Genomic DNA, 72089 nt, shown 5'->3' on the forward strand with positions numbered 1-72089 from the left:
CATGAGCTTCGATTGCTAGTGCAGCATCACGTCGATTCTCATCTAGCTGAGCCAAGTACAAAAAACGTTTTTCCTCTTCGGAAGTGTCTAGAAGTAATTCTATGGCCATTTGCAATGACAGGATTTCGCATTCAATGGGTAACACAGCTTCCAAACCGTAAACTAGTTGGAAAGGAGTGAAACCAGTTGATGTTTTTACTAAGGTTCGATACGCCCAAAGCGCTAAAAATAACATGTTATGCCAATTCGACCTATGAATCCCAATGATTCGTCAGATCATGATGACTAGAACTTTGTTGATGGCTTCAAACAGACCATTAGCCTGTGGATAATATGGAGTTGAACTATTGTGACGCAGGCCAAGTTGGTCTGTTAGTTCAGTCATCATAATATTTCGAAAATGATGCCCATGATCAGTGATAATCGCTTGTGGAACACCGAACTTAGAAATTATATGATTGAAAATGAAAATCGCAGCAGTTTGGCAGTCTGCCAAAAATGTAGGCATCGCCTCGCCCCACTTATTAAAATAATTTACCGTAAGGATGATATACGCATGCACCCCAGCCGAGTGGGGGTTACATGTAATAAAATTGATACCCCATTTCGCAAAAGGACTGACAGAAATTATAGGGTGGAGAGGAGCAGGTGGAGCGCGCATCTTTCAATCAAAAATTTGGCAGTTGTGGCATTTTTAGACCGTGTTAATACAATCTTTAAACAAAGACGGCCAGAAATAGCTAGCGCGCATATCTTTTGGGCTGTGGCAAACCCAGACATATGACCACCACACGCTCCAGAGTGACAGTCATTTAGAACCCTTTCAGCTTCCTCATGAATTAAACAACGTCGGAAAACAGAGTCCGCCCCATGACGATAAAGTGTATCTCCAATAATTTTGAATTGTTGGGACTGGAATCGTATTTTCACTACCGAATTCATCTTCCTGAACTAACACCATTTCAATGGTGGAATGAGATGCAGTGAGATATAAGAAGTAGTCCTGGTTGTAGTTGGGAGGATGCAATAACGGTGCATGGGTCAACGCGTGTTTTAGAGCATCAAAATATTTGTCAGCTACCTCATCCCAAAAGAATGAATTATTTTGTTTCAACAACTTGGTAAAACCCTTTGTGATCTCGGCGTAGTTAGGAATGAATCAGCGTAAAAAGTTTTCTTTCCCTTGCAAACTTTCGAGTTGGCGAAGAGTTGAAGGAGGCGGCAATTTGACAATAGCTTCAACCTTCGAGGGATTGACACGAATGCCAGCTTTTGAAACAACAAATCCTAGTAACCGACCCGTTTCTATACAGAAAACAAACTTGTGTGGATTCAACCTAATTCAATAATGCTTACACCTCATAAAGATTGCTCGTAAATGGATGAGATGATCGGCTAGATGTAATGAATGAGTAGGTAAATCATCGAGATAGGGTTTCACAATGTGCTTGATGTCATGAAACACGTAAGACATGGCTCTTTGAAAATTTGCACCGGCGTTCTTAAGCCCAAAAGGTAATTTGCAATAAGAAAATGTCCCCCATGGACAAATGATAGCCATTTTTGGTTGATTAGCAGGTAGAATATTTATTTGATTGTATCCGGAAAAACCATCCATGAAGGAGAATATTTCACTGCTGGCACAATCATCAATGATTTGATCGATATAGGGACTTGGGTAATTGTCTTTTGGACAGGCTCGATTAATATCCCTATAATCGATACATATTATTATTGTTCCTTGCTTTTTGTTAATAGGAACAATATTCGATACCCAATTTGTTAATGGAATTGTATAAATGAAACCTGCTTTAAGTAATTTCTCAACTTTTGCTTTAATAGTAGTAGCTTTTCGCAAGTGGATCTGACACAAACGTTGCCGGACGGGTTTAGCATCCGGGTAAGTTTTGATTTCATGAACAACAATTGTTGGGTCAATCCCTGGCATTTCCTCATATGACCAGGCAAACACGTCATGGAATTCTTGAAATAGGGCCTTATATGTTTGAATTTCATCTTTCATACAAGAGGCACCTATATGAATGTTTTCAACAATTCTAGGTTTAACTGAAATGTCAGTAGGAATAGTTCGAGAAATATTTCCCAAATTTAACTCAGAATCAAGATTTTTCAATGGATTCTGAGGTTCCTTAACATAATCAGTTGTAAAAATAGATGAAAAATCATTTTCAAAGCGATCAATCTCAGGTAAAAACAAAGATCTATGATGAAGATCTTCCCATGGTAAATCATCAACAGACAAGATTGCTCATCAGTGTGAACAAGTTCGGAAAAATTTGTTGAATTTGAGTTTGATGTTGAAGTGATTCTTAATGGACTACATTCATTAAGTAAATTTGGGTTGAAGAAGGGTCAGAAAATGACTGTACGGCCTGATACGCAATTTCATATGGACTCAAAGGCATAGCATCACCAAATGAATCTATCTCAGATTCGGAAGGTACGATCCAAGGATCATCATAAACAATAGTGTCTGATGAAATCATATGAATGGTTGCAGTAGAGGGCGATACGTTGGGAGGAGGAAAGGAAAAAGTTCCTAGTAAACCAGAATATTTAACTAGTCCTACTCCAACATCCTTATAAGGAATAGTTGTTTTTCCGACATGTTGGATACTTTCAGAAGAGGCTGGGTCGGACGAAAAGTAAGTTAGCTAGTATATAGTTACGATCTTTCCATTATGAGGAAAATTTATAAGCCAAAAGACCGATGAAACAACAACAGTCATAGCGTAAGACCAACTACGACCCAAGAGAAGGTTGTAATCTAGAGGGGCATCAACCACCTCAACATCTAGATTAACAATCTTGCCTTGAACCCCTATAGGTAAATCCTGTATAATGCCAAAAGGATGGAACCCACAGCCATCAAAGGCCTTTAGAATCGTCGGGGATTGGTTAAGTGTAGGAGAACCAAGCGATCTCCAACACTGGATCGACATAATACACGTTGAGGCTCCCTCATCAATCACAGTCCTATAGCAAGGTCTGTTTTCTACTAACACTGGAATCTGGAAAGCCATTTGATGAGGTAAGCGAGGTGTACTATTTTCTAGATCGAAAATTATAAGGTTTGAGTCCTGAATATCAACAGCTCCTATAGTCGACAATAGCAATTTACACTGTGCTGGACATGATTGCAGCACCTTCAAAGTTGACATTGCTGAAGGTGAAATAGCTAAATCTTCAACAATGTTATAGTTCCGAGCAGCTCTCGCATGAGGATTGAAAGCTGACTTTCGAAGTATACCCTTAGCGGGCGGTTTGATTACTAAGTCTGGGTTAGGTTTCTCGATCTGTAGTGGATTGGAACAAGGAGTTGAAGTTGATGGGTTCGAATTAGAAGATTCTGCTTCCTTACCACCAACAGGACTTTTAATTCCATAATCTTGCAATCATGTCGCAATCCTAACATGGGACATCATCATTATGGATTCTTCTGAGGCATTTGAGGAGGAACCTATCCTCTTACTGTCTTGAATAGGAAAAGGATCCTTCAAAACAGTAGGCGTTTGAGAACCTTTGACGGTTTTCGCAACCTCAGCTCGATGATGGCAGTCTCTTGTAAAATGCTCTTCATTACAAATGAGACAAGGATAACGAGGTTTACATTTCTCATTAGTAGATTCCATTTTTTCTAGTTTCTCTTTCGAATTTTTATCTGTTTTATTTTTCTTCTTCCCTTTCTTCTTACCGCCGGATTTTGATTTGGCCGTAGATGACTCTACAACATGAATATCGGCAGAAATTTCCGCGGAAGAATCTCCTGTCGGGGAATCTGGTAAAGTTATGACAGGAGAAGAATTCTTGGAATATTTCTTCTTACTTTTGGTATTAACTGTACCAATCATACCATCAGCGGCATGAGACCCTAAAGGAGCTGCAGTTATTTGATTTTGTTTAGGAAGATCGGGGATTTTCTCGTGTAACGTACCCGACTGCGTATAAACGATGTCAAGGTACTGAGCTTGATTAATTACTTGATCTTCAGTAACGACTCCTGCTTAGCTACATCCTCAGTGATTTAGGTAGTAATGATTTAACAAACCATTCTGCTAAGATTTGATCCGGAATAAAAACTTTCACTAAATGTCGTCGACGTCTCCATTCATGAACGTGATTTGAAATGTAAGTGGAAGTTTACTGTTTTAATGAAGTTAATAATTCCATGCCATTTTCATATCTGACAGGCAACTGAAAATGAGTTAAAAACGAAGTAGCTAGCTGACTAAAGTTATAAAAAGTGGCTCGCGGTAACTCAATGTACCACTTGGCCGCAAGACCAATTAGAGTGCGTTGAAAAAGCCGTAAACGAATTGAATCATATGAAATGGAATTAGATGCACACCAGAGGTGGTAAGTCATCACATGGTTCGACGGATCCTCTCCTGATTTACCTTCAAACTTAGGAATATCACTAGGCAACTTATTCGGCATTGGCGGCCAAAACGGAATATAATTAGTCGGATCGTTCGTAAGGCGTGACAAATCAGGCAAGTCCAAAGTTGCAATGAATGGTAACTGACGATTAGGGTCTCTAAAACCCTAGGTCATGAGACCAGCCCTAGGAGGAGGATATCTAGGATAACTAGGAATTGGAATTGCATTTGGGATATTATATGCTCCCGAAAAACCAGGATTAACCGGACCATACTAGGGTTGTTGAGGTTGCTAATAAGTATATCCAGGGTATGGTTGATACTGATAGACTGAGTTCTGCACAACAGGACCGAATTGGTACTGTCCCTAGTACGGTTGATAAGTAAATTGAGGTTGACTTGTGACAACCGTACTTGGACCAGGTTGTCCTATAGGCATTTGAACCGAAGTTTGAATTGTGGGTCCAGACTGAGGTAAAGATGCTTGAGGAATTGATGTAGGAACAGTAGAAACTAGAGCTGTCGATACTCCAAAAGTAGGTGGGGTAGATGGAACAGATGTTGCAGCAGTTGTAGCAGTCGTTTGAGGTAGAGTTCAAGGCGAACTAGGCCCAGGCTGAGAAACTATAGAAGGTGTAGAAGTTTGAATAGTAGGCTGGACAGGTTGCTGGGTTGAACCAGAAACCAAGGGTTGTCCAGATTGAGATGACAACTGCACATTCAGTTGTAAGATCTGTTGAGATTGAGAGGGATCACACACTAAGTTCATTCCGGGGTATGGAGCCATAAAAGGTTGAGCATATTGAGGATCATAACCGGGTTGAGGGTAGGGTTGATAATTCAAAGGTACATTGCCAACTCCTTGGACAAATGATTGACCAGAAGGTGGTTGGAAACCTTGGGTTGGGTATTGACCTTGAGGTTGATAACCTTGAGGCACGTACTGATACTGGGGTTGACCTTGAGGTACATATTGATACTGGGGTTGACCTTGAGGTACATACTAAGTTCGGGGTTGACCTTGAGGAATGTACTGTCCCGTAGGTATGTACTGTCCTTGAGGTTGCCCCCCAGGCGGTAATTGGGTACCTTGAGGTTGCCCCCCAGGTGATAATTGAGGACCTTGAGGTTGCGCCCCAGGCGGTAATTGGCCACCTTGAGGTTGCGGATTTGGAATGGTACCTGACATCATAAGAATATCTTCTACACTCAACGGATTAGTTCCGTTATTACCAATTAATAACCCTTGTTCAACAGGTTGAGGAGATGCTCTCGAAAAAGTACCAGTAAGTGACTGATACCTAGAGGGAACAGAAGGACCGCCATATAAAAATGTTTCTCGAGATTGAGAAAACATGGATGACTATCTCAACATATTCAAAGGAGGATAATAACCCGTAGGTGTTGGATGAAAAGGAATGCGAGGTGGTGAAAAACTTAGTCCCAGGTTTTCCAAAAAATTGGTCAATGAAAGATACCAAGCGTCCCTCCTAGATGGATTGTAAAAGATTGATTCACGCTCCCTAAGTTCTATAGCTGGTTGATTTTCAGGGATAGGTATACCTTCTTCCGGAGTAACAAGTTCTTCAATAGTAATAAGTCCAGAAGGAATATTTTCGGTAATGACTCTTTCTACCTTAGGTGAACCAGGACCACTGGAAGTTGGAGAGGCAAATCCTGATGTTGGAGTAGTAGCAAGTTCAATTTTAGGTTCATATATTTTAGGTTCCTCGGCTAATTCACTAGTAGAAGAAAAACTACCAGTAACTTCGGAAAATGAAACAAGTTCAATAATATACTCTGGTGCTTGAACTTGATAATCAGGATGTACAACTAAAGAAGACTCTCCTTCTTCAGGTGACCCAACTCTACTATCACTAGGAGTTACAAGGGCTCGTAGCCCTTCAAGCTGGCTTGGTGAAAACTCAGGAGGTTGGCCTCGAAGTCTACAAGACTTCCTCGGTAATTCAGCCACGATTAAATATTTTAATTACTTCACACGCAAAGCAAGGAAAATCTCAATGAAAACCACCTAAAGTCTCTAAAGAACCAAACAATTTTGAATCACACGCCTAAAGAATCTAGGAGGTCAAACCACACACAAACAATAACTTTCCATACCGAAAACACTAGTTGGTGATGAAATCCAACGTCGCAGAATTCAATACAGAAATGGTAGTTGGAACAGTTACCCCGGCAACCTGCTTAATGAATAGACTAGCAAAAGTTTCTCCACTAAACCGTCTCGAGTGAAGAGAACCCCCAGAAAATCCGAGTCTAGTCGACGTCTGCTCTAGGTACAGTGGGATCTTCCCTCCACCGTCACCTTAAGAAAGAATCCTATAGATTATGGTCACTATGGTTACCAACGGAAACAAATATACCTAGGAGAACAGTTTGTGATCCGATACACATGCAAGGGCTGAGTAGCAAGCTCAATCCCCTTGAAGGCTCCTTGACATAATCCAAGGTTTACCAACAAGTGACCCCAGGCTCCTCGACAATGGTTAATCTGAGGTTTACCATTTTTAATACGTGTATATCTTGTATCATTCCCAATGAGGAAGGATTGATTACCCCACTGGTTCAGACATGATCTCGTGCTTGACTCCTTTAAGAGGAGCTTCCCAGAGCATAAATGTAACAATTGGAATTTATCTCCTACCGCAAGATACAGCTACTTGTTTGTTTTACTATCTTGGAGAGTTAATTACTCCCTACTCCAAGATACTAGCCTAAGCTATGTTGGTGATAAAGAGCCCTAGAAATAAAAAGGTTGCTAGATAGATTTTACTTTAAGCGTTATTTTTATTGGTTTTTTCTTAAGTCAAAAGGTGTGGAGATGAAACTTATGGTGTGAAGACTCGACTCCAAATCACTAAAAATGCACTTAAGATGATAAACAATCCTTTTTCTTCAATGAATTTCTAGCTAAAGAAAGAGTTGAGAATGCAAATGCTTGAAAAAACAAATCTTTCCTTAACAAACAAATAAAAAGAAGAACTTTTTGTCTTTTCCAATAAACTCAAAAACGAGACAACTAGTTATGCTCACAAAAATTTCTTTTTATTTTCAAACACTCAAATACTACAAAACAAACTTTTTCAAAAGAGATTTTTTTTTTTTTTTTAATTTTATAAAACACTCAAAACTATTGAAAAATCTAATCTTGAGATCTATAAATTCTAAAAAACTAATTGAAGTAAAAGCTTACAAGATTTCTTTTCAAGGATATTTTACTTAGTTATGAGCAAACTAAGGACTAATTTGTCCAGAATCACAAATTAATCAAAAAACAAACTGATTTTGTTTTCTTTTTTTAAAAATGAAATCCAAAACTTTCAAAACAAGTTCTTTCGAAGCTTCGCAAAGAGAAAAACAAGATGTATTCCTCAACAAAGGCAGATTTTACAAATCGGTCAGACTCATAAGAAGACCAACAAAAGCCAGGGTGATCTGAGGTTTCTAAGGTTTCTAAGCTCTGAGTTACTACAAATACCAAACAAAAATCAAGCCAGGCACACAAAGCTTCTAGAAATTCACCTAAAACCTAAATGCCAATGGAATTAACCTACAAATTTTTTTCGACAAGACACGTGCAGATCTGGGCAGAGGCTAAAACATATAAACAAATCGTAAGCTAATTGAATGAGAAAATTTTAAGTTTTTCAAAATTTTGACAGGGTCCGCAGGCTCCCAGTACAACCAGGTGCGGTACCGCTCTGTGTGTAAAGAAAAAGTGCGGGGATGTCTGCATTGTGTTACAAACAAAGGGTGCGGTCCTCTTCCAAAAGTGTGAAAAAAAAATAATTCAAGATCTACAGAACCTACCCAATCCCACACAGCAAGAAAAAACCAGAAACAAAGAAACAGTTTCTCAAGTCAAAGTAAAAGCAAAGGCAAAAACCAAAAATTCAAGTCCCCAGTGGAGTCACCATTTTGTCAGGCGGATGAATCGTTCTTGCAGACAAGACCAATCTCCCTAGTATCTAATGATATCTAGCGACAAGCAAACCAAATTTTTTTTATCTTTCTCTAAATATGCAATTTATAAATAAAGGCTAATAGATGTTTTAGGCCTACCTTGGGTCCAGTGCTAGTTTGTGGAAGCCACACTCTGTTGATCCAAATGAGCTCCTTTGTAAAGAATCTGCAAACACAAACAGGCACACGTATCAAATAACACCTGAAAAGCCAATATAATAAACCATATTTATCATGATGATCAAGGAATTCGTGAAATAAACCATAGAAGACAATTTATTGAGAAAAATGAATCTAATTGTATTAACTTTAATCAAAGAAGAACTTTACAACCTTGGTGCCTTGATGCTGTACAAGTTCCTCCCAGGGTCCAGCAAGAATATCCTCTACTTTGACAAGTTTCGCTCTCTTCCCAAAGAAGCCAAAAGGTATTTAATCTCTCCTCTCAAGCTTAACTAGGAAGTCTCAATTCCAACAACATTTACCCTAAAAAATGTTCAGCTTTCAACCTCCCCAGCAACCAGCCCAATGCCTCAATTTATAGTGCAGAGGAGGGAAGTTACAAGGTCCACCTTCAAGGGGATAGAGCCCTCCTTCAAAGGGATAAGCTCCTCTTATCAAGGGGTTAGCTCCTTTAGTTATGGGATGCATGAACCACCTAGGAGCGAACCAACCACATCAAGATTCCTTCTAGAAGTGTCCAGAATTAACCAAAAGTGAGTTTTTAAGAATAAACTTGCGCCTTTTTGACTTTTACAGGGGTCCGTACCCACTCCTTTAGAGACAGAGCGGGCAGGTTCGTAGGTAACATGACCAAGGGGTGCGAGACTGCAGGTAATGGTAAGAGAAAGTGCGGAACCAGAGGTTTATAGATTTTTAAGGACTTTCTCTCATTTTTAAAGCTTGACATGAAGAGCTGAGGTTTGAGACTTGCAAAGGAGGACAGTATGAGTGGTGATAGACTCACACTGACTGCAGAAGGTCATGGTGACAATATTTTGTGTAACACCAGTAGTACCAGGATTTGTTTAGCTAAATTACCTCTGAACCTGGGTCAGGCCCCTACAAGCCAACAAATGGTTCCGTTGTTGAGACCGGGATCTGCATAAGGGATGTCTAATGTTGTGTCACTGGAATCCAACTAAGAAAGAAATTGAAGGGTGGTTGGACAAGAAGATTCACGAGTTCGCTGCACAGGAAAACATGAATCTACGAGTATCTAAGGAACAATGATTGGAGTGCTACTTATATACGGAAATCCATGAAATTTTCTTTACATCCTTTCCTTCTGAGCTGTATGAGTGGATCGTGAAGCTAGCAAACAGTCAGGGAAGGTGTAGGCTCAACAAACCAATCGCGTGGACTCTGGAATTAGTGTGTAGACTAAAAGTGTCAGGAGATAAGATCACGCGAGCTGTGGACCATTGGCTCGATTAGATTACTGGAGGAATTATCACTGAGTTCATGGTAGATATGACCATCAGCTACAGTAAGGTGGAATGATGCTTAAAGGACTGCGAGGAAGTATATTAAATCTTTGAATACTTGATTAAGATGCTATTGTGTGAAAAGTGGGTTATGTGAATAAATTAATGTTTTGGACTACGCGAAGTGGGAAGATCTACAGAAATGGAAGTAGTGAAGAGTTAGAAAATAGTCCCTTAATTTCACCCTCGTGGAAAGTGAGGAAGAGATCGTGAAAGTTTCTCTGAGAAGCTCGGTCAGTCTGATAAGGCAGTGAATTTCGGGCTTACCAGCTCTACCTACATTGCCACCCATCTCACCCTCGTCACCTCCATCTCCACCTACCCCACCTCCACCACCACCATAGTTCAGTATAACGAGTGCGATCAAACTGCCAATATTCAGAGGAGTAGGGAATGAAGATCTAGACCAATTCTAGTTCATGGTAAGGGTGGTATAGGAAGCACAAGGAGTCGTGGATGAAAATATAAAGAAGGCTACATAGGTAAGCATGTTGAAGGACCACGCATTAACATGGTACATTAAGAATTTTAATGACCATCCAAACATAGGAATCATAGGAATCCAAGTTGCACTGAACAGGGAATTTAGCAGGCCAAAGTCAGAGACATAATCAATTATTGGGTTTAAGGAGATTGTGATTCTCCCGGGCAAGACCCCCTGGGATCTGGACCAGAGGCTGAAGAGAATGATTCGCAAAGCCAACATGACTTTGATAGATGGACAACACTGTGCCTGGTTTGTAGCGTCATTAACACCACATTTAAGGACGAGGATGTCACAACAAAAGCTTTCCACCCAGGCCAAAGCCTTGGAGACGGAAATGAGATTGCATGAGACCCCTTTACAAGATCCTGGTTTGGGAGTCCAACAAATCCATGCGCAACTGCAAAATTTGTGTCTGGAAATGCAGAGTTTGAAACAGGGCAGGGCACCTTGGTCAAAGGCGTGCGAGGAGGTATGGTGCATAAAATGTAAAGGCCAGGGGCATGAAAAGGACCATTGTCCAGTTTTCGCGAATTACTTGGTGGGAGGAGGGCTGATGCCATGAAGACCTGAGGCACAAGCAGGACCAAGCGCGGTGCCTGCACTATGGTGTGTGATCCGTCAGATAGGAGGAAAGCACACCATTTATCATCTATTGCAAAAGTATATGTAGACGTCCCAACAATTGTTTTGTAATTTCTGCAGGTCAGTAGGCCATGATGAATGCACCTGCAGAAGCTACGAACTAATTATGGATCAGAATCTTGCCTACAGGGTACAGACAAAAATGCAAGCCCTCAACCCAAATGAATGAATGGCTCACACTGGATTTCAAGGGCGCGAATGAGGTCGAGGAGGAATGGGACTAGGAAGGGGTCGCAGACAAATAATTTGTTACAATTGCAGAGGGCCAAGAAACTATGCCCATGATTGTAGAAATCTGATGAGGACAACATGTTTGTACTATACTCAGTTTGATCATGAGGTAGAAGACTTCCCTACATTGATAGCGAGGCTATGCATAAAAGGGGTACTCTAGCCTCCTCCGACTCAGAATTTGCAAATGATGAGGTCTGAGCCGCGCGAAGAAGGCCCGAATGGAAACATAGTGCTCAGAAGCGGTATCACCACCAGTGATGATAAAGGTAAGCAATTAGAAGAAAGTGGGTGGGTTCTCAAGGCTCCTATAAAGGAACTTGAATTTGATTTAGAACACGTGAAGGAGACATTCATGGAAGCTAAGAAGAGCACCATGAAGGCCTCCACTTCAAGTAGTAAGGATCAAGTAGAACTAGGATGGATCCTTCAATGCTCACTACCTTTCTGGAGACATGCATGAAACTACTGTGCGACAGTAGGGCGGTAAAGGACTACAGGAACTTATCACTAGGTGCAAGGGGTTAGGAGAACCACGCGTGGTTTGGAAACTTGGAAAGCATGCATTGCACACAAGGAGGGAAATGAGGTTGATTGCACAAATCAGCAAGTATGAAATGGATCAGGTAATCCTACATCTTGGATCAGATGCAAATGTACTACCGAAACAAACATGGGAACACATGGGTAGAACCACACTACAATGGTCTCCTAGTTAATTGCGAATGGCGAACAAGTAGAAGATCCTCCCCATGGGGAGCTTGAAAGGGGTAATGGTGGATATTAAAGGTGTGAGCGCGTTGGCGGATTTCGAAGTAATAGAGATTGTCGATGACAGCAATCCCTATCCTGCACTACTAGGAATAGATTGGGCCACCAATATGAACGGAGTCATAAATCTGAAGAAGCGCAAGATGATTTTTGAGAAAAAGTCACTACATGTAGTAGTACCGCTAGATCCCGCTGAAGGAGCGCAATACATTGAACCGGTGCACGACGATGATAGTGATGATGATGTCGATTGCATCTACAAGATAACCGCGTGAGAATGGGACTAGGTGAACCCAACTGCAGATGGTAGGATTTCGTGGGAGTGCGAAAGCTCCTACACTTTGGATTTGGACGAAGAGGTAGAGCGATGGCAGATTCAGCCACACGAAGTAACAATGCTTAATTGAAACATGATGGTTAGATCACTGCGCTACGTGACAACAGAGGTAATGGATCTGCCTATGTATGATGGGTTGACAGCAGTGGATGAATTCCTGGAAAAATTTGAAAGTGCAATACCAGAACAGTAGTGGTTCGATGCTCTGAAATGGGCACTGTGCGTGACGCCTGCAAGGTGGTGGAGTACACATCAGGGAATTTTTTAGGATTGGTGTAAATGAAAGAGGGTGATGTGCCTAAAATTTGGAAAACCCCAGCTAAGGATGAGAGCCGGTTACGAGGGAGAAAACAACTTGCGCGCCCACCTTGCTTGATGGGTACAGACATATGACATGCAGCCCGCATAAGCGCACACCACTCCCAAAATAGAGAATCGGAACAAAACACAACAGCAGGAAAGGAGAAGCGTGCCAAGGATTATCCATGGAGAAGCATTTGACAGGGTGTGCGAAGTGCTGAACAGGGTTCACCAAGCGAGACACACTGACTGGGACCTGCACATACTAGCAATTCGATGGGCCTATGGGACCATATGTAAAACCTTGACCACAAAAACAATTCTAAGGAGGTGGACTGAAGTAAGGACAATAATCTCTAAGGAGCATGTGAAGATGAATCCACACGAAATAGCACCCACAGGTGTGACAGTGCGTGAAGCTGACGATGAGCAAATCACATAGCTAAGTGAAGCAGAACACATAAGACTTCAGGATGCCATTCGGCAAGGGAACCTTAGAATTCACGAACTTGAAAAGGACTGGGCATGACTAAGGAAGAAAAGCATTTTGATGGATGCAGAGGTTAAGAGGTTGGAGAATGAGATCAAGGGAGCATGTCTCGTCAATAAACCAAGGATGGCAAGGCAAGGTGCGGGTGATCATACTAATGAATTAGAAGACTATTGCCAAGAATTAATTAGTCTGTTGCCATGGCTAGCACTGTATATCACCAAACGTAGTAACCAGGGGGGCGCACTACAAATAGTAGAGCGCGTAACGTTGATCACCACGATGACAGATGGTGAGCACCAGTATTACAACAATAATGCTGCAACTCCTGGGCTGCCTACTTTACTGTTATCAACCCGGTAGTTCGTAACAAACTTGGAAGTGTCGGTGCTCTATGCGCAAGTACTAGTTCTCATTCCAGGTTGTCACATGGTCTGCCAGTGCAAGATCACTAGGAGCTCAAGCAAATTTCTATGGATTCTAGAAGAAGCTCTATATGTGATGAAAGGAAAGTAAGATAGATGCTATTCTAACTGCAGAAAGGAGAAAGATTGAAATGTAAAGAAAACCTAGTGAACCCTAATTAACCAACTAATTCTACTTTTGTAGAAAGCGCTATGAAAACCATGAAAGGAATACCATTACCAATTCAAGGAATTAAACAGCATCTAACTATGCTATTTCTAGAAGTACATAATAAAAAAACATATTTTTGGATTTATATGTATTTTTATGTGAATTTGACATCCATGTAATTTATTGTGTGTGTGTGTGGCAGCGAATAGGTGGTGTTGAAGGGCACTTTTGGGACTTGAGAGGATGTAGGATGGTGTGGATGGGTCCTAGGAGGTCTCAGGTGGCCTTTTGGAGGATTTTTCCACACTCGGCCTTCAAAAGAAAGCCTACAGGAAAATTTACAGGAGGACACAGGAAATCTACAGGAGGAAAACAGGGAATCTACAGGAGGCATACAAGAGGAGGCCGAGAGCAGTTTTCACTATTTTGAGGGTGTGAGAGTAAGTGATAAAGGTGGATGAATATTGGAATGAGGTGTTAGGGGCACCTAAGGTCTACCATGAATCAAAAAGAGAGAAAAAGATGATTGGGTTTTATCAAGGAGAGAGGAAGAAGTTCTATGGAAAAATGCAGGAAACTAGGGCAGAATTGAGGTGAGATTTGGGAGACCTATAGGGCATGGATCAGATGGAGGATGTGATTGTTGATAAGTTGGACTACTTCTGGAAGAGATCTGATGCATAGAAATAGACAGTCAACGAAGGAAATCAAGCAACAAGTGAAATGAATGCATTTAGGAAAAACAGAGTTTTGCATAAAAATGGTCTAACCTATGATCTATGAAAGGAAATGATGAGAAATGTTGTAGGAAAGGAAAGAATGAAAGAAGACTATTTCAAATCAAGAAGTGAGCATGATGAAGAAGATCTAAAGCAAAGCAAAGCTAGACTGTTAACCTACTAAAAAGATGCAAACACTAGAAGTCCTATGGAGGAGGAAAATCTGTGTTTTTGGGGTAGAAAAAGGGTCTTTGCCTCAAATCATGGTCCCAAAGGGAGGAATAGAGGCCAAGGCACTATTGCTAGTCTTTTAAATATTTTTTTATCACTATTCAACCTGCTGCAGAAAGCACAAATGGAAGCAAAATACTGAATCATCAAAAGCAACCTATTCTTAACCATAAAAGAAATACATCTAACAGCAACCTAATCTACAAACTAAAATCAAACATACAAATACAAGTAAAGAGGATCTTGGCTAATTGGATTGATCCCTAACCCAAGTGCTTCAGCCCTCTAAGGTAACTCAGTGCTATCTCAAAAAGGATCCCATATTTATTATCAAAACAATAGCAAGATTACATGAAACTGTCACAAAATAATAAGCTTGAAGTTGGAGCAGATTTTACATAAGCAAAAATCCAACAAAAATTTGACCCTAGTGAGGCTCTAGGCCTCTCTACTTATACAAATGAAACTACCAATAGTTTTATTAAAATCAAGGAGGCTTGGCTCCCAAAACTCGAGATAATCATCAGTGATCCTACACTTGCTCGGCTGCATGATTCAGCTGCTTTTAGTCCGAGCTGAATCAAGGGGAATTCGAAGTGAGGAGTAATAAATGAGGGGGATTCCCTCCTATAAGTCCTCTCCTTTGTCCTCTTAGAGTTATTGCTGACATTTGTCCATTGGATCCTTGACTTTGACCTTGAAACTCATCAATAATCTGCATTAAGTACATGTTAGACCACATCACACAATAACTAACTCAACTCACTCTATAGGCATAAATATAATCATAAAATCATGCAATAAGCTAAGGGAATGGTTGAGTTGACTAGGTTAGGAGGTAAAATGAGTTCATATAATTACCCATTTGTGAGGCTCATCATCACTCCCTACTGAAAGTGTTGCTCATCCTCTGAGAAACTTAGTCAATCTCCTCATTTTTTATGGCCCTGTTGGCCTCCCTAGCATCCCAGGCTTTTGATGTGGTCTACTCTTCTTTGGCATAGAATCCTGCCTTCCTATCTATCTATTTCCACTACTCATCCTTTTATTCTTCTCTTCTGCCTTCCAACATGCCTAACATCAGTGGGGGACTTAGTTTGAGGCCATTCCAGTTGACCTTCAGCCTGTGCATGGAGTGCTTGTACATTGGCACTCTTTTCAGTGCCTCCTTCAGCCTCATGGGGGAATGATATTCCCTAATTTGCAGACTGTGTGGTAAGGTGTTCCATCTCCTCATGCATGCATGCACACAATCATCCCCAAGTAGTCCTTGCATATCCTCAAAGTGTGCAATGGCTTGTGCCTGATTGGTGAGATATCTAGGGGCAATCTGAGGGTCATTAGCAAGTAGGTTGTGTGTGCTGATGAGTTTCATAGGATTTGATGGCTCAACTCTTATCATTAGTGGCTCATTCTACTCCTGTACCATCAATCCTTTTATTTCTGCTACCCTCAATTCTTTGTGGTTCATCCATGAGGCCATGTCCATTAATTGCAGGTCCCCTAGGTTGGCATTGGGGTTCCACACATTCGTATCTATGAGGGCCATGTTATGTAGGTAGAATTCTGCCATATTTGCCTTATCCTCTAATGTGCTTTGGTAACACATATCCATAAACTGCCTGTAATCTTAAAAAGGCATTTTGCCTCTTTGTGCTAGAGTCTTTATCTGGAATTGTAACCATTGGTCCTTGAGATAGAGGCCATAGGATTTTGCTGGTGTTCTACATTGCAATGCCTCCATGGATAAGCTGGCCATGCATGCTAGTTGAGTCTCTTTCTCTTGCAGTGGCCTCCTTAACAATTCATTTTTAATTTCAAGGTGGCTTCTTGTAATTGCTTCTCTGTCTTTGAGAGCACTCAACTCTCTACCCATTTCTCTGAGTTTGTTTTCCATATGGCCAACATCCTCAACTCCTTTGGATTTGGCTATTTTCATCCACCTATGTGTTCTTATTATTTCTTTCTCTAACTCAAAGAATAGTGGAATTGCAAATTTTTGTGGGGTTATCCTTCCTCCCTCAATTAGATTGTAATAGAAGGCAAGACTAGGTTGGGGATCAGGTTCTTGTAGCTATGTTGCTTCCTCCTTTACCTGTGGCTGTCCTTCCATCCTTTTCTCAAGCTTTTGGGTCTCTTGTAGTTTTGACAATGTCTCCTGTAGAACTGTCTGAGCCTCCTGTAGGATTGTTTTTGGGTCCTGTAGTACTACCTTTTCCTTCCATGTGGAAGATCTAGGAGTCCCCATTTCATATGTGATAGGTGTCTTGGAAGGGGATTCTTTCCCCTTGGAAGAGGGTGAATCTTCAATTGTAATTGGCATTTTTGAAGAGGGCTGAGGTTTGCCTGTTTTGATTCTTGTGCTCTTCCTAGCCCTGAAATACATGGAGGCCTGTCTTTTCCTATTTTGCTTTGGCTTGATTGGTGTACTGAGGGTAGTGAGGGTAGCTGCTGCCTCCCTTTCCAGAGTCTCAGGGGACTCTTCTCCTTGCTCTGTCTTTTTTGCCTCTTTTTCTCCTCCTTTTGTCTCTTCCTGCTCTGTTTCTTCGGCTCTCTCCTCCTCTATTTCAGTTTCTTCCTCCTTCCTTTCTTGTTCTACTAAGTCACCAGTGGCTTCACCTTCTCCCCCTTGCTTCTCTTCCTCCTCACTGCCAATAGGACTGAGATCATAGGTTAAGGCCTTTACGTCATCCTCATCTGTTATGTTTCGTAAAATTTCCCATGCTATAGGGAGTGTAAATGTATGGAGGGCTTCCTCCACTAGGATTTTGATTAACCCATGGTGAGTTAGCTGCTCTGAATTTCATGCTTGAACCTTAGTGCTGGAGTCAATGAGGGACTGCAAGAGGAAGTAGGGGATACTGAGCTTCTGAGGTGCTGGAGTGTCCATGCCATACCATAATTCATGGAGAATTATAAAGTGATAACCATAGACAATGCTATACCTCCCTTCATAGGAAATGTATTTGATTATTTGATAGCTAACCTCATCCCAAGGATATGGTATGCTAGCCCTTCTAATGCTATTTTTATCCTCTACATGTAGAATTTTCTCTACAAATCAGCGAGCTCACTGATATCATGTCGAAATTTCACATTCACATCAAACTGATATATGCAATGTACTAAAGCATAATACTAGATCTACATCTACCATAAATTTTGCAGAAGCTAATCAACCATGAGCAACATAAAGCATGAACACATATAACTGATAAGAAGGAATCAATCACACATAACACAAAATATATCACTGGGGAAAGCACCAACATAAAACCGCAACACTGTATTATCAATCAAGTGGATATCCTCAACAACATACAAAAAGAATCAACTCAAGAGCTATCCTGCTCTCTCTGTAATCAGAAGATGAAAATCATGGACTACCTAGGCCTCAATATATAGGTTGTAAATTGGCCTAATCATACCTACTGTCACCGTAGGTCTAACTACGTAGTCATAGAAGAAAATAGATTCCTTCCTTATGCAAGGAATACTTACTAGAAATATCCTAGCATCTGATAGTACACTATTCCTCATCTGATCTCAACTAGGTCTTTGTCTGAACTGCCATGCATCAGTTATTCACAAGAGAATACTCAGTTATCTGAAAATAATAGTTGTCACATGCATGCAAGCATCAACAAACTATATCTCATTAATTTAACAACTTGTTAAATTAATCTAATTGGACTTGACTAAGTTAAACTAAGTCAACTAATCCTCTCAATATAGAACTCAACCTTATGTCCTTTAATCAAGGGATAAATTCCTAAATAAAGAGAGAAAATAATTGCATGATCTCATAAAGACTTCAAGTTTAACTTTCCATAACTAATTAACTCATGGAGATTAATTAGTTAATATGTTAAACTGCTAGTAAGACCAAATTCGTTTTTACTTCCTATAGTTAGACTAGGGACTGCTAAAAATAGGAAGGGACCCAGAAATGCTATTTTTAGAAGTTTCTATTTTTAATAATTTCACTTCTCACCTAAAGTGGCCAAACTTCTCATTGGCCAAACTAGTATTTTTAGAAGTGATATTTTTAGCACTTCCTAAATTTAGCATTTCTTGTTGCACACTTTTCAACACTACAGGGGTTTCATTGTTTTGGAAAAAGTTTTTCTTGGCAGCTTGGCCAATTGGTTTCTCATCCTTACTCCAAGGCAGCCCAAGAGAAAGGGTAGTGACCCTACTGATAAATTCAGGGGTAATCTCCATGGAAAGAACTCTAAAGGTGACACTGGCATGAGTTCTTGTGTGGGGTACCAGAGAGAGAGCAAACTCTTGGGTGATTTCCTCATCAAACCCTTGGAATTTCTCAAAGAAATTCATCCAGTTTGCCCTTATGAAGATGTCCACCACTTGTGGATGTGAATGGAGCCTAGTGGATTTAGTGGGCTCCTTTCTCATAAGACCTCCTTTCATTTTGTTTATACTCTTTTGGGAAACTAAATGTGGAGATGGAGACAACAAATTTTGAGAAAAACAGAGAAACAAAGGAGACTGCGTTTTTTTTTTTAAAGTAGAATTTTTTTTTGTATTTTCTCCTCTCATAAAGACTTTATTTTCTCCTCAAATTGAAACCACTTCTTGCATATATTGATATTCACTAGGGGGTATGCATGAACCCTACCTCTTCAGACCGAAAATCGTGCTAAAACTCGTGTTTTCTCCCTTGAAAACAACTCACTGCCCCTTCTGTAGAAGCTTGTTGTCCCTCTTGTAGAATTCCTATAGGTGCTCCTGTAGAAAATGTCGAGAGTAGGAATATGGGAGAGATCGATCGAGGACGATGGTTATGAGGCTGTGGGGGCACAAGGAGACTGATGTAGCTGAGTTACAAGTAAAGAATGAAGGAAAAGGTGGTGAGAATGCTAGGGGAGGAGTACTTAATACCCTTTATGGATATTTCTGGTGATGAGGGGTGAGCTGGCAAGGTATATGTTTGCCATATTCGGACCATTGTTCCCCACCTACTTGGTCATCATGGCTTCTGCTCGTAATCATCTCCCAGCATTGCATCGGAGTTCACACTTCCTCCACTACTTGTCCTTAGCATCTTATGCTGGAGTTGACTGTGTGCACGTGTGGGTGACATCTCGAATGAGTGGAGTCAACTAGATGAAGGTGGCCGAGTTAACTGGCCACCTTTCCCTCGTTCAACCTCAACCATATCGTTGCTTTTGCATGACTTCTAATTACACAAATGAAAACAGAGGAGCGATTTAGTCACTTACCTGTGATCCGAATGTATTTGCTATGAGGTGTTGTGGCTCTCTCTCTGTTGCATGCCTTTATTTCTTTTGATGCATGATGTCTTCTTTATGATGTGTGGTTGTGTCTTGTGTAGGTTATTCTCTGGCTTGGTCTAAGCTTCAAGTGCCTTCTCAACCTTCATGTGTGCATTCTCTTACTGCTGGTGCTAGGTTTTGATGGGATCAGCTGCTACAGGAATTCCTACAGGAGCTCATGTAGTTGCTTCTCCCCTTGAAACTTCAGCTTCTTCATATGCCTGGAGCTTGAGGATGATGCCATAGGTATAGATACAAATGGAGAGGTAGTAGGTAGGCTTTAGGTGAGGTGGATGGTCCTGCTTCCTCTCTTATTTTTTGATTTTTTTCTTTTACTAAAAAACTATTTTTTTCTGTGTTTTTCTTGGATAGGAAGAAAAATGATGCTTGGGGTGTGATGCAAGCTTGGAAATGATGGAAAGGAGGTTTGAAGACTGTAAGAGGGTTTATAGTTTCTTCATGAAGCTTCCCTGTCCCTCAAACCACCTTTTGTATCCATTTATGGTTCTCTATAATTCCTACAGGAGCCTCCTATAGAAAACACAGAGCCTCCTATAGAAAACACAGTATTTGAAAAAGCATCACAGTGGGGTGAAAGAAATGCCAAAAATGATGGAGAAAAGTGTGGAGAATATGAGATGGGTGCTGGTATGAATGTCGGGGTCCCCTTGGCACCTTATTCGTCTCCTTGTAGTCCTCCTGCAAACCTGCAATGCAACAAAAAAAAAAATTCTTTCTCCTTTTTCTCTCTTTTTTTTAAACAACTAGGGTGCCTCAGAGAGGTTTTAATCCTAATTGCCTGCCCTAGGCACCTCCAAGGGAGGTTTTCACCCAGGGATCTTATTTTTCTCTTATTTTTTTTTGTCATCACTGGGCCGCCTTAGAAGAGGTTTTCAACCCAATGATGGGATTCAAGCACCTCATTGAGGTTTTCACTTGAGTCCTTATTATTGTTTTGATTTCTTTTCTTCAGTGAGTGGATGAAGTGGAAGCTAAAACATACTCCACTACCATCACTGTTTTATTCAAATCTTCAATAATTTTTTGCTTGGAGAGGGTTTTCTTGTAAACTTTCAATCGATGTCCATTGACAAGCATGGGGATGGCTTCATCATCAATGGTTCTGATTAGAACTAAACCATTGTCATTGCATTTCTCCACAATGTAGGGTCCCAGCCATCTTGTCCTCAGCTTGCCTTTAAAATCTTTGTATCTTGAATCATAGAGTAGTGCCCAATCTTCCTCTTGGAATTGCTTCTCCTTGATATTTTTGTCATGCCATATCTTTCTCTGAAGCTGAACTACCTCTGTATGGAGAAGGGCTTGCAATCTGTATTCATCCAATCCATTGAGATGAAGTAATCTCTCCTTCTGTGCATGGTTGAGGTCTAGGTCTAGCTGAGTTGCCATCCTTAGTGTATTGAACTCAAATTCTATTGACAGCAAAGCCTTCTTCCCATAGAACAGTTCATAGGGTGTGAACCCTGTGGTGGTCTTCCATGTTCTGTTGTAGGCCCAAGTGGCCTCAACTAATCTATCTACCCAGTCTTTTCTGCTGCTGCTCACTACCTTGGTTAGGATCCCTTCTAATGCTCTGTTAGTGACCTCCACCAGCCTATTGGCTTGTGGATGGTAAGGGGTGGAAGTCCTATGCTTGATTTTATGATGTGTGAGTAGGTCTTCAATCAAATTGGAAGTGAACTGATTCCCTTGATCTGTTACCAGCTCTCTTGGATACCCGAACTTGTAGAATATGTTTTCTCTCAAAAATTCAGCTACTTTTTCCTCTGTCACTGCTTTGATTGCTTTTGTCTCTGCCCACTTTGTTAGGTAATCAGTGCACACAATGATGTATTGTTTTTGCTTTGAAGGAGGGTTGATAGGACCCACAAATTCCATGCCCCACTTCTGAAATGCCTCAAGGTTCACTTGAGGTTGCATGGGCATCTCATCCTTTGGAGTAGGTTTCCTAATCCTTTGACACTAGTCACACTAGCTAGTATATCTCCTCACATCCTGATGAAGAGTGGGCCAGTAGTAGCCTGCTTGCAATATGTTGAAGGTAGTTCTTTTTGCTGCAAAATGACATCCATAAGGCCCGTCATTATAGGTCAGGAGGATGTCAAATACTTCCTCCTCCCTGACACATCTTCTCAATATCTGATCTGGGCCAATTTTGAAGAGATTGTCCCCAATCCAGGTGAAAGGGGCACATTTCCTTACTATCTTGCTCTTCTCTTTTGAGGACAGGTGTGGTGGGAACTGTATTGAAACCAAGTAGTTTGCTATATAAACAAACCATGGAGAGAGTACTGAGATAGCAAAAAGATGTTCATCTAGCATTTGGTCATCCACCATTCCTTATTCACCTCCAAGCAAATTTAGTCTAGATAAAAAGTCAGCAACAACATTTTCTTTACCAAGCTTATCAATAATTGTTAAATCAAACTACTGCAGTAAAAGCAACCATCTAATAATGTGAGCATTTACATCTGGTTTGTTCATTAAATATCTAATTTTAGCATGATCAGTGTGCACAAAGGTTTGATAGCCTGTGATATAATGTCTGAATTTGTTTAAGGAATGCACGACAGTTAGGAGTTCCTTCTCGGTCACTGTATAGCTTAACTCTGCCTTTGACAAGTTCCTGCTTATAAAGTATATGGCATATGGCAACTTCTCATAAATTTGTCCTAAGGCTGCTCCTATCGCTTTGTTTGAGGCATCTGTATGAATGTGAAATGGCAGGGCCCAGTTTGGGCCTCTGAGAATTGGGGCAGTCACTAGCTTGCTCTTCAAGGTATCTAAGGCTTCTTGACATTTTTCCGACCATATGAACTCAACATCTTTGCCTAAGAGTCCAAACAAAGGAGAGGCTATCTTGCTAAAATATTTAATGAATCTCCTGTAATACCCAGCTAAACCTAGGAAACTTCTGACATCTCTCACCTTTTGAGGAGGTGGGACCCTTTGGATGATGGAAATTTTGTTGGGGTCCACCTATAGTCCTTGCTGAGATATTGCATGACCTAACACTGTCCCTTCAGTCATAAAAACTTCACATTTTTCTAGATTAGTGGATAGGTTCATCTTAATACACTTGTCTAGAACTTTTCCTAGGTTAGATAAAGCTTCGTGAAAGTCAGAACCATAACGAGTAAATTCATCCATGTGTATCTCTACTGCATCATGAACTAATTCAGAAAATATACTTAATACCAATCTTTGGAAAGTGGCTAGAGCGTTGCACAAACCAAAAGGAAGGACCCGATATGCAAAGGTACCCAAAGGACAAGTGAAAGTGGTCTTATCTTGGTCTTCCAGGTTGTTTTGAATCTGATTGAACCCGCTAAACCCATCTAGGAAAGAGAAAAAAAAATTCCCTGCCAGACCGTCTAACACTTGATCGATGAAAGGTAAAGGAAAATGGTCCTTTTTAGTGGCTTTTTTCAATTCCTGATAGTCGACACGGATTCTCCACTTACCATTTTTATTTGGCACTAGCACCAAAGGAGAGACCCATTCACTGTCAGAGATGGGAAAGATGAATCTTGCATCAAGCAATTTCTGTAGTTCATCCTTAAAAATATCTTTAAGTGCTGGATTCATCCTCCTTTGAGGCTTCTTGACTGGTTTGCAATCTTCCTTGATGTATATATGATGAGTACATACTAAAGGGTGTAGTCCCTTCATCTCTTTATAACTCCAGGCGAAGGCATCTAGATGTTTTCTCAGTAGGTTGCACAGTTCCTTCTCCTGGGAAGTGGATAGGGATGGATTGATTTTCAAGGTTCTTTCTGGGCCAAACTCTATATTCTTAACATGGAGAGAAGTAGGATTGGCCACACAGAGATCAATTGAGGGGTTGTTTTGGGTTTCTCTTACTATGTCTTCTAATGGTGATACACTGGGAGGTGGATTCTGAATCAAATTTTCGATCATATCATCCTCATCTTTCTTTTTCCCCCCCATGGTTGTTTCTAATGCACAAAGTGGTGCAGAATAAACTTCATCCTCTTCTTCCTCCTCCAACTAGAGAGGTAGATCATGTTCTAGCAAGGGTTGGGCAAGAGGATATAGGATTAACTGCTTGGACATGTTCCCATTCTTTATGGTCATGTTGCTAGCTCGACAACTGATGTAAGCATTGGCTGTAGCCAACGAGGGCCTTCCTAGAATGAGAGGATACCCAGTGAGCTTTTCCTTTGGCTGGAGAACAAAGAAATCAGCAGGTTACCCCCAAGAATCAATGGAGACCATCACATCTTCCATAATCCCCTCAGAGGTCACGGTGGAGCAGTCTGCTAGTTGTAGCACAGTCGTGGTCTTCCTCAAGGAGCCCTGGAGGTTAAGTTTGAGCATTGTGTCCTTTGTCATCACATTAATGGAAGCTCCCAAATCAATCAAGGTATGTGGGATCATGGTGCCATTGATGTGGACATCAACAACTAGGCTCCCAGGGTCCATATATTTTGGATAGATTACCTGCCCTAACATCAGGTCAGATAGTTGTCCTATGACATTGATGGTTGGGGCATCTCTCTTACGCCTTCCTAGATGCCTAAAGCACTTCTCTTTGATCAACATATTGTAGATAGGCACATCTTTTATGGCTTGGAGAAGTGGTATCTTTACACATAAATGTTTCAATTCTCCGAGGAGTTCAGTCTCTTCTGGGGTAGGCTGGATTGTTATGGATAGTCTCTTAGGAAAGGGTGGATTTGCTTTAGGTTCGCTTTCCTCTTTATCTTCCTCAGCTTCCCTGGGTGGAGGCTAGCTAGTTGGGAGAACTTTCCTAGATCACAAGTTGATTTCTTGAATCCCCACAACATAAGTTGGGCATGATGGTTCCCCACTATACACTTGCTGATCCTATCTATTGTTCACGTTCAGATTTGGCTAGGCACGCATTTGGGGTTGCCTTGGTGGAGCAGAAGGTAACGATTATGGTTGGGCAGGTGGTGGAGGCATAAGAGCAAGAAGAGAGTTGTATTGGGGCCTCCACCCCTAATGAGATGAATTCCACTGAGGCTATGGCTGAGCATAGGATTGAAATGAATAGGTGGTTTGTTGGACATGATATTGAGATGTGAAGGACGAAGGAGGTGGTGTGGACCAAGAAGGATGAGCAGGGGGACCCCAAGAAGATATGGAGGGCACTTGGTTTGGGTTGTAGTATACGTGAGATGTCCCTTGTATCCCCTACTAGTATGGTCTAGGTCCATGTGGCCTTCTTTGGTTTATGTAATAGAGTTGTTCAATGACTCCCTCAGTCCCTTGATATACAGCTTTAAGTCCAGGCAAGGAAGGGCACTTATCTATAGAATTGTTTTCTTCACAGACTGAACAAACCTCTATAGAGTTCAATGGGCATTTATTCCTAGGATGCCTCCTGGTGCATCTAGGGAAAAAATTGGCCAAAGCCCTCTCTGCTTCCTCTTGTTTTCTTTTGATATGTAAAGTGTCCATTTGCATGGCAAGAGTTTGTAGCATCTCACTCTTGAAGTCTTCCAGCATGTTTCCAATTTCTCCCTTAATGGATGAGTTGGAGGAAGAGGTACCAGCTATGGGTTGACTCCCCCTACCTTTCTTTGTGGCTGCTCTAGAATGGTTTCTAAAAATAGTCTTTATGTCCTCATAGGATAGTTGGTAGATGTCTCCCCTAGCCAGTAGATGGAGGGTGTCTAAAAGATCTTCCAGAATTCCCCTGAGCAGGACCAACTTCAGAGACTCAAGGTCAAGTGTACACCTGACCCTTTTGTAACCGAGCTAGAACCTCTCTTCATAGTCTTCCAGGGACTCATCATTTCCTATGGTCATTCGAAAAATTTCTTATTTAGTATCTTTTGACCTACAATAGTCTCGATACTTTTTGTTAAAGGCTTACTGCATCTGAGCCCAAGTTGTGATGCTATTGCCAGGTAATGCCATGAACCAGTGCAGTGCTTCATCCTTGAGAGTAGAAGGGAACAGTTTCAACTTTTGCTCATCTTTTGCATAGTCATAAGTTCGATAGATGATAGAAAACTCGAACAATAAGGTATCAGGATCTTTTGTAGTCAGACCATGGAAATAAGGTAGGGAGGAAGGGCTTATATTCTTCATTTTGGTGTTCCCATTTGTCTCCTGAATGGGAAAGGTACCCTCTATTCTTTCTCCATTCCCCTAGCATTTTTGTTTTCAGCAATTGGCTTCAGAGGAATGTTTTCTTCTTCTTCTTACCCTATAGGTTCTTCAAATATGTCTGGCTGTTCACCTAAGGGTTCTTCTTGATCACAACTACCAAAGAAGAGATAAGGGTGGTTGTGTGAAGTAGTGGGGGTGTTGGGAAAAAAATTTCTTGAGCTATCTCTATTCCTACAAGGCATGAAAGGAAATCTTTTTTGGTTGGTTTTTGTTTCTTTTCCCCACACTGATAGTACCTGTAGAAAGTGAGATTGTGATTGAACAAAACAAATTGCAACTAGCTGAAATGAACTTGCTGAAATGAAAATTTGCAGAATTGAAAAGGAAAGCAAGGAAATACAGAACTTGAAAGGAAAAGAAATGACTAGTCTACTTTTGCTGAAATAAACTATTAGCAGAATGTTGAAATAGAAAATAGAAGAAAATAGTAATCACAGAATACTCTGACGCTTCCCCAGCAACGGCGCCAAAACGTAGTGAGCACCAATATTGCAGCAATAATGCCGCAACTCTTGGGCTGCCTACTTTACTCTAGGGAAAATTTTAAGGATGGAAATTTATCTTAAAGTTTAGAAACCTTGGTGAATCCCACTAGTCCATAATATGAAATATATAAAATGGTTGGAGATATTTTTGTAAAAATATTCAAATTTATAATATTTTTATATAGTCTATATATAATTTTTTGGAAATTTTTGGGGCAAAATAATTTCATTCTATAAAGTTTGGGCAAATCACTTTTACAAAAAAATTGAAATTAGTGAATATTTTTTTTTGGAAAAAGTATTGAAAATTATCCCATGGGAAAATATTAGCCCCTAAAATTTTCCTTGCTTTACTCTTATCAACCCGCTAGTTCGTAACAAATTTGGAAGTGTTGGTGATGTATGCACAAGTACTAGTTCTCACTACAGGTTGTCACTTGGTCAACCAACGCAAGATCACTAGGAGCTTAAGCCAACTTCTATGGATTCCATAAGAAGCTCTATATGTGATGAAAGGAAAGAAAGATAGATGATATTCTAACTGCAGAAAGGAGAACGACTGAAATGTAAAGCAAGCCTAGTGAACCCTAATTAACCAACTAATTCTACTTTTGCAGAAAGCACTATGAAAACCATGAAAGGAATGCCATTACCTATTCAAGGAAGTAAACAACATCTAACTATGCTATTTCTGGAAGTACATAAGAAAAAAACATATTTTTGGATTTTTATGTATTTTTATGTGAATTTGACATGCATGTGATTTTATTGTGTGTGAGTGAGGAAACAAATAGGTGGTGTTGAAGGGAACTTTTGGGACTTGAGAGGATGTAGGATGGTGTGGGTGGGTCCTAAGAGGTCTTAGGTGGCCTTCTGGAGGATTTTCCCACACTCGGCCTTCAAAAGAAATCCTATAGGAAAATCTACAAGAGGACACAGGAAATCTATAGGAGGAAAATAGGGAATCTACAAGAGGCCTATAGGTGGAGGCTGAGAGTAGTTTTCACTATTTTGAGGGTGTGAGAGTGGGTGAAAAAGGTGGATGAAGGTTGAAATGAGGTGTTAGGTGCACCTAAGGTCTACCATGAATCACCAAGAGAGAAAAATATGATTGGGTTTGCTCAATGAGAGAGGAAGAAGTTCTATGGAAAAATGCAGGAAACTAGGGCAGAATTGAGGTGAGATTTGGGAGACCTATAGGGCATGGATCAGATGGAGAGTGTGATTGCTGATAATCTAGCCTACTTCTGGAAGAGATCTGCTACATAGAAACAGACAGTCAACCAAGGAAATCAAACAACAAGTGAAATGAATGCATTTAGGAAAAACATAGTTTTGCATAAAAATGGTCTAAACTATGATCTATGAAAGGAAATGATGAGAAAATATGTAGGAAAGGAAAGCATGAAAGAAGACTATTGAAAATTAGGAAGTGAGCATGATGAAGAAGATCTAAATCAAAGAAAAGTTGGACTATTAACCTACTAAAAAGCTGCAAACACTAGAAGTCCTATGGAGGAGGAAAATCTGTGTTTTTGGGGCAGCAAGAGGGTCTTTTCCTCAAATCATGGTCCCAAAGGGAGGAAGAGAGGCCAAGGCACTATTTCTAGCATTTTTAATCTTTTTTGGTCACTTTTCAACCTGCTATAGAAAGCACAAATCGAAGAAAACTACTAAATCATCAAAAGAAACCTATTCTTAACCATAAAAAAAATACATCTAACAACAACCTAAGCTACAAATTGAAATAAAAACATACAAATACAAGTAAAGAGGAGCTTGGCTGCTTGGATTGGGCCCTAACCCAAGAGCTTCATCCCTCTGAGGTAACTTAGTGCTAGCTCAAAAATGACCCCATCTGTGTTATCAAAACAATAGCAAGATTACATGAAACTATCACAAAATAATAAGCTCGAAGTTGGAACAGAGTTTACATAAGCAAAAATCCAACAAAAATCCAACCCTAGTGAGGCCCTAGGCCTCTCTACTTATACAAATGAAGCTACCAATATCTTCCTTAAAATTAGGGAGGCTTGGCTCACAAAACTCGAGATAATCATTAGTCATCCTCCACTTGCTCGACTACATGATTCGGTTGCTTGTACTCCAAGCTGAATGAAGGGGAATTAGAAGTGAGGAGTAATAAATGAGGGGAATTCCCTCCTATAATTCCTCTCCTTTTTCCACTTTGAGTTATCCCTACCATTTTTCCATTGGATCCTTGACTTTGACCTCGAAACTCATCAATAATATGCATTAAGTACATGTTAGACAACATGGCACAATAACTACCTCAACTCACTCTATAAGCATAAATATAATCATAAAATCATACAATAAGCTAAGAGAATGGTTGAGTTGACTAGGTTATGAGGTAAAATGAGCCCATATAATTACCAATTTATGAGGCTCATCATCAAAAAAGTGGTGAGCACCAGTATTGCACATCATCAAAAAAGTGGTGAGCACCAGTATTGCAGTAATAATGCTGCAACTCCTGGGCTGCCTACTATACTCTTATCAACCGGGTAGTTCGTAACAAACTTGGAAGCATCGATGCTATATGCACAAGTACTAGTTCTCACTACAGGTTGTCACTTGGTCAGTTGGCGCAAGATCATTAGGAGCTCAAGCCAACTTCTATGGATTCTAGAAGAAGCTCTATATGTTATAAACTGAAAGAAAGATAGATGCTATTCTAACTGCAGAATGGAGGAAGACTGAAATGTAAAGCAAACCTAGTGAACCCTAATTAACCAACTAATTCTACTTTTGCAGAAAGTGCTATGAAAACCATGAAAGGAATGCCATTACCTATTCAAGGAAGTAAAAAACATATAACTATGCTATTTCTGGAAGTACATAAGAAAAAAACATATTTTTTGATTTTTATGTGAATTTGACATGCATGTAATTTATTGTGCGTGGGTTTGGTAGAGAATAGGTGGTGTTGAAGGGCGGTTTTGGGATTTGAGAGGATGTAGGATGGTGTGGATGGGTCCTAGGAGGCCTCAGGTGGCCTTTTGGAGGATTTTCTTAACTCGGCCTTCAAAAGAAAGCCTACAGGAAAATCTACAGGAGGACATAGGAAATCTACAGGAGGAAAATAAGGAATCTATAGGAGGCCTATAGGAGGAGGCCGAGAGTAGTTTTCATTGTTTTGAAGGTGTGAGAGTCGGTGAAAAGGGTGGATGAAGGTTGGAATGAGGTGTTAGGGTGCCTAAAGTCTACCATGAATTACCAAGAGAGAAAAAGATGATTGGGTTTGCTCAAGGAGAGAGGAAGAAGTTCTATGGAAAAATGCAGGAAACTAGGGCAGAATTGAGGTGAGATTTGGGAGACCTATAGGGCATGGATCAGATGGAGGGTGTGATTGCTGATAAGCTAGCCTACTTCTGGAAGAGATCTGCTACATAGAAACATACAGCCAACCAAGGAAATCAAGCAACAAGTGAAATGAATGCATTTAGGAAAAACAGAGTTTTGCATAAAAATAGTCTAAACTATGATCTATGAAAGGAAATGCTGAGAAATGTTGTAGGAAAGGAAAGCATGAAAGAATACTATTGCAAATCAGGAAGTGAGCATGATGAAGAAGATCTAAAGCAAAGAAAATATGGACTATTAACCTACTAAAAAGCTGCAAACACTAGAAGTCCTATGGAGGAGGAAAATCTATGTTTTTGGGGCAGCAAGAGGGTCTTTGCCTCAAATCATGGTCCCAAAGGGAGGAAGAGAGGCCAAGGCACTATTGCTAACCTTTTGAATATTTGTTTATCACTGTTCAACCTGCTACAAAAAGCACAAATCGAAGCAAACTACTGAATCATCAAAAGCAACCTATTCTTAACCATAAAAGAAATACATCTAACAACAACCTAAACTACAAACTGAAACAAAACATAGAAACACAAGTAAAGAGGAGCCTGGCTGCTTGGATTGGGCCCTAACCCAAGAGCTTAAGCCCTCTAAGGTAACTCAGTGCTAGCTCAAAAATGATCCCATCTTTATTATCAAAACAATAGCAAGATTACATGAAACTAGAAGTTGGAGCAGAGTTTACATAAGCAAAAATCCAATAAAAATCTGACCCTAGTGAGGCCCTAGGCCTCTCTACTTATACAAATGAAGCTACCAACAACTTCCTTAAAATCAAGGAGGCTTGGCTCCGAAAACTCGAGATAATCATCAATCATCCTCCACTTGCTCGGTTGCATGATTCGACTGCTTGTACTCTGAGCTGAATGAAGTGGAATTCAAAGTGAGGAGTAATAAATGAGGGGGATTCCCTCCTATAAGTCCTCTCCTTTGTCCACTTTGAGTTGTTGCTGCCATTTGTCCATTGGATCCTTGAGTTTGACCTTGAATCTCATCAATAATCTGCATTAAGTACATGTTAGACCACATGGCACAATAACTAACTCAACTCACTCTATAAGCATAAATATAATTAGAAAATCATACAATAAGTTAAGAGAATGGTTGAGTTGACTAGGTTAGGAGGTAAAATGAGCCCATATAATTACCCATTTATGAGGCTCATAATCACCCCCCTACTGAAGGTGTTGCTCATCCTTTGAGCAACGTAGTCAATCTCCTCATCTTTTATGGCCCTGGTGGCCTCCCTAACATCCTAGGCTTTTGATGTGGTCTACTCTTATTTGCCATAGAATCCTACCTTCTTGTCTATCTCTTTCCACTGCTCCTCCTCTTCTTCTTCTCTTCTACCTTCCAGTATGCCTAACAGCAGTGGGGGACTCAGTTTGAGGCCAATCCAGTTGACCTTTAGCCTTTGCATGGAGTGCTTGTACATTGGCACTCTTTTCAATGCCTCCTTCAGCCTCATGGGGGAATGATATTCCCTGATTTGCAGACTGTGTGGTAAGGTGTTCCATCTCCTTATGCATGCATGCACATAGTCATCCCCAAGTAGCCTTTGCATATCCTCAAAGTGTTCAATGGTTTGTGCCTGATTGGTGAGATATCTAGGGGCAATTTGAGGGTCATTAGCAAGTAGGTTGTGTGTGCTGATGAGTGCCATAGGATCTGATGTCTCAGCTCTTATCATTAGTGGATCATTCTGCTCCTTTACCATCAATCTTTTTATTTCTGCTGCCCTCAATTCTTCATGGTTCATCCATGAGGCCACGACCATTAATTCCAGGTCCACTAGCTTGGCATTGGGGTCCCACACATTCATGTCTGTGAGGGCCATTTTAAGTAGGTAGAATTCATCCATCTTTGCCTTATCCTCTGATGTGCTTTGGTCACACAGATCCATAAACTACTTGTAATCTTGGAAAGGCATTGTGCCTCTTTGTGCTAGAGTCTTTATCTGGAATTATAACCATTGGTCCTTGAGATAGAGGCCATAGGATTTTTCTGGTGTTCTACATTTCAATGCCTCCATGGATAAGCTGGCCATGCATGCCAGCTGAGTCTCTTTCTCTTGTAGCTGCCTCCTTAATAATGCATTTTCAGTTTCAAGGTGGCTTCTTGTAATTGCTTCCCTATCTCTAAGAGCACTCAACTCTCTACCCATTTCTCTGAGTTTGTTTTCCATATGGCCAACATCCTCAACTCTGGATTTGGCTATTTGCATCCACCTATGTGTTCTTATTCTTTTTTCTCTAATTCAAAGAATAGTGGAATTGCAAATTTTTGTGGGGTTATCCTTCCTCCCTCAAGTAGATTGTAATAGGAGGCAAGACTAGGCTAGGGATGAGGTTCTTGTAGCTCTGTTGCTTCCTCCTTTATCTGTGGTTGTCCTTCCATCATTTTCTCAAGCTTTTGGGTCTCTTGTAGATTTGACAGTGTCTCCTGTAGAATTGTCTGAGCCTCCTATAAGACTGTTTTTGGGTCTTGTAGTACTACCTTTTCCTTCCATGTGGAAGATCTATGAGTCCCCCTTTCATATGTGATAGGTTTCTTGGAAGGGGATTCTTTCCCCTTGGAAGAGGGTGAATCTTCAATTGTAATTGGCATTTTTGAAGAGGGCTGAGGTTTTCCTATTTTGATTCTTGTGTTCTTCCTAGCCTTGAAATACATGGAGGCCTATATTTTCCTCTTTTTCTTTGGCTTGATTGGTTTACTAAGGGTAATGAGGGAAACTTCTGCCTCCCTTTCCATAGTCTCAGGGGACTCTTCTCCTTTCTCTGCCTTTTCTGCCTCTTTTTCTCCTCCTTCTGTCTCTTTTTTTGTCCCTTTTTTTGTCTCTCCATGCTCTGTTTCTTCAGCTATCTCCTCCTCTATTTAAGTTTGTTCCTCCTTCCTTTCTTGTTCTGCTAAGTCACCAGTGGCTTCACCTTCTCCCCCTTTATGCTCTTCCTCCTCACTGCCAGTAGGACTGACATCATAGGTTAAGGCCTTTATGTCATCCTCAGCTGTCATGTTTCGGAAAACTTCCCATGCTATAGGGAGTGTAAATGTATGGAGGGCTTCCTCCACTAGGATTTTGATTAACCCATGGTGAGCTAGCTACTCTAAATTTCCTGCTTGAACCTTAGTGCTGGAGTCAATGAGGGACTGCAAGAGGAAGTAGGGGATACTAGGCTTTTGAGGTGCTGGAGTGTCCATGCCATACCTTAATTCATGGAGGATTCTAAAGTGATAACCATAGATAATGTTGTACCTCCCTTCATAGGAAATTTATTTGATTATTTGATAGGTAACCTCATCCCAAGGATATGGTATGCTAGCCCTTCTAATGCCATATTTATCCTCTACAGGGGTTTCATTGTTTTGGAAAAAGTTTTTCTTGGAAGTCTGGCCAATTGATTTCTCATCCTTACTCCAAGGCATCCCAAGAGGAAGGGCAGTGACCCTACTGATAAATTTAGGGCTTATCTCCATGGAAATACACATAAAGGTGACACTGGCATGAGTTCTTGTGTGGGGTACTAGAGAGAGAGCAAACTCTTGGGCGATTTCTTCATCAAACCCTTGGAATTTATCAAAGAAATTCATCCAATTTGCCCTTGTGAAGATGTCCACCACTTGTGGATGTGCATGGAGCCTAGTGGAGTTAGTGGGCTCCTTTCTCATAAACCCTCCTGTCATTTTTTTTATACTCTTTTGGGAAACCAAATGTGGAGATGGAGACAACAAATTTTGAGAAAAACAGAGAAACAGAGGAGACTGTGTTTAAAAAAAAAAAAAAATAGAATTTTTTTTTGTATTTTATCCTCTCTTAAAGACTTCATTTCCTCCTCAAATTGAAACCACTTCTTGCATATATTGATATTGAATAGGGGGCATGCATGAAACCTACCTCTTCAGACTAAAAATCATGCTAAAACTCGTGTTTTCTCCCTTTAAAACAACTCACTGCCCCTCCTGTAGAACCCTGTTGTCCCTCCTATAGAATTCTTGTAGGTGCTCCTATAGAACTTGTAGGTGCTCTTGTAGAAAATGCCGAGAGTAGGAATATGGGAGAGATTGATGGAGGACGATGGTTACGAGGCTGTGGGGGCACAAGGAGACTGTTGTAGCTGAGTTATGAGGAGAGAATGAAGGAAAAGGTGGTGAGGGGTGAGATGGCAAGGTATACTTTGGCCATATTCAGACCATTGGTCCCCACCTGCTTGGTCATCATGGATTCTCCTTGTAATCATCTCCCATCATTGCATCGGAGTTCACACTTCCTCCACTACCTATCCTTGGCATCTTGTGCTGGAGTTGATTGTGTGCACGTGTGGGTGACATCTCGGATGAGTGGAGTCAACTAGATGAAGGTGGCCAAGTTAACTGGCCACCTTTCTCTCATTCAACTTCAACCATCTTATTGCTTTTGCATGAATTCTAATTACACAAATTCAAACAGAGGAGTGATTTAGTTACTTACCTGTGATCCAAATGTATTTGTTGTGAGGTGTTGTGGCTCTCTCTTTGTTGCATGCCTTTATTTCTTTTGATGCATGCGGTCTACTTGTTGATGTGTGGCTGTGTCTTGTGTAGGTTCTTCTCTGGCTGGGTCTGAGCTTTAGGTGCCTTCTCAACCTTCATGTGTGCATTCTCCTGCTACTAGTGCTGGGTTTTGATGGGATCAGCTGCTACAGGAATTCCTACAGGAGCTCTTGTAGTTACTTCTCCCCTTGAAACTTCAGCTTCTTCCTATGCCTGGAGCTTGAGGATGATGCCATAGGTATAGATAAAGATGGAGAGGTAGTAGGTAGGCTTCAGGTGAGGTGGATGGTGCTGCTTCCTCTCTTATTTTTTGTTTTTTTTCTTTTACTAAAAAAACTAATTTTTTTTGTGTTTTTCTTGGACAAGAAGAAAAATGATGCTTGGGGTGTGATTCAGGCTTGGAAATGATGACAAGGAGGTTTGAAGACTATAGGAGGGTTTATAGGTTCTTCATGAAGTTTCCCTATTCCTCAAACTGCCTTTTGTATCCATTTCTGGCTCTCTGTAATTCCTACAAGAGCCTCCTATAGAAAACACAGAGCCTCCTGTAGAAAATACAGTTTTTGAAAAAGAAGCACAGTGGGGTGAAAGAAATGCCAAAAATGATGGAAAAAAGTGTGGAGAAGATGAGATGGGTGCTGGTATGAATGTCAGGGTCCCTTGGCACCTTCTTCGGCTCCCTGTGGTCCTCCTGCAAACTTGCAATGCAACAAAAAAATCATTTTCTTTCTCCTTTTTCTCTTTTTTCTCTTTTTTTTTGGTTGAAAACAACTAGGGTTCCTTAGACAGGTTTTCACCCTAATTACCTACCCTAGGCGCCTCCAAGGGAGCTTTCACCCAGGGATCTTATTTTTCTCTTCTTCTTTTTTTGTCATCACTAGGCCGCCTCAGAAGAGGTTTTCAACCCAATGATGGGATTCAAGCGCCTCATGGAGGTTTTCACTTGAGTCCTTATTATTTTTTTGATTTCTTTTCTTCAGTGAGTGGATGAAGTGGAAGCTGAAACATTCTCCACTACCATCACTATTTTATTCAAATCTTCAATAAATTCTCACTTGGAGAGGAGTTTCTTGTAAACTTTCAATCGATGTCCATTGACAAGCATGGGGATGGCTTCATCATCAATGGTTCTGATCAGAACTGAACCATTGTCATTGCATTTCTCCACAATGTAGGGTCCCAGCCATCTTGTCCTCAACTTTCCTTTGAAATCTTTGTATCTTGAATCATAGAGTAGTGCCCAATCTCCCTCTTGGAATTGCTTCTCCTTGATATTTTTGTCATGCCATATCTTTCTCTGAAGCTGAACTACCTCTATATGGAGAAGGGCTTGCAATCTGTATTCATCCAATCCATTGAGCTGAAGTAATATCTCCTTCTATGCATGGTTGAGGTCTAGGTCCAGCTGAGCTGCCATCCTTAGTGTATTGAACTCAAATTCTATTGACAGCAAAGCCTTCTTCCTATAGACCAATTCATAGGGTGTGAACCCTATGGTGGTCTTCCATGTTGTGTTGCAGGCCCAAGTGGCCTCAACTGATTTGTCTGCCTAGTATTTTCTGCTGTTGCTCACCACCTTGGTCAGGATCCTTTCCAATGCTCTGTTAGTGACCTCCACCTACACATTGGCTTGTGGATGGTAAGGGGTGGAAGTCCTGTGCTTGATTTTATGATGTGTGAGCAGGTCTTGAATCAAATTAGAAGTGAACTGACTGCCTTGATCTGTGACCAACTCTCTTAGATACCCAAACTTTTAGAATATGTTTTCTCTCAAAAACTCAGCTACCTTTTCCTCTATCGCTACTTTGATTGCTTTTGTTTTTTCCCACTTTTTCAAGTAATCAGTGCACACAATGATATATTTTTTCTTCTTTGAAGGAGGGCTAATAGGACCTACAAATTCCATGCCGCACTTCTGAAATGACTCAAAGGTCACTTGAGGTTGCATGGGCATCTCATCTTTTGGAGTAGGTTTCCCCATCCTCTGACATCGGTCACACTGGTTGGTATGTCTCCTCACATCCTGATGAAGAGAGGGCCAGTAGTAGCTTTCTTGCAATATCAAGAAGGTCGTTATTTTTGTTACAAAATGACCTCCATAAGGCCCATCATGACAGGTCAGGAGGATTTCGAAGACTTCCTCCTCCCTGACACATCTTCTCAAGATCTGATCTAGGTCAATTTTGAAGAGATTGTCCCCAATCCAGGTGAAAGGGGTGCTTTTCCTTACTATCTTGCTCTTCCCTTTTAAGGACAAGTGTGGTGGGAACTGTGCTGAAACCAAGTAGTTTTCTATATCAGCAAACCATGGAGAGAGTACTGAGATAGCAAACAAATGTTTGTCTGGCATTTGGTCATCCACCATTGCTTCTTCACTTGCAGGCAAATTTACTCTAGACAAAAAGTCAGCAACAACATTTTCTTTACCAGGCTTATCAATAATGGTTAAATCAAACTGCTGCAGTAAAATCAACCATCTAATAATGTGAGCATTTACATCTGGATTTTTCATTAAATATCTAATTGCAGCATGATCAGTGTGCACAAAGGTTTGATCACCTATGATATAATGTCTGAATTTATTTAAGGAATGCACGACAGCTAGGAGTTCCTTCTCAGTTACTGTATAGTTTAACTTTGCCTTTGAAAAGTTCTTACTTATAAAGTATATGGCATAAGGTAACTTTTCATTTGTCCTAAGGCTGCTCCTATTGCTTTGTTCGAGGCATCTATATGAATGCGAAATGGCAGGGCCCAGTTTGGGCCTCTGAGAATTGGGGCAGTCACTAGCTTGCTCTTCAAGGTATCTGGGGCTTCTTGACAGTTTTCTGACCATATGAACTCAACATATTTGCCTAAGAGGCCAAACAAAGGAGAGGCTAGCTTGCTAAAATCTTTAATGATTTTGTTGTAATACCCAGCTAATCCTATGAAACTTCTGACATCTCTCACCTTTTGGGGAGGTGGGACCCTTTGGATGATGGCAATTTTGTTGGGGTCCACCTGCAGTCCTTGCTAAGATATTGCATGACCTAACACTGTTCCTTCAGTCATAAAAAATTCACATTTTTCCGAACTAAGGGATAGGTTCATCTCAATACACTTGTTAGATAAAGCTTCCTGAAAGTCAGAACCATAAGGAGTAAAGTCATCCATGTATATCTCTACTGCATCATGAACTAATTCAGAAAATATACTCAATACCGCTCTTTGGAAAGTGGCTGGAGCATTGCACAAACCAAAAGGAAGGACCTAATATGAAAAGGTACCCAAAGGACAAGTGAAAGTGGTATTATCTTGGTCTTCTGGGCTGATTTGAATCTAATTGTACCTGCTAAATCCATCTAGGAAAGAGAAAAAAAATTTCACTGCCAGACCGTCTAACACTTGATCTATGAAAGGTAAAGGAAAATGGTCCTTTTTAGTGGCTTTGTTTAATTCCCGATAGTCGACACAGATTCTCCACTTACCGTTTTTCCTTGGCACTAGCACCAAAGGAGAGACCCATTCACTGTCAGAGATGGGATAGATGAATCTTGCATTAAGAAATTTCTGTAGTTCATTCTCAACAATATCTTTAAGTGCTGGATTCATCCTCCTTCGAGACTTCCTGACTAGTTTTCAATCTTCTCTGATGTATATATGATGAGTACATAATGAAGGGTGCACTCCCTTCATTTCCTTATAACTCCAAGCAAAGGCATCTAGATGTCTTCTCAGTAGGCTGCATAGTTCCTTCTCCTAGGAAGTGGATAGGGATGGATTGATTTTCAAGGTTCTTTCTGGGCCAAACTCTATATTCTTAACATGGAGAGAAGTAGGATCGGCCACATAGAGATCAATTGAGGGGTTGTTTTAGGTTTCTCTTACTATGTCTTCTAATGGTGATACGCTGGGAGGTGGATTCTGAATCAAATTTTCGATCATATCATCCTCATCTTGTTTTTTTCCCCCCATGGTGGTTTCTAATGCACAAAGCAGTGTAGAATAAACTTCATCCTCATCTTCTGCCTCCAACCAGAGAGGTAGATCATGTTCTAGCAAGGGTTGGGTAGGAGGATATAGGATTAACTGCTTGGACGTGTGCCCATTCTTTATGGTCATGTTCCCAGCTCGACAGTTGATGTAGGCATCGACTGTAGCCAACAAGGGTCTTCCCAGAATGAGAGCATACCCAGTGAGCTTTGCCTTTGGCTGGAGAACTAAGAAATCTATAGGGTACTTCAAGAATCAATGGAGACCATCACATCTTCCATAATCTCCTCAGGGGTCACGGTAGCTATATCACGGTTGTGGCCTTCCTCAAGGAGCCCTGGAGGTTAAGTTTGAGCATTGTGTCCTTTGTCATCACATTAATGGCAGCTCCCAAATCAATCAAGGTATGTGGGATCATGGTGCCATTGATGTGGACATCAACTACTGAGCTTCCAGGGTCCACATATTTTGGACAGATTACCTGCCCTAACATCAGGTCAGACAGTTGTCCTATGACATTAATGGTTGGGGAATCTCTCTTGCGCCTTCCTGGATTCCTAAAGCACTTCTCTTAGATCAACCTATTGTAGATAGGCTCATCTTTTATGGCTTGGAGAAGTGGTATGTTTACACATAAATGTTTCAATTCTCCCAGGAGTTCAATCTCTTTTGGGGTAAGCTGGACTGTTATGGATAGTATCTCAAGAAAAGGTGGACTTGCTTTAGGTTCGCTTTCCTCTTTATCTTCCTCATCCTCCCTGGGTGGAGGCTAGCTATCTGGGAGAACTTTCCGAGATCGCAAGTTGATTTCTTGAATGTCCACAACATAAGTTGGGCATGATGGTTCCCCACTATACGCTTGCTGAGCCTGTTTGTTGTTCGGGTTTGGATTTGGTTGGGCAGGCATTTGGGGTTGCCTTGGTGGAGCAAAAGGTAACGGTTGTGGTTGGGCAGGTGGTGGAGGCATAAGAGCCGGAAGAGAGTTGTATTAGGGCCTCCACCCCTGATGAGATGCATTCCACTAAGGCTGCGGTTGAGCATAGGATTGAAATGAATGGGTGGCTGGTTGGGCATGATATTGAGATGTGAAGGACCAAGGAGGTGGTGTGGACCAGGAAGGATGAGCAGGGGGACCTGTCACACGGAATGAGTCGATCTTGCGGACAAGATAGACCTTCCTAGAATCTAACGATATCTAGTGACAAGCAAGCCAATCAAAAACTATCTTTCTCTAAATATGCATTTATAAACAAAGGCAAACAAGTGTTTAGGCCTACCTTGGGTCCAATGCAAGTTTGTGGAAGCCTCGCTCCTTTGATCCAAATGAGCTCCCTTGTTGCGAATCTGCAAACACAAACAAGCAAAAAAATTAAATAACACCTGAAAAGCCAATATCATAAAGCATACTTAACATGATCATCAAGGAATTCATGAAACAAATGACATAAGACAATTTGTTGAGAAAAATGAATCTGATTGTATTAATTCAAATCAAAGAAGAACTTTACAACCTATGCCTTGATGATGTACAAGCTCCTCCCAGGGTCCAACAAGAAGTCTCCTCTACTTTGACAAGTTTCACTCTCTTCCCAATGAAGCCAAAAAGGTATGTGATCTCTCCTCTCAAGCTTAACTAGGAAGTCTCAATTCCACCAGCATTTACCCTAAAAAAATGTTCAGCTTCTAACCTCCCTAGCAACCAGCCCAATGCCTTAATTTATAGTGCAATGGAGGGAAGTTACTAGGTCCTCCTTCAAAGGGATAAAGCCCTCCTTCAAAGGGATAGCTCCTCTCATCAAGGGATTAGCTCCTTCTCTTTTGGGATGCATGAACCACCTAAGAGCGACCAATCCACATCAAAATTCCTTCTAAAATCATCTAGAATTAAACCAAAGTGAGTTTTTTAGAATAAACTTGCGCCTTTTTGACTTTCACAGGGGTCCGCACCCACTCCTTTAGGGACAGAGCGGGCAGGTCCGCAGTTTTTGTGAACAGGGGGTGCAGGACCGTAGGCAACAATGAGAGAAAGTGTGGAACTAGAGCTTTGTTGATTTTCAATGTCTTTCTCTCATTTTCAAAGCTTGACTTGAAGAGCCGAGATCTGAGACTTGCTTAGGAGGACAGTACAAGTGATGATAGACCCATACTGACTGCAAATAATCATGGTGACGATATTTTTGTGTAACAGATTGCCCCCTAAAGTGCGAAGTCTGTAGTAGATGAGGATTTCATTTATCATTTAGGAAGAGTGAAGTAATTTATCATTTCGAGGATCATCTTGTGGAGAGCCCGGTCAGAACCTGTAAAAACATTCAATGCAAGATATATATATATATATATATATATATATATATATATATATATATATATATATATATATATATATATATATATATGAGATCATATCATCGCTGAGGTAGGCATTCCCATACTCAGATCAAAACTGACTTAGAAAACTAACTACTGCTTTGATATAGGAATGATCTTGTAATGCATCACAAGTTTAGACTCATGTGGACACAGTATGGACGCAGCCATCTGTTTATGAATAGTCCACAATATAATGAATACAAAATTCCTCGCAGCCTGGATTGCGGAAACTAGATCCAGGGTCTTCATTTCTACTTCCCGAAACAATACGATTCTATCCATGCGAATGAATGTGTTGAAGTCAAACATGGTAGAAACCACTTTTTACCAGTCAATGATGTAAACTATTAAGAAGTGTGAGAGAAACCACCAGTGATGTCAATGGCTCTCAAAGTACCCAGTAAAATCCATGAGATGTGAATAGATGTGTTGATGTCGAACATGTCACATAATCCTTTGATCGAAGGTCAACGATGCAACCTGTCGTCAAAGGCAAGAAACTTGCCATTGAGGCATGCAAATCCCAAGGTACTGACGATTTCTAGATCATCTTTCTAGATAATAAGCTGAAGTCGATAGAAAGTGATTCGTCGCAGGCAAGCCCACAACACGAAATCATAGATCAAGTTGAAGAAATTTAGTTACAAGGACTGACTCAGGGATGGTCAAGATGGATGACAGATATTTCGCAGATGAATGGCTTATTGGCACTGACCTCTTGAACACATAATGACACAACACATGGTTTGGTGAAAACTGACCCAAAGTTAATACCCAGAAACCGGCTAAAGGCTTTCAATGTGGTTTGATCAACTATTAGGCAAAGGATTTCCCAACCCAGGTGAATAAAAGTGCTGTGTCCAAGAGTGGTTACAAAGTATGACAAACAGGCTCATTTTTCTCTCTTTTCCCCCACCATTTCTGGCAAGTACCTATTTATTTTTGACAAGCTTGAGGAGGATAACATTTGCTTGATTATAAGCTCATCCTTCGGATGAGTCCAACTTAGTTTAAATTCGAACCCTAAGAAGGAATGGTTCGTTCCTGTTTGTAATTGAACAGGTCCTTTACTGTAGAATTTTAACAAGTCCAGTATAGGAGAAACTCGGAATTTTTCAATTTTAGAGAGTCTGAAAAAACTTAAGAAGACTCTAGGGTTGACCTTTTTTGTAAATTTGTGTCTCCCAAGCCCGAAAAAGTATAAAATAATACTTGAGAGAACCGCTTGATCTTTACGACCAAGGAGTAATTTTCGTAATTAGTGCCCCTGATCCGAAAAAGTAAAAAGGCGATCAACGACACGTCATTTTATAACCAATATTGAATTTGAAACGACAAAAATCTGGCAATCTTTTCATGTTTTTACGGTCAGAAAAAGAGTTGTAAGTGGACCGTCTTTTTAGTTCCGTTTTAATGAATTTAAAAAGAAAAACTCGGGGATCTTTTCATGTTTTAGGAGTCAGAAAAGAGCTTAAAGGTGACTCTAAATGTTTTTTCGTCGACAATGATCGATTTCACCTGAACAATCCATTATCCTGAACAAAAATTGCAAACATTACTCATACCTGTTTGAGATGGATAAAAATGCTGCAAAAATTACCTTTCTAAAGTGAAACATAAACAAATTTACAATTTATTTATTCAAAATACTTATAAAAAGGGCTTTCGTCAATTCATTTTTACCGTTTAAGATTTGGGTGAGAAAATAGTGCTTTTGTTCATAAACTTCCCGTGAAGATTGCGTAAAATCCATCCGTCAGAATCGAATGCCGTCTCCTCCAGGTAATCCACATCATCCTACTCTTCAATTTCAACCGTTTCAATTTGTGTTTTAGGGTTTTATTTCATTTTTTAGAGTGTTTTTAGGCTAGAAACCCACGCGCGGGGGCCCGCAGGCATAACACTGGCAGCCCGCGGACCCCGACTTTTTCTCAATGGGGAAAAAGTCAGGGGTCCACACCTTCCATGAAGGCAAGGTGCGGACCCTCGCACTGTCTCTAATAGAGAGGGTGCGGACCCCGCAGCAAGGGTTTTTAACCCAAAAATTCTCAAAATTGACCCAAACAAATTAATTTCTTGCATTCTAATTTTCCTTTTTGTTGGATGTAGAGTGTACATCATGCTTGATTGGTGAGAACGGGAGCATGAGGACGTGGATCTTGCCGCGTTGAATCACTAACTTTCTATTGATGCATTGAAGGTATGCGGCTTGTACAAATTCTGGTCCATACCTGGCATGAGGGCCCAGGTGGATTTCTTACAATGGCTGGTAGACAGGTGGAGGATATAGGACCAGTGCTTCTTCATTGGTGGCCACCAGCTCGAAATTGAGCTGGCAGATATATACTTTTTGACTGGTTTGCCTAAGAGAGGTGAAGACTTGACTCTATTCGGCACTAGGCCAGATGGCCAGTCTGTCGATAGCCTTCGGCTAGAGTTCTGCAAAAGCCAGGCTAGAGACAAAGGGATAGACATTAAAACCATATCCCGTCCTGAGCTCATGGTGGTTGCGTTTACTGTCACTACACTTTGTGGGAGTGCCGCACTACACATTGCCACCGGATCCCAGATGCGGATGGTAGTTGACTGCTTTCGAGGCACCATCTTCAACTGGTGCGATGCTGTGTTGGCTAATGTAAAAGGCCAACTGACCAGAGTCAAGAACGGAAAACTGAAGACCTTTGGTTATGGGGCTTTGGTTGTGAGTTTTGGTCTGGGAGAGGGTCCCAATGTTGGTCCTGAAGCACCTTACTGTTGGAGCTAGGCTTCCTCGAGAGCCCAAACTGATGCGATGGGTTGCAGTTATGGCCCGTCATCCGGACGAGGGGACAGAGGTCGTTCGATTCAAACCTGAATATTTCAATTGGTTGGAAAACTAGGTTTTTGCTATTCAGGACTTCCCTTACGCTGGGGTAGATTTTTACGGTGACCCAAACATGGCTCTTCCACCAGGAGAGCAATGGGATGATTCAGGTAAAATCATTTTCAACATTTTCCTATTTTAATTTTTTTTTTATGTCGTCCCAAAACTGATAGTAAAAGTTTCAATGTAGATGTGGGTGCATAGCGACCAGCCATTCTCCAGCCTTACCAGAGAAAACAACCAGCTGCAGCGGCGCCAACCCCACAAGACGAATCAGCAGAGACCTTGGTCGAGTTGGAGAGTCATCTAGAGCGCTTGACAGGGGACATTCCAGAGACCGGCATAGATGACATTCCTCGTCGACTATAGCGCTATGTGATTGGGGTCCCAAGACCTTTTAGGAGGTTCCTTTGTAAGGTGGCCCGTACAGTGGTTTCTTATTGATATCATCACCGATGATAGGATGATCGCCTATTGTAGACACATATGACATTTTTGCTTTTTGTACTTATCATTTTTGCCGATCATAAGGTGTTTTTCAACCTATGATCGAGGACGATGTATATTTTGACACACTCCTATATATATCACTATTACCGGCTTATCTTGTAAATCATGTTATGGAATGTTTTTAAATTTACATGTATGATTATTGCAAATGTCTACTTAACATTCGAGAAGCAATTGCATCTGCTAATGTATTTAAAGATCTTGGAATATGCTGATATTCAATATAATCAAATTCACGTTCCAAGAGACGCACTCTCAAAAATAATCTCAATAACACTAGATTTCTAGTGACATACACTCTATTAAGCTGTAATACAACGAGTTCAGAATCTAACCTCACTATAAAACTCCGAATCCCAAATGAAATAGGTTCAGGTAATAACTCAATCACTGCACTATACTCGGCAATGTTGTTCGTTGTTTGACCGAGGCTTACCCCATGCATAGATACCAACTCGTCAGAGGGTGAATAGATAACCCAAGCCGCGGAAGAAATATTTTGTGTATTACGACAAGCACCATTAGCGAAACCAATGTATGTTTGGAGAGGAATCGACATCTGCAATATCAAGAGTAAAACCAAGATAAGCAGGAATAATGACGAAAAACACTCTCTAAGCTAAGCACACTTTTTAAACTAAAACACACCAGCTAGAAAGAAAATAATCTGAACTAAAAATCTCCATACCCATTCTTTAAGCATAATACCTCTTCAGGTAAAGACCATTTCTGGGTTTACCTAAAGAGTCCCCGTCAAAGTCTACCAATTCATAGGCCCCTTTTGCTAGCTTTCGCTTGACAACATAGGGACCATGCCACATAGGAATGAATTTTCCAGTGCCTAATTTATCATTAGCTTGATTGTACAATAAGACTAGATCTCCTTCTGAAAAATTTCGAGGGCTCACATTTCGATCATACTGAGCTTTCATACGTTTTGCATTAGTTTCGATCGCCAATGCAGCATCACGTCGATTCTCATCTAATTGAGCCAAGTATAACAAACGTTTTTCCTCTTCGGAAGTGGCTGGAAGTAACTCGATGGCCATTTGCAATGACGGGATTTCGCATTCAATGGGTAACACAACTTCCAGACCATAAACTAGTTGGAAAGGAGTGAACCCTGTTGATGTTTTTACTGAGGTTCGATACGCCCAAAGCGCTGAAAATAGCATGTTATGCCAATTCGACCGATGAATCCCAACGATTCATCGGATCATGATGACTAAAACTTTGTTGATGGATTCAACCAGACCATTAGCTTGTGGATAATAAGGAGTTGAACTATCGTGACGCAAGCCAAGCTGGTCTGTAATTTCGGTCATCATAACGTTTCTAAAATGACACCCATGATTAGCGATAATCGCTTGTGGAACACAAAACCTAGCATTTATATGATTGAACACGAAAATTGCAGCTGTTTTGCCGTCTTCCTCAAATGTAGGCATCGCCTCAGCCCACTTGGTAGAATAATCTACCGCAAGGATGATATACGCATGCCCCTCGGCCGAGTGAGGGTTACATGTAATAAAATCGATACCCCATTTGGTGAAAGGACCAACGGAAATTATAGGGTGGAGAGGAGCAGGTGGAGCGCACACCTTTCGATCAAAAATTTGGCAGTTGTGGCATTTTCAGACCGCGTTAATACAATCTTTAAACAAAGACGGCCAGAAGTAGCCATCGCACAATATATTTTTGGCTGTGGCATACCCAGACATATGACCGCCACACACTCCAGAGTGATAGTCATTTAGAACCCTTTCAGCTTCCTCGTGAGTTAAAAAACGTCGAAAAATAGAGTCTGCCCCACGGTGATAAAGAGAATCTCCAATAATCCTGAATTGTTGGGACTGGAATCATATTTTCCGACGTACTGATCTTGAAATTTCTGGCCGAAAGGATTGGGTCTGGAGATAAACGATGATATCCCCATACCACGGATCTAAAGTGCTAATTAGAAACAAGGATTCGTCCGCAATGGGCTCCTCCGCCATAGTTTCCATGTAAGCATGCGAGAAGTCACACATTAAATCCGCAAAAACTAAAGATTTCTTAGACTTAGATTTTTCAAATTCCAAGTCGAACTCCTGCAGGATCACAATTCATTTGGATTACTTGGCCCCTAGCAATTTCTTGGTCAAAATGTAGATCATAGGGTTGCAATCAGAAATTACTGTAGTTTTACATAGTAAAATGTAGTGACGAAAACGTTGCACAGCTTGAACAGCTGCCAATGCCAATTTATCCACATGTGAGTATTTTAGCTCAGTTGGATTTAAAGTTCGACTAAGGTAATATATCACATGTTCAATACCGAATTCATCTTCTTGAACTAAGACCATTCCAATGGTGGAATGAGAGGCGGCGAAATACAAGAAGTAGTCCTGGTTGTAGTTGGGAGGATGCAATCACGGTGCATGGGTCAATGCGTGTTTTAGTGCATCAAAAGATTTCTGAGCTATCTCATCCCAATGGAATGGAGTATTCTGTTTCAACAACCGGGTAAAACCCTTTGTAACCTCGGCGTAGTTAGGAATGAATCTTCGTAAAAAGTTTGCTTTCCCTTGCAAACTTTGGAGTTGGCGAAGACTCGAAGGAGGAGGCAATTTGACAATAGCTTCAACCTTCAAAGGATCGACGCGAATGCTAGCTTTCAAAACAACAAACCCCAACAATCGACTCGTTTCTATATAGAAAACACACTTGTGTGGATTCAACCTAATCCGATAATGCCTACACCTCATAAAGATTGCTCGTAAATGGATGAGATGATCAGCTCGATGTAATGAATGAGCAGGCAAATCATCGAGATAGGGTTGCACAATGTGCTTGATGTCATGAAATGCATAAGACATGGCCCTTTGAAAAGTTTCCCTGGCATTCTTGAGCCCAAAGGGTAATTTGCAATAAGCAAATGTCCCCCATGGACAAATGAAAGCCGTTTTTGGTTGATCGGCAGGTAGAATATTGATTTGATTGTATCAGGAAAAACCATCCATGAAGGAAAATATTTCGCTGCCGACACAATCATCAACAATTTGATCGATATAGGGAGTTGGGTAATTGTCCTTTGTATAGGCTCGATTAATGTCCCTATAATTGATACATATTCTTATTGTCCCTTGCTTTTTGTTAACCGAAACCCACTCCTTTAAGGACAGAGCGGGCAGGTCCGCACCCACTCCTTTAGGGACAGAGCGGGCAGGTCCGCAGTTTTTGTGAACAGGGGGTGCGGGACCACAGGCAACAATGAGAGAAAGTGCAGAACCAGAGCTTTGTTGATTTTCAATGTCTTTCTCTCATTTTCAAAGCTTGACTTGAAGAGCTGAGGTCTGAGACTTGCTTAGGAGGACAGTACAAGTGATGATAGACCCATACTGACTGCAAATAATCATGGTGACAATATTTTTGTGTAACAGGACCCCAAGAAGGTATGGAGGGCACTTGGTTGGGGTTGTAGTATGCCTGAGATGTCCCTTGCATCCCCTGTTGTTATGGTCTAGGTCCATGCGGAATTCTTTGGCTTATGTAATAGAGCTGTTCAGTGACTCCCTCAGCCCCTTGATATACAACTTTAATTCTGGGCAAGGAAGGGCACTTATCTGTAGAATGATTTTCTTCACAGACTGAACAAGCCTCTATAGAGTTCAATGGGCATTCATTCCTAGGATGCCTCCTTGTGCATCTAGGGAAAAAAATGGCCAAAGCCCTCTCTGCTTCCTCTTGTTTTCTTTTGATATGTAAAGTTTCCATTTGCATGGAAAGAGTCTACATCATCTCACTCTTGAAGTCTTGTAGAATTTTTCCAATTTCTCCTCTAATGGATGAGTTGGAGGAAGAGGTACTGGCTATGGGTTGACTCCCCCTACCTTTCTTTCTGGCTGCTCTAGAATGGTTTCTAAAAACAGTCTTTATGTCCTCATAGGATAGTTGGTAGATTTCTCCCCCAGCCAGTAGATGGAGGGTGTCTAAAATATCTTCCCAAATTCCCCTTAGTAGGATCAGCTTAAGAGACACAGGGTCAAGTGTACACCCGACCCTTTTGTAACTGAGCTGGAACTTCTCTTCATAGTCTTCCAGGGACTCATCACTTCCTATGGTCATTCAGAAAATTTCTTCTTTAGTATCTTTTGACCTACAATAGTCTTGATACTTGTTGTTAAAGGCTTGCTGCATCTGATCCCAAGTTGTGATGGTATTGCTAGGTAATCCCATGAACCAGCGTAGTTCTGCATCCTTGAAAGTAGAAGGGAATAGTTTCAACTTTTTCTCATCTTCTACATAGTCATAAGTTCAAGAGATGATAGCAAACTTGAACAAGAAGGTGTCAGGATCTTCTGTAGTCAGACCATGGAAATGAGGTAGGGTAGAAGGGCTTATATTCTTCGTTTTGGTGTCCCCATTGGTCTCCCGAATGGGAAAGGTACCCTCTATTCTTTCCCCATTCCCCCTAACATTTCTATTTTCAGCCATTGGCTCCAAAGGAATGTTTTCTTCTTCTTCTTCCCCTATAGGTTCTTCAAATATGTCTGGTTATTCACCTAAGGGTTATTCTTGATTGCAACCACCCAAGAAGAGAGAAGGGTGGCTGTGTGACGCAGTGGGGGTGTTGGGAAAATTTTTTCCTGAGTTATCTCTATTCCTACGAGGCATGATAGGAAGTCTTTTCTGGTTGGTTTTTGTTTCTTTTCCCCACACTAACAGTACCTACAGAAACTGAGATTGTGATTGAACAAAACAAATTGAAACTAGCTGAAATGAACTTGAAGAAATGGAAATTTGTAGAATTGAAAAGGAAAGCAAGGAAATGCAGAACTTGAAAGGAAAAGAAATGACTAGTCTACTTTTGCTGAAATAAACTATTAGCAGAATGTTGCAATAGAAAATAGAAGAAAGAAGTAATCACATAATACTCTGACACCTCCCCGGAAACGGCGCCAAAAAGTAGGCCTCTCTACTTATACAAATGAAGCTACCAACAGCTTCCTTAAAATCAGGGAGGCTTGGTTCCCAAAACTCGAGATAATCATCAGTCATCCTCCACTTGCTCAGTTGCATGATTCGGTTGCTTGTACTTTGAGTTGAATGAAGGGGAATTCGAAGTGAGTAGTAATAAATGAGGGGGATTACCTCCTATAAGTCCTCTCCTTTGTCCACTTCAAGTTATTGTTGCCATTTGTCCATTGGATCCCTGACTTTGACCTCGAAACTCATCAATAATCTGCATTAAGTATATGTTAGACAACATGGCACAATAACTAACTCAACTCACTCTATAAGCATAAATATAATCAGAAAATCATACAATAAGCTAAGAGAATGGTTGAGTTGACTAGGTTAGGAGGTAAAATGAGCCCATATAACTACCCATTTATGAGGCTCATCAACAAATGAGGTTTTTTGCAGACTATAATAGAGAGTGAGATGGAGCCTCGCACAAGTGGTGTGACCACCTGACTAGCCGTTGGAAGAATAGTCTTAGCACTCCAGGTAGCTGAAAGGGAGCGCGGGACTATAAACTATTATGCCTGGAAGCTACGTGCTCTGACAGGTGCACACAGGAAAAACCTGTCACAAGGTTTGCGCCCGCACATGGAGGGATGCGCCGCTACATGGGTGGGCTGGGAAGTGAACATTGGTGTCACTGTTCATGATGGGATGTTCGATTTGAGGCCAAATGGAGCGGGCGACAGAATTTAAGATAAGAGTTATGTGCAAGATTTAAGAAAATCTGCTGCCAAGAAAGCATTGATGGCCAGGAATTGGGGGGAATGGTTGAATTTGAATTCAAAAGGCGCTATAAAACACCAAGTGCTAGCCAACAGACAACACTTGGTCAATTGGGACTTGAGCGGTTGAACAGAGCGTAGAGTGTTGAGAGCCGAGCGAGAATAGAGACTTTAAGTTCGTAAAAGACCACATACATTGCAGTATTGATGACAGCCATAAAGGATGGGTTGGGAATTGAAAAAGGAACCATTGGCGAGGCCACGCAGACCCCCATGGTCCATGATGTTCCCAGAGGCACTGGGGTTGTGAAATAAATCCCTAAATCACCCCGGATGCCAAGGACGAAGAAAGATAAGTAGGCAATGGGACTAGTACACATGTCCCCGAGGAATCCACAACACAGTAAGTTATCAATGGAAGAAAAAGGCAAGGCAGTCACCATTGAAAGAGATGAAGAGGAAGAGGACTTGTAGGCTCTAATTTCCATGGTAGAGGAAGAAGAAGACGTGGAGGAAGACATCCAACCAATGCGCCCCATAGCGAAATTGCCCGAGTATGTCCCTCCATGGAAAGGGAAAGCCAAAGTAGCAAAGGATCTGGATGTAATGAAGAGTTCACTCCATACCCCGCTCCTCCTTGATGGAATTACCTTTGAGGGTCCGCTTCTAGGATGCGTTTCAGCCCTAAAATTTGAAGATTGGGACCTCATGGACAGCGAGAAGTTCCCGCACTTAGAAATGGTGAACTTGATGAAACAAAATACAGAGGGGCTGTTGATAACGTTAGAGCCGTGAAAATGGTTGCATGGTGTTGAAAAGGATGGGTTGCTTCATCTACTATGGATACCACATTTCCACAGCGCGCCCATCACCATTTTCGTCATCAGGCAGCTGCTTTTCCTAGTGCATGATGGGTACTTATGGCTGGAGGAGCCTATTCCCATCACGATAGATCTCATCCACCGAATTTCTCAGCTTCCCTGTAAGGGAAAGGACCCTACAATGATAGCAGGGAAAAGCAATGACTTGGCTCTCACAGAGGCCATGAAGAAAAAATATAAGCTCAAGAAGAAAGAGAGGGGTTACGCTAGCACCAGTATCAAGGATAAAGGGTTGCGTGTAGCCACCCAACTCCTGGCCGATAAAGTAATGAGAAAATGTTACGGCGTTGAAGTACCAGCGTTGGTAGTTATGTTGGCCAAACAGTGTGTGGAAGGGGTCCAGTTCAACTGGGCCTAGTTCCTCTGCAAAGAGTTTTTGCTCAACTCCTAGGAGGCCCAGGAACAGGGTAAGACCTTCCACTATGTGTGGTTGCTCTTATCCATCTTGCTGGTAGCAGGACAACTATTGGAGGACAGCCAGTTCCTGAGCATCAACCGAGACTTACTAGAGGCTACGAAGTACACTTCACTCTAGTCCACCAAGTACATGAAACGGATTTGCGATACCAAGATTTTCTAGGTGCTCATGGAGGCGAGCATCTGAATGTGGATTAATACGAGGCCGCGCCTGTCCCCCACAGTGCACAACAGTCTGCAGTGTTTTGCAGATTTCAAGGTGGACATGCACAATATCTACATCAGAGTGTGAAATTATCTGGCGCAGCAGTGGAAAAAGCTCCCATTCATAGCCACTAATGACGCGATCTTTACAGTGTTAGCGACATGGCCTCCCGAGCGGCACGCCCCGAATTTAGTGGAGTTGGAGAAGATAGCAACGCAGAAAAGGAAGGATGCTACCAAGATGCGCATCACCCAACTGGTTGAGAAAAGGTGGAACGAAAAAGTGGTAGCAGGGGTCAGGGCAGCCCATGAAGCGGCACAAGCAGGAACAGAGCAGAAGAAGGCCACCGAACCAGCAGCAGCAGCGTAGATAGTAGAGGCCACAATAGTGCAGGCAGAGGAGGGCCAAGCAGTGTCTACAAGGTAGAAGGCAGAGGACACAGAACTTGCAGAAGAGAGCGTGGACCACGGACCGCCTCTACACATCTCAGGTGGCCGCACATCACAGAAAGATCGAGCTCGTAAAAGAAGATCAAGGCCTCGAAGCTGGCCATCGACCCGATCACCTTAACTGAAGATGATCTCCATGACATCTGCGAGACGGTTCATGATTTCACTAGTGAAGCACTCCAAGACATTATGATGGAGTAGCAGACTATGTTGGGGTCCCTAAGGGCATAGTTGCAAGAGTTATAGGTATGGCCCCCGCAGGAGGGTACCTTTTCTACCCACGTCACAGCAGGCATGTCAGCAGCAGAACAGATGTTTCGTGCGAAGATGGCTAATACGATAACCTTTCTGTTATAGACATTTTTGGGCCCTACAACCCCAAGCATGAAATGTCCATAAACCAAGGGCTCCTAAGTCCCTAAAAGTGTTATTCTAACCCCTAAAGGAACAAGATCAACAGATTACAGCTTCTCCCAGAAGTTCTCCATGAAAAACTGCTCAGAATTGGTCAAAAAAGGATCATTTCAGCTGCTCCATTGGCTAAGTGCGTTGCATCTCACCTAAATACACTATGTGGGTGCATTGCATTTCAAAAATCCCTTCTGTAGGGTGCGATGGGCGAGAAATGACAAATGGCAGTGTCATTCCGCGAGGTGGAGAGGCAATGGAAGCTTCCAAAATCTTCTCCTGTGACACTTGCCTCACTGAATTCGACCAAGGATGAGTAAGAGACCATCAATCTCCAAGTGGAAGCAAGAACTATCAGAGGGAAGACACTAATCAAATCGTGAGCTGACTCATCTCCATTACAAACATCTATATATGGATCCCTCATCCCAGAGATCCGGAGGCTAGAATTTTGCATATTGTAAGGAATTGTTGTTGGTTTCTTAAGACAAACATCAGATTGTTGGGTGATCTAAGCTTTGTTTGAGGTGAAGAGGGGCTTCTTTGCTGGGAGGTTGATGCTGGGTCAGAACAACTGGTTGTAACTCCTCTTGGCTCTTTTCTTGTTTATCAATAAAAGCTATTCAAGTTTTCCTCCATGCTTTTGTGTCATTGATGCTTGCTACATTTGTATGGTCAATTTACATCTGATCCTAGATTGTTTATAATTATAGATCCATGTCTTTGTGTAGTGCTATGCTTCTATGATCTTACAGGTACTTTGTGAAGCTGGGCGTGCAAGGGAGCATGTAGCTGGAGACTATCAAAGAAGAGAGGGACCAAATCAGGAGATTAGCGCAAGACAGAGGTTGGTCTTCCTGTTCCTCTCTATCTATAATTCATAAAGGAAAAACGAAAGTAGCTTTTCTCTGTTTGTTTCTAAGGCAGCTGTCACAGCTTAGTGGGATAGAGCAGTTCTATATAGACACTTTTCCCTGTAACAAAATGGCGACTCCACTGGGGAAATAATTAGTTTGTTTGTTTATCATTCTTTGTTGTTTGTTTCATAAACTTACAAGTAGCATTCGAACTACATTTTCCATAACAAATGCAAAGTAGATAACTGCTACTTCAATCCATCTACTGGATCTATTTATGATTTAAACAACTAATTCACAAACTATCTGATTGCCCTTGTGATAGCTCTTAGATCCTCCTTAGATCTACCCCTAATTGTTGCATTACTGATTGCTTTTTGCTTGGCCAAAATCCAAGAACTGAACTGCAAATTATGACCTGGAACCCGAACAGAGTCTCGTTTCTGGCCCAGTGCAGGTACTATTCAAGGAATCTGAATTTCAGTGCACTTCCCGAGTGGACAAGCTGCGTTGCATTTCAAATTCTCTGTGTTACAGGTGCGCTGATCAGACTAGTTCTGTGCAGTTGTGGCTTCTGTGGTTCATTCTTTCCAGTTCTATTCCTGAATTTTGCTGCCTGTGATCAGTATATGTCTGTTTGGAACCCCTTTTCTTTGCTTTTATTCCACCTCCTTTGTACAAAAGAACTGTAGATGTTTTTGTGTGTTTGTTGAGTCATTTACAGTTCTCCTTTGCAAAAGTAGCGTAATTGTACTGTCGTCCTTTGATTTGAAACTGTCGCAAGTGTCGATTTCAATCGTAGGAAAGAGTTTGATTGCTGTTGATGGTCGGTTATCCTGTTACTATTGCTTTTGGTCTGAATTTGTAATTTTCCAGTGTCTAGAACAAGTATTCATTTCAAAATCGTAAGGTGTTGTGATCGTCTCCATTTTTTGATTTCGAAAAGAAACTTGCTGATATTTGTCGCTCGAAAAGAAATTCAAATTTGTGCATCAACTTTCTTTGTAGCATTCATATACTAAGAAAGTCGAAAACAAATACATGCATGTGCATTTGCATATAGACAGTCTGATTGGCTTGATTTAGGAAAGTGCATTTAGAGTGTGCTCTTTGCTCTTTGTGAAAAGATTCTGTCTTTCTTTCCCTTAGTAGCTAGGATTTTCATTGCACAAAGAAGATAAAAAGTTTGTTTATCATCTTAGATTTCATTTTAGGAATTACATCTACATCTCGTGGTGAACCTGAAAGGAAAACTTCATAAACAAGATCAACTTAAAATAAATTCAATGAATCTAACAACGCTTTGGAACTTAACGCACAACATTTAGAAGTCTAGGCTAGAGACATATTCTGGCGTCGTAAAGCCTGGTAATTGTTGTTCTCACTGATGGTTGGGTGATTCCTCCACTTTGAGACGATAAGTGCCAGTACGGACTTGTGCTCCCACGTACCGTCGAGTATATTTTGGGAGACCCCAATAGGCTTAATCCTTTATCCATAGGAAGCCGTGTCTGCCGCCCTATCGATCGCAATGCACTGAACACAACATTCAGGAAGATTGACTGTTGTACCGTAAAAAGCTGCAGTTTTGCGATTGGTTTGGTAATCCCTCTACCTAGATTTCCAGTGCAGTCCCTTTCGTTCCTTTTCAGACTCCTTAACAGAAAAGGTCCATCTGAGCACTTGTCACTTTAGGCTCATTAAAAATCGAAGGAGACTAGAGTCATCTTTTGTTTTTTCTCGACTCTTAAAAATTGAAAAAACAAGTTGTGTCAAAGCGTCTAAAATTTATTTTAAACGGAATATTCATCACCCTTTCCTACGTTGATCTTGGGTTGAGAAAAATGGAATCCACCAACCAAGGAATTCCCCTTGGAGGAAATCCTAATCCCTTCTCCTCTTGGGGAGATGTTGGTGCACCCCATATGGCCACATTGTCGCTTCCAGGACTGACAATTGGTTTGCCTGTATGGCACGTCTCAACCTCTGTCGTTCAGAACACCGCAATTCCTGAACAATCGAATCAGCAGCTAGATGAGTCCAGAGTTACCCACCAACCTTCTACTTCCTCTAATTCTTCCTCTCCTCCTTCCTCTTCGCTTGATGGGGCTGGTAAAGCCAAAAGTCAAGTACCTAAGGAGAAGGAAAAGAAGAAGAAAGAGAAGAAGAAGAAGGAGCCAAAAGTGAATGGGGGCAAACGAGTGTCGTCTAGCGAAAATCCACACACTTCACTGACCAGGCCTAAATTGCCATGTGTCATTTGCAAAGGAGACCACTATCACAGAGATTGTCCTTGCATCCCTCGGATCTTAAGGTACTGGTCTCCTCGTTTGCACAACCCGGTGTCGTCAACCTCTGATGATCATGTTGAAAACACACCGTCAACTAGTGAAAGTCAAGCCCCAGGACAAAAAGGAAAATATAGATTTCCTTGTAAACTGTGCGAAGGCGATCATGCCGTCCACCGTTGTCCCTTCTTAGACGAAGCTAAAAGAGTTTTGGACGATCGTCCGGTTTCACCGTTATGACTTCCTCCTGGATATAAAAAACTCTTGCCGAGTCCGTCACTAGTTGAAAATCCGGCTGGCCCACTCAGGTGGTCGGCCGAAGCATCTATCATTGAAGATAAACTGTCTGAACCCATACCAGATGAAAGTCAAAAGGTCGAGGTGGTAGTTGACCCGGTCTTGCCTTCAGAGGTTCCATCTTCAGATGATACAGTCACTTAAGAGAATAAGGATGACACCGTCCAAATTATTTTCATAAGCACAGACTCCAACGAACATGGGGGCGATTTACCTGTTCGTTTACCGAAGGAAGGAAGTTCGTCAGAGTTATACCCGGCCGTCTATTCGGTCCCACCTCCAAGAAACCTAGTTGTCTCCTTCGACTGGAATCAACTAGGCAGACCCCGTTTACTAGCTAGTATACCATTCCGAATCATTGTTCAAATATATAGAATGGTTATGGCTGGTACCATCATAGATGAGGGGGCTTCTGTGAGTATCCTTTCCTCAACTGCTTGGAAAGCGCTTGGTTCGCCATCGCTTTTGGCTGAGATGAGAAGTCTAACAGGTTCTGATAAAGGAACCAGTCGACCGTTAGGGATCTTTCCCAATGTGCCCATAACATTGAGAGGAAAAATCGTTCACATGAACGTAGTGGTAGTTCAAGGACCCCTGGATTACAATCTACTCCTTGGACGAGACTATATTTATTGCATGAGAGCCATTGTCTCATCACTCTTTAGAGTGATGTGTTTTCCGCATGAAGGAAGAGTGGTCAAGCTCGTAGACCAGCTTTCATTTCCCAGATCACACATAGCAAATAGTCATATACCATCCCTGAATGGTCTTTTCATGCAAGAAATGTCTCAATCCCCAGTCCGTCCACCCGATGAGCGCGAGTGATTCGAGGGACATGACTGAAACCCAGGGGGCATGCACCCTGGTCTGCTTCGGCAGGAAAACCTCGGGTATAGGGTAGGTTTCCGCGAGAGTATATGACCTCCGTACTCCCGTCCGTGATTGGAAGAGGGAGTTGGACTGGAATAAGATCCTCTTGTCAAAGTTATGTGAGTTGGTGGGCATCGCCGCTCACCTTTGTTTATCTCGGTAGACATTGCCGAAGAGGTGTTTTGTTTACGCTGTAAATAGAACAATCTTTGGTAACCTGTAAGAGGTAGGCCTCTCTCGGTAAAACAAATGTTTTAACGGACTAAAGAAGGGGTAACCTTGAAACTCTATTTTATACCTCGGGCCATGCAAGCCTTTTGGCGTGCAAGCGAAGAGCGACTATTTATTTTTTAAATTTGTAGGTCCTCTAACCCTTTAAACTCGTAGGATTGGTCGTTTCCTAACTTGCATAAAGAAAGGATGTGGGGCAAAACTCTAAAAGTTGCCGTTTTTATATGAGACATTCTTATCACATGACTGGATTAATTGAGCAGTTTTAGCACATAGTTCAAGCTCATTAAAAAATAAACATAAGACATGAGCAAATGTTTCCCCCCGCGTTTAAGCTCATTAAAAAATGAACTATTCACCGGTAAATAACCATCGTGAATGTAGTACTTCAGCCATTAAAGCCTTGGCCGTGTTTGCACCGTCACCTCCACTTTTTCATTGGTCGATCATTCACCCCCCATTTGATTGTTTACCCATTTTGAGGAACAGCTGCGAAGAGTGATCTCACTAGCCATCCTTGTGACACTGCCGTGATTGGAAAATTCCAAATCTTACCTGGAATCAGTTGCTACCCATTTTATCACTCGTTCCTCAAAAGACGAGTCTCCTTTAAGCTCTTTTCAACTGATTCGTAAAATATGAAAAGATTGCCGAGCCATTGGCCTCTCCAGCTCGTTAAAGGGACATGAAGTGCTATCCCTCCTCTAGATTTTAATCTTTTTGGACCTGAGGGATTATTACACAAAAAGATCGAGCACTTGTTTTGTTCGGCTCGTTAAAAGTATCGAAAATTCATCCCTTCTGTATTGTTTTATACTTTTTTGGACTTAAGGTATTAGATGACGAAAAAGGAATTTTGGAGTTACCTTTACGTTCCTTTTCAGACTCTCTAAAATTGAAAAGGATCGAGTTATCTTTGTCATTAAAATCGTTAAAAGTGTAATAGCGACAAACTTGTCTATAGACGAGAACGAGTTTCACTATCACTAGGCTCGTTAAAACATAGCGATGGGTTTGCCCGAAGGGCAAATTATAGAACAAGCATATGTTATCCTCCTCAAGCTTGACAAAAATAAAGAGGTACTGGTGAGCAATGACTGGGGAAAATTGGGAAGAAAACTTGAAGAAACTTTGTTGGTAGCAAGTCGCTCTTGAACATGACACTTCCACTCCATATCCGAGTCGGGTTGGGTTGTTTCATTCACTGGTCACATCACCATGGTCCCATCATACCATCCACATTTGGGGTTAATGCTACCAATCCATCACAACAGTGTCGCCGATATGTTCAAGAGAAGTCATTCAGAGAATTCACCTGTGTCTCACCCACTACCATACATTATACTCCATTCTTTCATGACCACCACCTTGAACCTTATATCACCAGATCGTTTTCACCTCCATTAAAATCATTTGCTCCATTCCGTGTCATTGATGTGGGATTCATTAAGGCCCTCCTGTGACGGATCACTTCTTGTCGACATCAGCTCATTATCCAAGAAGTTGATCTAGGAACACCCCATTCAGTACTTTGAAGCTTGCATGCCTCAATGGCAAGTTTCTCACTTCCGGCGACAGGTTTACATCAATGGCCTTCGACCGAAAGATTTTGCGTGGTGTTCGACGCCAAGTCCTTTATTCACACCACGTAAATTGTACTGCAGTACCTTGAGGGTCATTATCATTATCGGTGATTCCTCTTGCGCTTGTTAACAATTTACATCATTGGCTGGTAATCAAGCGATGCCTTTCCATGTTCGACTTCAGAACATTTCTCACATGGATCGACTTGTACTCCGAGTGAAGATCGAACGAGATTGAAGACCCCGAATCTAGTTTCATCCATCCGGGCTGCGATATATATTCAGGGAAAATAAAAAAATCAAATGTACATCATTGCTGCACAGATAATCATCCAATCAAAAGGATGATGGCTCTATCAGAATCATCGCTCTACACTCAGACGATTGTCTGTCCTATGTACATGAAAATGAATTTATAAAGCTGAGCATGGGAATGCCCGCCTCAGCCAGATCATGAAAATATTATGAAGATAATGTATTGTATTGTATCTTATTACAGGTCTCCTCCCAGCATTGAAAGAACTTCGGATCCTCATAATAAAGAATTTCACACGACATCAAAAGATTAATGACCTCATGCTTTAGGGGGCAACTATTATAGACATTTTTGGGCCCTACAACCCCAAGCATGAAATGTCCATAAACCAAGGGCTCCTAAGTCCCTAAAAGTGTTGTTCTAACCCCTAAAGGAACAAGATCAACATATTACAGCTTCTCCCAGAAGTTCTCCATGAAAAACTGCTCAGAATTGGTCAAAACAGGATCATTTCAGCTGCTCCACTGGCTAAGTGCGTTGCATCTCACCTAAATACACTGTGTGGGTGCATTGAATTTCAAAAATCCCTTCTATAGGGTGCGATGGGCGAGAAATGACAAATGGCAGTGTCATTCCGCGAGGTGGAGAGGCAATGGAAGCTTCCATAATCTTCTCCTGTGACACTTGCCTCACTGAATTCGACCAAGGATGAGTAAGAGACCATCATTCTCCAAGTGGAAGCAAGAACTATCAGAGGGAAGACACTAATCAAATCTTGAGCTGACTCATCTCCATTACAAACATCTATATATGGATCCCTCATCCCAGAGATCCGGAGGCTGGAATTTTGCATATTGTAAGGAATTGTTGTTGGTTTCTTGAGACAAACATCAGATTGTTGGGTGATCTAAGCTTTGTTTGAGGTGAAGAGGGGCTTCTTTGCTAGGAGGTTGATGCTGGGTCAGAACAACTGGTTGTAACTCCTCTTGGCTCTTTTCTTGTTTATCAATAAAAGCTATTCAAGTTTTCCTCCATGCTTTTGTGTCATTGATGCTTGCTACATTTGTATGGTCAATTTACATCTAATCCTAGATTTTTTATAATTATAGATCCATGTCTTTGTGTAGTGCTATGCTTCTGTGATCTTACAGGTACTTTGTGAAGCTGGGCGTGCAAGGGAGCAGGTTGCTGGAGACTATCAAAGAAGAGAGGGACCAAATGAGGAGATTAGCGCAAGACAGAGGTTGGTCTTCCTATTCCTCTCTATCTATAATTCATAAAGGAAAAACGAAAGTAACTTTTCTCTGTTTTTTCTAAGGCAGCTATCACACCGTAGTGGGATAGAGCAGTCCTATATAGACACTTTTCCTTGTAACACTTTCTAGAGGGAGCGCTAGTCTTGGAGAGCACAATGGATCGGGTGACACTTAATACAATGAAAGTCATTGGCCTTAACTTGGTTGCGATTCCTCGCGACACACTTTATCAGCTATAGGATGGGATAACAGAAGAACTTTGCGGCAGAGAGACCTGCATAATCTAGGTTTTGAGTGAGCAGAAGATTAATATAGAGCATCTTAGCTTGCAGCAAGATGAGTTGGTGTAGTAGAACCGACAATTGGTACAGATAGTTGACGACGCTTACCGGTGTGTCCCAGAGTTGTCCATTGCAGCGGACCTACCAACAGAAGTGCGGATCCACTGTTTGGCAAGTGGAGTCCATAACGTGCGTGAGGAAATAACAAGAGTGCAACTGGAGCTGAATCTCCAGATTGCTGAGCTGCGACTGAAGGCATAGCCTTCCACTCCCCTAGAGGTTAGAGAACAGTGCACCAGCACTATTGCAGCAGGGATGGAAGAGATTGGAGGTGCAGTCCGCGATTGTACCAACATGTTGGAGCAGGCGTTGGAGGTCCTCACTACGTTGCAGGAGGACCCCAACATTTAGCGGCTGGAGACCGAGGCATGCAAACTCCAACAACAATATGACAACATTAGAGGGACTGCATAGATAGTAGTCCTTACTCAGTGGCTTGCAAGGATGTAGCAAGCCAAGGCTTTAAAAGAGTAGGTGGACATGGCACGCCACAAAGAAGCAGTTCTAAAAGCACGCGTCTAGCCATGGATTGATGAAGCCTTCACAATCACAGTGGATATTGAAGGAAAGCTTGTGTAGATTCAAGGAATGCATGCACAGATGTAGCACAGCATGTTGGAAATAGAGGGTTCAGAAGAAAGAATGCAGCAGGTTTAGCAGGCAGCAGCTCAGTGCATTGCCGACATTCAGGCCATTCGGGACCAGCTGGAGGGACTCCACGCTAAGATCGCCACGCCGAAAGAGTGACTCGAGGATGAGTCACAATGTTTGTGTTGGGGGTCTATTGGGCATGGAATCCCCCTATGACATGTTTTGCGGCTCAAAGCCCAAGTTTTGAGTATTATTGTTGAAACGACTCTGTGAATTGCGGGCGCGGAGTGCAAATTGTATGTTAGAGTCATAGGGTTGTCTGCCCTAAGTTTTGAATGTAGTGTCGCGTATCCATGTTCCACGGACCATGGGATTATATAAATAGAGTGAGGCTATAAGTTGTAAAGAAAATGGGAGATACATAGAGGAACGAATGGAGTCTAGAAGATAGCGAACATAGAGTAAAGGTCTAAGTGCATTGGGTTGTAGTAGTGGGAAGAGGCTCTGCAGCTGAGTGCGCAGAGGCCTAGTAGAGTCTGCGGCTGAGTGCGCAGACCCCTGCAGCTGAGTGCATAGGATGGAGTCAAGTCTATAACCAAGGAAGATGAATAATAAAGAGAAGTTTGATTCCAAATCTTGTGTATCTATTTTGAGTTATTATATGGTTGATATCTTTTGCAATTATACTACTTTATTTATCGCGCGTGCTGGTATGAATGGTGAACATTGTTATGTATAACTAAACACATGAAGATAAGCTAAGTGATCAACTAATATTAGGTTAATAGTAAGAGATTGGGTACTAATGTGGATTGAGCCCCAAGTATGGCTGCACAAAGGGAGCATCATAGGCTGCGAGGTACTGATAGGTGCGTGTAGCGACGTGCACGTAGGGTCAAACCGCAAACCATTGAAAATCATCAGACATCTCTAGGGTGCAGAAACCTGGTTCTAGCACCCTCCCATACTACTTCGAGTGAGACCTCAGTTCGCACTCCGTGGAATGTTTCCGAAAGGGCCAGTAGTACCAGGATTTGTTTGGCTAAATCAACTTTGAACCTGGGTCAAGTCCCTACAAGCCAAAAAATGGCAACCTGAATGTGGGGATCGTGGATATCCAAGCTACGCTAAACAAAGAATTTAGCAGGCCAAAGTCCAAGGCACAGTTGATCATTAGATTCAAAGAAATCACAATGCTACCAGGCGAGACCCCGTGGGAGTTGGATCAAAGACTGAAGTGCATAATTCGTGAAGCGAACATGATATTAACAGATGGGAAACACCACGAGTGGTTTGTAGCATCGTTAATCTTGCATCTATGGAATGTGTTGTTGCAACAAAGGTGAACTACTTAGGCTGAGGCTTTGGAGGTCATGATGAGATTGCAAGAGACTCCAATACAAGATCCTAACCTGGGAGTTCATCAGTTTCACGTGCAGTTGAAAAAATTGTGCCTGGAGATGCAGAGTTTCAAAGAAGATAGGACAACCCACCCAGAGATGTGCTATGAGGTATGGTGCATAAAATGCAAGGGCCAGTGGCATGACAAGGATCACTGCCTGGTGTTCATGAATTACCTTGCGGGAGGAGGGCCAATGCATTGAGACCAGAGGCACAAGCAGGACCAAGCACGATGCCTACATTATGGTGTGCAATTTGTCAGATAGGAGGAAAGCATGCTATGGATAACTGCCATCTATTACAGAAGTATACGCAAAATTCATAGCAGTTGTTCTATAATTTCTGCAAGTCAGTAGGACATGATGAGTGCACCTATAGAAGTTATGAGCTTATGATGGATCAAAATCCTACCTACATAGTTCAAGCCAAGACACGGCCCCTCAATTAAAACACAGGAATGGCATGCACTGGATTTCGAGGGCACGGACAAGGCTAAGGTGGAGGAGGGCCAGGAATAGGTCACGAACAACTAATATGTTACAATTGCGGAGGGCCAGGGCATTATGCCTGTGATTGTATGAATCCAATGCAACCATCATGCTTGTATCGTACATTGTTTGGCCATGAGATGGAGGATTGTCCCACATTGATAGCAAGTTTGCATGATAAAGGAGCACTCCAACATCCCTCAACTCAGAACCTATGAATGATGAGATCTGAGCTGTGCGAGGAAGACCCCAATGTAAATATCATGCTCCGGAGTGGTATTATGACAGGAGATGACAAAGGCAAGTAGCCTGAAGAAAGTACCTAGGTTCGCAAGGCTCCAACGAAGGAACCATAATTTGATTTGGAGTGCGCTAAGGAGACCTTCATGGAAGCCAAGAGGAGATTTGCTGATGCCTCCACTTCAGGAAGTAAAGACAAATTGGAGTCAGAAATGGACCCATCGATGCTCACTACGTTCTTGGAGACATGGATGAAGTTGTTGCACGATAGCAAGGCTGTAAAGGGGCTGCAAGAACTCATAACTAGAAGCGTTGGGACGGCGCTAGGAGAACCGCACATAGTCCAGAAGCTCGGGAAGCACACGATGCGAACAGGAAGAGAGATGAGATTGACCGCAGAGCAGGGAATATGAGATGGACCAAGTGATTCTGAATATAGGATCAGATGCGAACGTCCTGCCAAAGCAGACATGGGAGCGCATGGGCAGGCCTGCACTGCAATGGTCTCCTATCCAACTGTGGATGGCGAACCAGCAAAAGATCCTACCTATGGGGAGACTGTAGGGAATCACAATAAATAACGAAGGAGCAAGTGCACTAGCAAATTTAGAAGTGATAGAGATTGTTGATGACAACAATCCCTACCTCACACTATTGGGAATAGATTGGGCCACTGACATGAATGGAGTGATAAATATAAAGAAGCGCAAGATGATCTTTGAGAAAACGTCTCTGCGTGTGGTGGTACCTTTAGACCCTGTAGAGGGATCACGCTACACGGAGTTGGTGCGTAACCACGATAGCAACGATGACTTGGACTGCATCTACTAGATAACCGCGTGCGAGCAAGACAGGGTAAATCCAACTGTGGATGGCCGAATCTCATGGGAGCGCGAAAGCTCCTGCACATCTGATTTTGACGAGGAGATAGAACGATGGTAGAACTGGTTACACGAGGTAACCACGCTCAACTGTAACATGATGATAAATTCATTGTGCTGTGTAGCAATAGAGGCAAGAGATCTACCTACGCATGATGGGTTAAGCGAGGTGGATGACTTCCTAACAGGATTTGAAAAAGAAGTGCCGGAAAAGTAGCGCTTCGATGCTTTGAAGTGGGTATTGCGAGCTACGCCCGCAAGGTGGTGGGGTATGCACCAAAGAAGTTTTGAGAATTGGCGCAAATGCAGAAGGATGATGAGCATGCAGTTTGGGAAGCCTCAAATGCGATTGAAAGACAAGTATGATGGATGAACCAGCCCACACAACCATCTATCCAGGTGGATATAGGCATATGGTGAAAAACCTATATGAATGCACACCATCCTCACAGTAGGAGACACGATCAGTAAGTAGGTGCGGGTAAGGCAATGGCGTGAACGACCCCTCCGGTTTTGACCACAAAGTATGGAAAGACCAAGTGTGTAGAAGAATATCCACGTAGAAGCTATTAACAAAGTATGTGAAGCACTGAACAAGGTCCACAATGTGAAGCAGACTTACTAGAACCTGCGCGTACCAACAATTCTCTGGGTTTATAGGACTGCGTGCAAAAAGCTGACCGCACAGGCATCACCAAGGCTGGAGTATGGAGGGACTGCAGTAAGCTCTATAGTACTTGGAGAGATTAGACTGTGCATGATGGCACCGGTAGATACGACGATTTGTAGAACCTTGAAAGTGGAAATCCAATAGGGAAATTTTAGACTCCAAGAACTTGAAGAAGAAAGGGTATGATTAAGGAAGAAAAGCGTTGTGGTGGACGCGGAGGTCAAGAAGATGGAGGATGAGATAAAGGAATATTTTCTCGGAAAAAATATCAGGGTGATGAGGCAGGATTTCTACAATCGTGATGACAGGTTTAAGACCTATGACTGCGAATTGATTAGTCTGATGCCTTGGCTTGGACTGCACATTGTTAAGCGTATTGACCAGGGTAGCACGTTGCAGATGGTAGAGTGCGTGATGCCCACTGTAACAATAAAAGGTGAGTATTCTCCAGGAAACTTGATGAATGACAAGATGAAACTTCACACGGGTGGTGCGACCACCTGACTAGTCGAAGGAAGTACAGTCTTAGTGCCCCAGGCAATTGAAAGGGAGCGCAGGACTATAAACTCTTCTGTCCGGGAGCTGCGCGATGTTAGAGATATGTGTAGAAGCAAAGAGTCACAAGGTTTGTGACCACACATAGGGGGCTGTGCTGCTGCATGGGTTGGCTAGAAAGTGACTGTTGAAGTCACTATTCATGATGGGATGCTCGACTTGAGACCAAATGGAGTGGACGACAGGCATTTAAGATGCGAATTATGGGCAAGATTTGGGAAAATTTGCCACCAAGGGAGCATTAATGAACCAGATTTGGGGGGAACGGTCAAATTCAAATTCAAAAGCGCTATAAATTACAAAGGGTTGCCCAGCAAACAACACTTGGTCAGTTGCGAATTGAGCTATTGAGCAGAGCCTTGATTGTTGTGTGTTGAGCGTTGATTGAGCTCCTGAGTTCGCAAGTGCTAGATTTCTGGATAGACACGATGGCAATAGCTGAGGATGTTATGGAGATAACAGAACTAACCATTGAAGTGTCCGTGTTAGCCCTGAAAGTGGGGGATGCTCCAAAAGGTGTTGGGATTGTGGCAGAAAGCCCAAAATCACCGCGCACACTAAGACCCAAGAAGGATAAACAAGCGATGGTTGCTGTATGTGTGTCCCCGCGGAACCCACTGCACACCAAGCTGTTAATGGAGGATAAAGGGAAAGACATCACCATAGAGACTTATAAAGAAGAAGAATACCTGGAGGACCTAGTTATCGAAGAGGATGAGGACGAAGGCATGGAGGAGGAAACTGAGCCTTCGCACCCCCCGATAAAGCTGCCTGCCTATGTCCCCCCACGGAAAGGAAAGGCTAGAGTGCCCAAGGACCTTGACGAGACCAAGAGCTCACTCCAAACCACGCTCCTCCTAGATAATATTAGTTTTGAGGGCACACACCTAGGACAGGTGCCAAGCTTAAAATTCGAAGATTGGGACCTCGCTGACCACGAGAAGTTCCCTCACCTTGCGACCTTGCACCTCATGAATCCCAAGCAGAACACTACGGCCGGGGTTATAGAATTAGTGCTGTGAAATTCATTGCGCGGAGTGGAAAGGGAGAGGCTACTTAACCTACTCTAGGTGTCGCATTTCCACCGTGCCCCAATAACCATTTTTTTCATTAGGCAACTGCTCTACTTAGTGCATGATGGATGTTTGTGGCTGGAGGAGCCCATCTCCATCACGAAAAACTTGATTCACCACATTTCCCGGCTTTAATGCAAAGGAGAGGACCCCGCTAACATCTCGGAAGGGAAAAGCAATGACTTGGCCATTGCAGAGGCCATGAAGAAAAAGTACAAGTTGGAAAAGAAGAAGAGGGGTTGTGCCATATCCAGCAGCAGTGACAAAACAATGAAAGTGGCAACTCAAATACTAGTCGATAAGGTTATGTGAAAGTGTCACACAGACGAGGTACCCACGTCAGTGGTAGCACTAGCTGAGCAGTGCACGGAGGGGGTCCAGTTTAACTAGTCCAAATTCCTTTGTAAGGAGTTTTTAGAGAATTGTCATGAACCTTAGGAATAGGGCAAAAAGTTCCAATATGGATGGCTTCTGTTGTCCATAGTGCTCGTGGTAGGGGAATTACTGGAGGATAGTCAATTCCCCATGATTGATAGATATCTGCTGGAGGCCACAGAGTACACTTTGCTTTGGGCCACAAAGGATGCCACTAGAATCTATGACAGTAAAATATTCTAGGTGTTCATGGAGATGAACCTCAGAATGGGGATCAATCACAAGTTGCGATTATCACCCACTGTCTACAACAGCCTTCAGAGTTTTGCAGAATTTAAAGTGGACATCGATAGTGTTTACATTAGAGCACACAAGGACCCGACCAAACAATGGAGAAAGCTACCCTTTATAGCCACAGACGATGTCATCTTTAACATCCTGGAGACATGGCCACTGGAGTGGCATGCTCTAGAGATCTTGGAGATAGAGAATTCAGCGGCATAAAGAAAGAAAGATGAGGCCAAGTTGCGCATCGCATACTTGGAAAAAAAGAGAAGGAAGGAGGCAGTGGCAGCAGAAGTGTGGGCGGTGTGGGACGCTGCACAAACAGCAATTGAGTAGGAAAAGGCCACAACAGCAGCAACAACATAGGAGGCAGCCACAAAGGCGCGTGAGGGACAAACATTGCCTTCGCATGGTCAGGAAGCAGAGGAAAAAGAGGGAGGCACGAACCCACAAACCACGTCAACACAGTTGAAGCACCAACAGCCAATTGAATGGACAAGGCTGCGTAAGAAGGTCAAGGCATCGAAGTTGTCTATTGACCTGATCACCCTAATCGAGGGTGATCTGCACGACATCTACGAGACCATGCATGATGTCACCTCTGAGGCCCTCCAAAATTTCATGCAGGAGAACCAGATTATGTTGGGGGCCCTCAGAGCACAGTTGCAGGAATTACAAGTGTGCCCTCCTCAGGCTGGTACCCTTTCAACCAGCCTCGCAATTGGAACAACAAAAACAGAACAGATGTTGTGTGCACGGATGATGAATACCATAGTGTTGCCAGAAGGGGCACTAGTGACAACAAATGAGGCTGACAAGCCTATGGTCAGCGTGCTGAAGGGTCTCGGTATCAATATGGCTGCACTCCTATGAGAGACCTTATATGTTTTGTAGGATGGGATAACTGCAGAGCTACGAGCTAGGGAGAGCTGTGCACTGCAAGTCCTCAGCGAGCAAAAAATCAATATGGAACAATTGAGCTTGCAGTGCGACGAAGTGGTGTCGTAGAATCAATAGCTAGTACAGGTAATAGACGAAGCTTACCAAAGTGTCTCGGAGCTGGCCATCCCAGCAAACATAATAGTAGAGGCACGCATCCATAGGTTAGCAGCTGGGGTGCGTGAGGCGTGGGAGGAAATGAAAAAGGTTCAGCTGGAGCTGAACCTTCAAATCACCAAACTATGGTTAAAGGCGCAGCCATCCACCCCTCTCGAAGTTAGAGAATAGTGCGCTAGCACTATCACAGCGAGATTGGATGAAATTGGTAGTGCAGTGTGAGATTGCACTAGCATGTTGGAAGAATCCTTTGAGGTCCTCACAAATCTGCAGGAGGACCTCAACATCTAGTGCTAAGATATAGAGGCGCGAGAACTCCAACAGCAGTATGACAGCATCAAAGGAACTGCGTAGATGGTGGCCCTCACTCAGAGGCTCACGCGGATGCAACAGGCTAAAGCACTGAAAGAGCAGGTGGACACAGCATGACACAAGGAAGCAGTCTTGAAGGCACGCGTTCAACCTTGGATTGACGAGGCCTTCACCATCACAATAGAAATTGAAGGCAATCTCACACACATGTAGGGGATGCACGCACTAATGTAGAGAAGCACTTCAGACATAGAGGTCTCGAAACAACGTATGCAGCAGATCCAGTAAGTAGCAACTCAGTGCGTTGCTGACCTGGCCGCAGTTCGAGAACAATTGGGAGGACTCCATGTAAAGATCTCCGCACCGACAAAGTGACTTGAGGGCAAGTCATGATGTTTTTCTTAGGGGCCTATTGGGCATGGAATCCCCCCAAGGCATGTTTTGGGGCTTAAATCCCAAGTTTTGACTGAATATTTTTGTAAAAACTCCATGAATTGTGGAAAGTATAATAGAGTCACAGGGTTGTCCACCCTAAATTTTGTAATGTAATGTCGGCCGGATAGACCTAACCATGGTCTGTGGACCATGGGATTGTATAAATAGAGTGAGGCTCTAAGTGAAAAAGATAACTAAGAAATGAATAGAAGAAAAGCATGATAAGTCTATGTGATTGAGTCGAAGTGTAAAGTGTGTCTGTGGGTCATAGAGTTGGAGAAGGCTCTGAAGCTGAGTGTGTAGAGGCCTAGTAGTCTGCAGCTGAGTGCACAGGGCAGGTCAAGTCTGTAACCATTGGGAGAATCAATAAAGAGAAGTTTTTCTATAATTTTGTGTATATTTTCCTGGTTTAATGCATAATTGGATATAATTTGCAAGTATACTGTTTATTTACTGCGCGATCGTGTATGAATGTTTTGTATTGCTAACTTAAGACATTCAAGTAGGAAAAGGTAATTAATTAACACTGGAAGGTAAGTAAGATCTCGGGTAATAGAGTAAAGCGTGGCACAGCCCCTGGTTAGGGTTGCGCGAAGGCCGTGTATTAGGTCACGAGGAACGGGAAGTGCGTGAGCCGACCTACGCACAAGAACAAATAGAGAACCAATTGTACCTCTTAGACATCTCAAGGGTGTAGAAACCTGGTTCTAGCACCCTCCCATACTACTTCGGGTGAGACATCAATCCACGTTCCGTGGATTGTTGCCGAAAGGGCTAGTAGTATAGGGATTTGTTTGGCTAATTAGCTCCAAACCTGGGTTAGGCCCCAACAAAGCAACATAGGGAAAGACACTAGAGGAAATGTTTCTCGATGTTTGTGGATAAAGACGATGTGGTCACTTTTTTTTCAACATTGTTGTATACATATCATATTGTATCAATTGTATTGTGTATGTGTTGTGTTCTACATGTATATTCATTGTATTGTATTATGTGTGTATGTATATGTTGTGTGTTGTGTTGTAACACTATGTATACATGCATGTGTTGTGTGATGTTTTGGTATAGGCACGTATGGGATTTTTTGGGACCTTGTGTTGTGTAATGTGTTTAGGACAGTGTTTTAGCCATTGCAACAAACCCTCCAAAAAATCTGGAAACCCTAAAGTTTTCGGAGCCCCTGTATCGTGCGGCGCCACTAAGATTTGCTCAAAGAGTTCAATAGACTTGAAGAACCCCTGGTGGCCTTGCGACTCGATGGTTGCAAGGTCACGCATTCCTCACTCACCCATGAATGTGACCATGCAATCCTTGCGACCTCACAACTACCTGGTCGCAAGTTCGCATGTCAAACCCATGAGACCTCACACGTGTGAACAAATTTATAAAAGGGAAGGTTGCCCAGTCTCATTATAGTTGCTCCTTTGGTCAAACGAAAGGAAAGGAAGGTCTGCGACATGGGCACGCATGTGTTTTCCTCTAGGTAAGTGACCATTCGCCTTGCTAGTAATCATGATTTTCTCCCAGGTGTCTCTGTCTGCATCCCTGACATTCTTCATCCCATGCCTAGGGGGTTTTTGCCCATATTACTGGATTTTCCCCCTCATTTCCCAAAAACAGTTGCCTTGGCCACTTCACTCTTCCTAGACCCAGAACTCAGCTATTTTTCGACCCTAACCTTCCTGGTTTTCCCTAGTAAACTTAAACCTTCTTACCTGGAAGAATCCTAGACCTCGTAAAGCCACAAATTATTTTCCTTGATCCTCTTAAAACCTAATTCGCATGACTTGAGACCACAACATCTCTTTTCACATTACTTCGCGACTTGCAACTTTTCCCGACATGACCTTGCGACTTGCGACCCTGTGACCCACATCTACTTGCGACTTGTGACCATACTACCCCATCAACCCGACCTGTGACTTTGCGACCCCTATCAATCTGTGACCTATACAACAAGTCGCTTAGTCACATTTCTATCCTTGTGACCTTGTGACCTGCCTCACCTATGACTGTCCTACCACCTGCTGAAACTCCTTTTATTTTGTAGTTTTACTTGATTTTCATGTCATCTCTCTCATCGTGGGATTGTATTTTCGACATGCCAGGTGACATGGACCTCGACTGCATATCCATCTCTTCCTTCAAAGATGAAATGGCTCCCCCAACCACTAAGGCTTCTCGCAGAGGCTCAGGAAGTGGGTCATGGGAGGCCGACCAAGATGAGGAGCCACCCATCTTCGGGGACAACTTGCAACATTAGTAAAACCACGAGGCTCTCCTAGTACAACATCTATGAGGATTTTTCGAAATCCAACATTCCGGAAACCGAGGAGGATTTTCCAGTATACATAAACGTCAAACAATCAAGGTTACACAAGGTAGTGGTGCACCCCCTGGTCTTCCCATGGACATAAATTATTGAATGGATGTTGCAAAGTACAGATATAGATTCATGGATGATCAGGAATCATGCCAAGGCACCCATAGCCATTATCTCTACTATAGACATCCATGCCTACTATAGACTCCCTGAGAGACGAGAGGTTTTTAATACCAGGTGGCTCTCTAGGTTCGTGACCCCAGTGAAGGACATCCTAAGGGAATGGTGGCAAGAACCATCAAAGTTCTGGGTCAGAACGGATTGGTCATACAAGACAGTGGGATTGTGCAAGGTATATCAGATAGTTGTTGCAATGATGTGCTAATTATATGGCAAGGAAGACTGCGACGTTTTTTACAGCACCTTGGTCCCCCTCATGTATGTTGTTGCCACATGAGGAACTATTTTTAGCTAGGCAATCATCCTTTCATCATCCTTGAGAATGAACATGACTGCATCCAAGCTCCCACAACTGGAATAGCTACCAAAATTCTATATGTCTTCATACCTCCTCAACGTTGTCTACTCGAGATGCTACTTCGAGCACTGGAGCTACAACTAGGACTCATCAACAGCCGACCCCGTGCACTGCCATTACAAAGTTTTCTGGGACATGGCTTACAAAGGTATGATAGATGTAATCTTTGAATCTTTCATCATCCCATTGTACCAGCTGCTATTCAGGGATGAACCACCATGCATGTCAAAGAGGGCTATGAAGACTGTGGTCAATGTAGCACACTAGTTTCCCATTAAAGAAGGAACATTCATCAGAGTATTCGGTACCCATAAGGCCCCTCATGCCCTACCAGGTTTATCATGGACAAGACGCTCCTGCGAGAGGTCTGCTACCAAATGACATAGGGTTTTTCTAGGATATTGAACAAAGGAAAAAAGAAACCATGGCCCGCTTTCCCTCTCACCATTGGAGCATATGTGGTGGAAAATTTCAAACAGGTAGAGGTAGAGGCCAAGGCATTGAAGGGAAGCCACTTTGTGACACTCAACTATCAAACATATGATCTTG

The sequence above is a fragment of the Pinus tabuliformis genome, chromosome 4_1, assembly GCF_031772625.1.
Source record: "Pinus tabuliformis cultivar Carrire ecotype Pingquan chromosome 4_1, CPIR1, whole genome shotgun sequence".
NCBI classification, from domain to species: domain Eukaryota; kingdom Viridiplantae; phylum Streptophyta; class Pinopsida; order Pinales; family Pinaceae; genus Pinus; species Pinus tabuliformis.